The following is a 71,531-nucleotide window of genomic DNA, read 5'->3' as shown; positions in this document are numbered from 1 at the left end:
CTACATATATACCGCAACCGGTAATTCTCTCTCCATTTAACACTGTGGAGGAGCCATCCACATAGATCTTCAGGGGTGCGCACGTGTCTGTGGGCTGGGGTCTCTGGGGTGTGCTACCTGTTTTCCTGGGAGGTGTTTTGGGAATAAATGGGCCTGTGTTCTGTTTCGTGGTGATGATCTCACATTCATGAGGGGTGCCTGCATACAGCAAATTATCGGCAAGGAAGTTGTGGGTTTTGGTTCTCTTTAACGTGATGTCCCGTCCCTGTAAAAGAAGGGCCCAACGGGCTGCGCGGATTTGGCTGACTGTGCCATCTTTAAGTCGGCCGTCTAACAATAGCTGTATCAGGCGGAGTGTGTTCTGTGAGGATGGTGATGGGGTGGAGTCCTGTAATGTAGGCGAAGTATTGTACTGTCCAAAAAACTGCGAGCAGGTGCCTCTCACAGGCAGAAAATCCTTGCTCTACGGGGTCTAACACGCGTGAGGCATATGCTACGGGGCATAATTGTAGGAGTTCCTGTAGGAGTATGGCCGAAAGGGTTCGGTCGGTGCTAACTTCGATTGCGCATGGGGAAAGTGGATCTAGATCTGGGACCTGTAGTGCTGTGCGCTCTTTTTAAAGCGTCCACGGCATCTGTATGCTGTGGAAGCCATTCCCAAGGCGCCTGCTTCTTGAGAAGGTCGGATAGGTGCGCTGCTTTAGTGGCGAAACAGTCAATATGGTTTTGGCAGTAGCCAACCAGTCCTAAAAATGACCGGAGGGCTGAGACATTGTAGGGAAGGGGCAATTTGACGATCGAGTCAATTCTTTTTTGCTCGATTTCGCCTTTACCATGAGTGATCACTGTACCTAAGTAAATCACTTTTTCTTTCAGAATCTGGGCCTTCTTGGGGTTGACTTTACAACCAATTTCTTTTAGGAGTACTAGGAGTTCGGCGAGAAGCGAAATATGCTCTCCCTTTGTGTCTATCTGTAGTAACAAGTCGTCTACGTACTGGACCAGACAATCAGGGCGGGAAAATTTTTCTAATCCATTTGCCAGCTATCGGTGGAAAATGGAGTGGGAGTTGTGGAAGCCTTGTGGAAGGCACGTCCACGTGGACTGTTGCCCTTGGAATGTAAAGGCGAATTTGTACTGGCACGCTTTAGCCAATGGAATGGACCAAAAGCCATTACTAATGTCCAAAACGGGAAAACATTTTGACTGGAGTCCCTGTTTGAGCATGGTCTCGGGACTCATGGCTACGGTGGGGGCTGCTGCTGGGGTTACTTTGTTCAGTTCCCGGTAATCAATGGTCAGTCGCCATGATCCATCTGGTTTCCTGACGGGCCAAATTGGTGCGTTGTTTGTGGAGGCTACTGCTCTGAGTGCGCCTTGATCCAACAAACTCTCTATTACTTTGGAGATTTCTCCCTCTGCTTCCTGGGGAAATCCGTACTGCTTCTGGGGTTTAGGGTCGAGACCTGCAATGTTCACAAAGCCAGCCAAATTGCCACAGTCGTGCTTGTGCTGTGCAAATGCTGCTTTATGTTCCTGCAGGACTGCCCTAACCTGATTGTCTGCACTAATGGCTAGAGGGTCGAACCAGAAGTCTACTGAGCTAATCCTGTTTATGTAGTCTCCTACTGTGAGCATGGCGGGGGCTCGTGCTGCCGTTGCCATTTTCCAAACACACTTGTTAACTGGGTCAAAAGAAAGGTTATGGGAACTCATGAAATCGATCCCACGGATTATGGTCTGCTGTCTGGGGCAGATCAATTAAAACTACGGGGTGCTTAGTTGTGATGTTCCCTATCTGTATTGCTACAGGGGCTGTGATGAGTCCCTGTTGTAAATGGCCTGTAAAACCGCTGAGTGTGATGGTGTCTGTTGTGGGCCACATGTCTCGCTGAAACATCGTGGAGGAATTGAGTGTGGTGTGGGACCCTCCTGTGTCCCAAAGAAATTCTACGGGTTGTCCCCAGACTTTGCCTGCCACTACCGGTCTACCGGACTTGTCCCAAAGGGTGTCGCAGACCCAAGTTGGGGAGCCCGAACACAGTCAATCGGTGCCGTTCATGTCTGCATTCTCTGAACGGGCGCTAACGCGATGGATCGGCTTTGCCCAATTCATGTTTAGGGTGCCTGTCTGTTGGCTTCTCTGCTGCTTTTGGGGTGCATTGCACTCTCGTGCAAAGTGCCCTAGCTGTCCACAGTTGTAACATTCCTGAGCTTTGGGCTGGGGTGGGCTGTTCCTGCCCTCATTTACCCATGCGGGGTTCTGGTGTGCTTTAACTGGGTTCATCTCTGCCTGCTCTTCACCGGGCGTAATGTGGTTTTGCCTGCAATTGATTGCTCCCAAGCGCGGGACAATCTCTTCAAAACCCATTTTTCATTGTGGGCCTCATCTGAGGGGTCATAATTTGCGCAAGGTTTGTGTCCTGCTTCTGTGGCGTGGGAGACTAGAATTCGGGTCCATTTGGCCATATTATCTGGGGACAAACGGGCGCGGGCTAACTCCCCAAAAACTGCGGTGAAGTGAATCCACAAGCGTCCAGCAAATGCTGTGGGGTGCTCTGTCTTCTTTTGCCTACACTTATTTAGGCCTTCTACGGGGTCTCCTAAGTTAAAGCCGATTGCATCAAGAATCGCTGTGTGCATCTCTTGGGAGTGTGCCTCCTCCTACATTCCGTGGGTCGGGAAGGGCTGCCACGACTGAAGGGTCGAGGCTTAAAACTGTGAGCTTCACTTGCTCCTTTTCGTCCAGGCCGTACATGGTAGCCTGTTGTTTGACTTTCGCGAAAAATTGGTGGGGGTCGGATGTGGGAAGGAACGGTAATTTTTCCACACGCGTCCAGTAATTGGGTCACGGTTAACGGGGTTGTATAAAGGAAGTCTACTTCTCCTTCGGCCCTGCAGTGTGTGGCTACAGGGTTCATGGGTGTGTTCTGCATGTTCGATTGGGGGTTGGGGTGCTTTCCTTTTCTGGGGTTTTTCCTGTGTACATGTCCCATGTACGTATCTATGGGCAGTCTCGTTCAATTCCTGCCAGTCGGGGCCGTTTTCGTGATCTAATTGGGGTCCGAATGTACTTTGAAATCCATTTTGAACGAAAAGCAGAGATTGCAATTCTGCAATTTGCTTCCGGCACTTTGCGTGGTCTACTGAGTTGTGCCTTTGTTCCGTTGTGGAAGTATGGAGGGCTCGTAGGGCTGCTTTTAAATCATTGCACTGTTTCTGCAATTTCTCAACTTGCTGTTCTGTTTCTTGTCTTAGCAAGACCGCACGTTGCGTGTCCTGGTAGGCCTTATCATATTGCATCTGAAAAATGTTCAAATGCACGAGACAAGACTGATGTGCCCTCTTGGCATCATCAACCTCTGTCCCTTGCTGCTAACTGCTCTTGGAAATCTCTATTCTCCTTTTCTACCTCACTCACGTCTACCTCACTGGTTCAGTCTCTCTCCTCTATCTCTCTACGGAGCGTCCTAACGACCTCCTCTGTGCCCCGCAATTGTGCCAAACAGGACACTATTGCCATCGGCTTGCGAGCTTTCCCTAAGCTCTTCTTGTGGATCTCTGACAGGTTGTGATCTAAAAGCAGGTGGTTTGATCTAAAAGCAGGTGGGGGAGGGGAGTCAATTCAGGACAGTTTAAAAAGAGCCACTTGTAAACTCACTCCCAGTGACTTCTCCCAGTGAGCCAGAGAAGACAGAGCCAGGAGTGAGGCAGCAAAGAGTGAGTTTGGGAATTTGAATCGAGGTGGGAATTCGAAGCTGGGTGGGGAAGAAGTGCTTTTTGTGACTGGTAAGTAGTGTTTCTGTTTTTCTGTTTCTTTTCATTGGTATATTTATTTATTTTTATCTTCGTTGTTTATTTATTTATTTAAATTTTTGTGGGGGGGGGGGGGGGAATTGAAATTGTTGAAGTTAACCGAAGGTTTAAGACATGGCAGGAGATCTCAGACCAGTGTCATGCTCCTCGTGTGCGATGTGGGAGTTAAATGACACGTCCACTGTCCCTGGCTCCTTCACTTGCAAGAAGTGTGTCCAGTTGCAGCTCCTGTTAGACCGCTTGACAGCTCTGGAGCTGCGGATACTCACTTTGGAGCATCGCGATGCGGAGGACGTCGTGGATAGCACGTTTAGCGAGTTGGTCACACCGCAGGTGAAAGGTACTGAGGGAGATAGTAAATGGGTGACCAAAAGACAGAGCAAGAGTAGGAAGGCAGTGCAGGTGTCCTCTGCGGTCATCTCCCTGCAAAACAGATATACCGCTTTGGATACTGTTGAGGGAGATGGCTCACCAGGGGAAGGCAGCAGCAGCCAGGTTCATGGCACCGTGGCTGGCTCTGCTGCGCTGCTGGGCAGGAAGAAGAATGGCAGGGCTATAGTGATAGGGGACTCAATTGTAAGGGGAATAGACAGGCGGTTCTGCGGACGCAATCGAGACTCCAGGATGGTATGTTGCCTCCCTGGTGCAAGGGCCAAGGATGTCTCGTAGCGGCTGCAGGACATTCCTGGTTGGGGGGGGGGGGGGGGGGGGGGGGGGGGGGGAAAGAGGGTGAACAGCCAGCTGTCGTGGTGCACATAGGCACCAACGATATAGGTAAAAAACGGGACGAGGTCCTACAAGCTGAATTTAGGGAGCTAGGAGTTAAACTAAAAAGTAGGACCTCAAAGGTAGTAATCTCAGGATTGCTACCAGTGCCACGAGCTAGTCAGAGTAGGAATGTCAGGATAGAGAAGATGAATACATGGCTCGAGAGATGGTGCAAGAGGGAGAGATTCAAATTCCTGGGACATTGGAACCGGTTCTGGGGGAGGTGGGACCAGTACAAAGTCTGCACCTGGGCAGGACTGGAACCGAGGTCCTAGTGTTTGCTAGAGAGATAGAGTCTGTTGGGGAGATTTTAAACTAATGTGGCAGGGGGATGGGAACCGATGCAGGAAGTTGGAAGGTAGTAAAACAGGGACAGAAATAAAAGGCAGTAAGGGGGAAAGTGTAAGGCAGAGAAGCCATAGTCAAAAACCAAAAAGGGCGACAGTACAAGGTACAGTAACTGAGGGGAGCTCAGTGAATAGGACCAGGAATACTAAAAGAAATAAAATGGGAAGTGAAAACATTAATGGTAAGCGACGCGGCAGGTTGTTACAGGAAGATATGGGTTCGACGACAAGGAAAATTAGGAGAAAGGTTAAGAGGAAATATAACTTAGGAGAGGTTACTGATCGAGGTGTTAAGATTCAGAACATTGGTAAAAAAGCCAACATAAGTGTACTTTACCTGAATGCTCGTAGTATTCGGAATAAGGTAAATGAGTTGATGGCGCAAATCATCGTGAATGACTATGATTTAGTGGCCATTACTGAAACATGGTTAAAGGATGGTCACGACTGGGAGTTAAATATCCGAGGGTATCAAACTTTTTGGAAGGACAGAGTGGATGGTAAGGGAGGTGGTATAGCTCTGTTATTTAAGGATGACATCCGGGCAACAGTAAGGGATGACATCGGTGCTATGGAGGATAAGGTTGAATCCATTTGGGTGGAAATCAGGAATAGTAAGGCAAAAAAGTCACTGATAGGAGTAATCTATAGGCCACCAAATAGTAACATTATGGTGGGGCAGGCAATAAACAAAGAAATAACAGATGCATGTAGAAATGGTACAGCAGTTATCATGAGGGATTTTAATCTACATATTGATTGGTTTAACCAGGTCAGTCAAGGCAGCCTTGAGGAGGAGTTTATAGAATGTATCCGCGATAGTTTCCTAGAACAGTATGTAATGGAACCTACGAGGGAACAAGCGGTCCTAGATCTGGTCCTGTGTAATGAGACAGGATTGATTCAGGATCTCATAGTTAGGGATCCTCTCGGAAGGAGCGATCACAATATGGTGGAATTTAAAATACAGATGGAGGGTGAGAAGGTAAAATCAAGTACTAGTGTTTTGTGCTTAAATAAAGGAGATTACAATGGGATGAGAGAAGAACTAGCTAAGGTAGACTGGGAGCAAAGACTTTATGGTGAAACAGTTGAGGAACAGTGGAGAACCTTCCAAGTGATTTTTCACAGTGCTCAGCAAAGGTTTATACCAACAAAAAGGAAGGACGGTAAAAAGAGGGAAAATCGACCGTGGATATCTAAGGAAATAAGGGAGAGTATCAAATTGAAGGAAAAAACATACAAAGTAGCAAAGATTAGTGGGAGGCTAGAGGACTGGGAAATCTATAGGGGGCAACAGAAAGTTACTGAAAAAGCTATAAAGAAGAGTAAGATAGATTATGAGAGTAAACTTGCTCAGAATATAAAAACAGATAGTAAAAGTTTCTACAAATACATAAAACAAAAAAGAGTGGCTAAGGTAAATATTGGTCCTTTAGAGGATGAGAAGGGAGATTTAATAATGGGAGATGAGGAAATGGCTGAGGTACTGAACAGGTTTTTTGGGGTCGGTCGTCACAGTGGAAGACACAAATAACATGCCAGTGACTGATGGAAATGAGGCTATGACAGGTGAGGACCTTGAGAGGATTGTTATCACCAAGGAGGTAGTGATGGGCAAGCTAATGGGGCTAAAGGTAGACAAGTCTTCTGGACCTGATGGAATGCATCCCAGAGTGCTAAAAGAGATGGCTAGGGAAATTGCAAATGCACTAGTGATAATTTACCAAAATTCACTAGACTCTGGGGTGGTCCCGTCAGATTGGAAATTAGCAAACGTGACACCATTGTTTAAAAAAGGAGGTAGGCAGAAAGCGGGTAATTATAGGCCAGTGAGCTTAACTTCGGTAGTAGGGAAGATGCTGGAATCTATCATCAAGGAAGAAATAGCGAGGCATCTGGATGGAAATTGTCCCTTTGGACAGACGCAGCATGGGTTCATAAAGGGCAGGTCGTGCCTAACTAATTTAGTGGAATTTTGAGAGGACATTAACAGTGCGGTAGATAACGGGGAGCCAATGGATGTGGTATATCTGGATTTCCAGAAAGCCTTTGACAAGGTGCCACACAAAATGTTGCTGCATAAGATAAAGATGCATGGCATTAAGGGGAAAGTAGTAGCATGGATAGAGGATTGGTTAATTAATAGAAAGCAAAGAGTGGGGATTAATGGGTGTTTCTCTGGTTGGCAATCAATAGCTAGTGGTGTCCCCCAGGGATCAGTGTTGGGCCCACAACTGTTCACAATTTACATAGATGATTTGGAGTTGGGGACCAAGGGCAATGTGTCCAAGTTTGCAGACGACACTAAGATAAGTGGTAAAGCAAAAAGTGCAGAGGATACTGGAAGTCTGCAGAGGGATTTGGATAGGCTAAGTGAATGGGCTAGGGTCTGGCAGATGGAATACAATGTTGACAAATGTGAGGTTATCCATTTTGGTAGGAACAACAGCAAAAGGGATTATTTAAATGCTAAAATATTAAAACATGCTGCTGTGCAGAGACCTGGGTGTGCTAGTGCACGAGTCGCAAAAAGTTGGTTTTCAGGTGCAACAGGTGATTAAGAAGACAAATGGAATTGTGTCCTTCATTGCTAGAGGGATGGAGTTTAAGACTAGGGAGGTGCTGCTGCAATTGTATAAGGTGTTAGTGAGGCCACACCTGGAGTATTGTGTTCAGTTTTGGTCTCCTGACTTGAGAAAGGACGTACAGGCACTGGAGGGTGTGCAGAGGAGATTCACTAGGTTAATCCCAGAGCTGAAGGGGTTGGATTACGAGGAGAGGTTGAGTAGACTGGGACTGTACTCGTTGGAATTTAGAAGGATGAGGGGGGATCTTATAGAAACATATAAGATTATGAAGGGAATAGATAGGATAGATGCGGGCAGGTTGTTTCCACTGGCGGGTGAAAGCAGAACTAGGGGGCATAGCCTCAAAATAAGGGGAAGTAGATTTAGGACTGAGTTTAGGAGGAACTTCTTCACCCAAAGGGTTGTGAATCTATGGAATTCCTTGCCCAGTGAAGCAGTAGAGGCTCCTTCATTAAATGTTCTTAAGATAAAGATAGATAGTTTTTTGAAGAATAAAGGGATTAAGGGTTATGGTGTTCGGGCCGGAAAGTGGAGCTGAGTCCACAAAAGATCAGCCATGATCTCATTGAATGGTGGAGCAGGCTCGAGGAGCCAGATGGCCAACTCCTGCTCCTAGTTCTTATGTTCCCCCACCAACTATGTCCTATACTCCCGGGTCCTGTTTCCTCATTATTGCAGAATTCACTCCAAAGGGGCCATCCTTTCCCTTTGCGATATTTCCTGATCTTATCTTCCTAAACGGGACACTGTCCTACTCTACTGGTCGCTGCGACCTCGAATTCCTGGGGGTACATATGGCATTGCCTTCATTGCCATTTTCTCTATCTAGGTTCTCTACTGAATTTGGAACAGGGGTTGATAAAGTGGTGATGTAAACACGGGTACGGTTTACGCTAAGTTCCGACCTACAAAACTCCCGACAGTTTTACGCAACAAAATCTCTCACGTTTACCTTATGTCCCTGTTAGTACGCATGCATTAACACACTTCTGAATCTCAGAGGCTTGATCAATACTGTTTTGACGCGTGGTTTTTCTGTTCCCAATTGGATTCTCAATTCAGATTTTGGGTTCTCTCGGAGTGGTGAGGCCACTTCTAAGTCGAGTCCCGGCGGAGTCGCCAGTAAATGTTGATAACTTTGGTTGTTTCTTAATTTGGCTCTGTTTAATTACATTTGCTCAAGAGTCACCAGGTATCTTTCGACACCGCCACAAGGTTCAGAACCGAATACTGATCAATGACTCGATACACCAGTTAGTAAGTTCAAAAGCAATGCTCATTTATTTACACAGTCAAATCTACTCATACATAAACTCTACAAACTAAACTACCATTATTACTAAAGCCTATACTTAACTTCGGGTGCCCACTCAAGTCAGAGGAACAGTGGCCGTTGCTCGGTTCTGAGGCTGCTGGGTTGAGCTGTTTACAGGGTAGCAACTAGGAGCGTCTGTCTCGTAGCGTGCGTTGACTTGGAACTTACTTGGTCTGATGTAGCTGCTAGGCTGGTCTCTCTCTTCGCTGAGAGCCAAAGCCAAAGGAGGAAGATTCTCCCTTGGGGAATATCTTTTATACTAAAAAGGGCTTTGCGCGCCTTTGGGCGGGCCTTGAACTTGGCCTCAATTAATTGGGTCTTTCCCAATCAGTCGTATCGATCTTCCTCCAATAGAGGGATGGTTCCCTGATTGCTGGGCGTGACTTGGTGACTGTTGGTCTGCTTTATTTTAGTCTCTTCTGGCGCCGGGGTGACTGCCTTAACATTATGTATCTAAATGTTTCCCTTTTGTCCCCGGAGATGGCTCATTAGTATGTAGATTGCTTGGCAGTTTCTGTCCTGTCTGAGAGCTTAAGGTTCTAACCAACAGACAGAGCTTGCACCTGCTCGTTTCTTAGTATTGTCCAATTTTCCCTGCATTCTTTGCAAGTGTCCATTTTGTAATCGGGACGTGGCCATCCCAGATGGCTACAGTTGAATCTCAACCGACCTTTCAAATAATCTAGCCACCCACTCCGTTCTAGGGATGAGCAATAAACGTTACTAAAATAATTTCCTGAAAGGAAGTGTAGGCTGTTGTAACAGGCTCTCTTATAACCTTGGATCTAAACAGAAGACATCAAGTATAGACTAGAAGATGTTAAGATCAGATTTCTCATTTTCATTCCAGTTCAAAATGTTCTATGAATGACTGGTGTCCACCTTCTACACAATGAAATACTGAAGGGAGGTGGAGGTGCGAGCTTGCAACAAAAAAAAGGATGGCCTGTAGCTTCTGATGGAGTGGCAATTCAGTTGCATTGTCGCTTTGTGCCTAGTTTCTTACCTTAAAATGAAGTTACACCCATCTTGCCTGATCTTTTGACCCAGGCCAGGCATGATCCGTAGAGTGCACCAGGTTCCCGAGGCTTACAGTTGAGGGCAGCTCAGTTGAAGGTCAGTAAGTCACACTCCTTTTTTAATAGCATTATCTCCCAAAAACCAGATAGGTTTAAAGGTCCGGAAAGTGGGTAATATTCGAGTTGTGGAGGTGGGTTGCCGGGGGGCAGTCGAAGGGAAGTAGTGCTATAGTTACTCTGGGTACCTATTACTGTAAGACAGTCACAACTATCTGAACTGCGATTTACAATTGCATAATTGGATGGTTCCCAGTGCAGAACAATGCTCAAAGTTTGAACTTCCCAGGCAACTAATGTGCAATCCTTACCTTGGAACATCCGTAGGTGGGTTCCCCAGTGCATCTATGGTAGCCCCTAGAGGTTATCTAAAGTAGCTTTACAAGGAGGGCTGTGAACAATAGGCAGGAAGGAGCGAAAGCAGAGGATGTCATGAAGCAAGTTTTGAAGAGCCCTTTCAAAGGAGGCAGCATAGCAAAGATATTCTTGTAGAATTCTAAAGTGCAGGGAAAAGGTGGCTGACGGTTTTGATAATCGCAGAGGGTGAAGCAGAGGAAACACAGGTAGATGGGTTCCAGAAAGTGACCAACATAACTGCATCAAGATGTAGTGAGCCATTGACAGGATGAGCCACCTGGTGCTTTGTTTTGTGGTGGTGGATGGATGGTGAGAGAACTTCTTCTTAAATTGACCCTATGGTTTTCTCAGCATTCAGCAGGGGAATGTGGGGCTGCTAGGGAAGGATAGGGGTTAACAGCATGAAAAGTTAGACCATGCAATATAGAAAAAGCATGACAGATCAGTTGGTCTTTACCTGATCATTATAGTTTTGTTTTTCCAGTAGTATTTCTAGAATCTTAAATGGATTGCCTTTTTTAAAAAAAACAGAAGTTACTTCTTTAAAAATATTTTTTAAAAAAACATTTATTCCATAGCGCTGAATATTCTAAGCTCAGTCAGAAAATTGGAGGTTCAAGACAACAGGATTTCAACACATAACTGACATTCCCAGTGCAGAATTGAGGAAGCACTACACTGTCACCTCTTTGGGCAAGGTGGAAAACCAAGTGTCATTTCCCCTCCAGTGGATTCTGTGGCATAATTTGAACAGCAGGAGAGTTCTGCCCAGTGTCAAACCATTTATCCTTCAACCAACATGACCAAAACTCATTTTTCACATAATTAATCTCTTGCTGTTGAAGAGTTCTTGCTGCGCACAAATTGGCTGCCACATTTGCCTACGTTATGACAGCAACTACACTTCAAAAATACTTAAGTAGCCAGGAAACACATTGGGACACCCCAAAGGTCTGAACAGCTGGTCTAGAGAAATACGGGTGGATAACAATCGGAATATATTAACAAATTAACAAAAACTGAAATTAATACAGCATCTTGAGTAATTAAAATACTTAAGTGTTCAAAAAATAATTTTACAAAAAGAACTGGCATTATATCAGAAGCAGGGTCTGAACCCGTTGGCATTGATGAAAATTGGAATTTTAGTTACGTATGAACAGAACATAAGTAGATAATATATCCTCTCAAACTTGTTCTGCTATTAAATCATGAATAATCAACAAGTTTCTTATGAAATTCTACTCCGTCTCAAGGAAGCTGGCGTCAACATGTTATATATTCAGTTGTCTGCACAACCTTGCCATTAATAATAATGACCAATATATTTGTATTGAATGGGAAAAAATTTAATGTAAAAATCGCAGTTGCAAATCGGCTGCCAATTTAGTGAACAGTCTTTGATCGTGCTTTAAAAAGCAAGATATTTTCAAGTAAGGCTGAATTTTAAAAAGTGAGCTTGAAAATACATTAACAGATACATTTACATGGCTTACATTTTATAAAAAGTTCAATATAAATAACATGCAAAACAAAATATTCCATTGGTTGATAAAATTCCAAATAAAAGACAACTCTAGTTTCTGACAATGATTTTTCAAAAACTGCTCTCACAGGGTGGCCAGAATGGTACTATTGTTAAAATGTACTTATTTTACTCCTAAATCATTGCATATAATAAATTTGAATCACCCCATGTAAATGTTGCTCTGGAACACCAGGAGAAAACTGCATTCAACTATACAGACTATACATGGCAGCAGGCAAACGAAATGGTCCTTCAGAGTAGCAAGTCTTTGAACACAAAGTTATGTCGTCTTCCTGAAACCTTTCAAAATTGGATAGATGTTTTCAAATGCTTCATAGATTTCCGCACGAACTTTTGCACCTTCAAAATACAAATTTGACATCAACTGGGACAATTGAAAAATCAAGAGTAGTTTGTGTGTTTCAAAAATAAGTCACAGGACAAGAGATCTTTCAGTATTTCAACAAACATGTGGTTGAGGTGAAAAGCGTTGATACATTTAAGGGGTAGTCAGATAAATCACGAGGGAGAAAGGGACAGAAAGTTATACTGATAGGGTTAGAGGAGTGAGAGGCACCTCTTTTAGATAGTGACTGGTTTGTTCAAATTGTCAGTTTCTCCGTTCATTTTATATAATTCTATTCAACCCAGTTGGATGTTGAAATCTGAGTAACTAATTAGATCACAAAGAATTAACCACAGAGCTGAAATGTTTTCATTTCCTTCATGATAAAGCAAAGAAGAATCAATTAAAAAAAAAAAAAATTTCTTTATTCTCCTCCTTTTTCACATTTTTTTCCAAATTTACACCCACCAACAATAAACAATAATCAGTAACAAATATGTCAATCCCCGTATCAATAACAACGATCCCATCCTCCCACCAAACCCCAAACATTCGGCTGCATGTTCACATAAACAAATGACAAAAGGGAATCAGGAATCACCCATAGCCACCATTAACCCACACCGCTCCGCTCCCCTCTTCAGATTTCTAATCAAGAAACTAAAAAAAAAAAAACGGAAACACTGCCTCGTTACACTTTGCCTTATGTCTGCTCACAATTAGAAGACAGGAATTTGACCACGGTGTCTAAACGTGTAGATGCTAACTACAATGATCTAAAGGCTCAAACAATGGAAAGACGTGACAAATGAAATTCCACACACATCTATGCAAATTCCATACAGATCAGCAGAACACATGTGATTAGCTGACGGTAAGAATGTGGAATGCAGATTATGTATTCTTGAGGTAACAGGGCAGGAAAATGGAGGAGCTCTGGTGGGTGGATTATTGAAGTTAGGTCAAGTCCTCACAGACAATCAAGTAAATAAAATGAAGAATACAACTCAGTTAAAGGCGTCAATGGTGAGGTCATATTTAAAGCAGTGTTCATTAAGATAAATATATACAGTTATTAGAGGAAGTCCAGAGAAAACTGCATAGCTGGCTACTAAAGGGCGAGATATGAAAGATGGTCTACCATCTACCATAAGAGTTTACTCTTTTAGAATTGCACTACTTCACTCCAGCATTTAAAAAATTTATGTTAAACACAGATAACCAGACTGTTATAACATTTCCACACATAGTTTTTTATCATGCCAAATCCTTGACATTGTTTAAGGCAAGACAATGACTAGGGATTGCAGCAAACATTGAAGAGCTGTCTAGTCTTTGCTCATAGACTCTTGTGCTGTTATCCCAGTCAGATGATTATATGACCACAAGTGGGCGAGGAGTCAATTGCACAGCTGAATTAGTAATTGAGAGAGAAAATATGAAAGCGAGCATGTGAAAGCGTGAGAAACAGCGAGGGAGAAAAAGTAAAAAGACTGGATATTAATCACTTCCAAACCATGCAGAGCAACAGGCAAAGGTATACAGAACTACAAAAGACCCTAACCAAAGTTATCAAGGTTTAAGAACTAGGAGTACAACAAAGAGGAGCCAATAGATGGATCCCTCAGTCAAAAGATCCGAGCTATGAGGAAAGATTGGTGGAACCTGGAAAGGAAAAAACTGATCTTGGATGTGTACAAAATAGTCAATGAAATGTAAGAGGTGAATCTGAAATATTGCCTTAAATTCGGAGCACAGGACAATGGTTCAAACGGGTTAACCCTAAAATTTAAATGTGACTAAGGAAATTCACACAGCGCTTATCACCAAAAGGATAGTGTCTAGGAAATGTAAATGGTGGAAATCTCAACTGGTGGTTGGAATAAACAACATTTTTGGATGGATGCAAAGCTGGAGAGAATTGTCCATTATTATGTGATATGCAAAATTGAACTTGGAATGCAAAGATGATTCCATTAGCCTCTGCTGCATAGCCTTAAGACACTCACTATTTTCAATACTGACATGTTCCTACTGCTATAAAATGGATTAAAAGGTCACTGTCAGTGTGGAGTTTGCACATTCTCACCTTGACCGCGTGGGTCTCACTCCCACAACCCAAAGATGCGCATGGTAGATGGATTAGACAAGCTAAATTGCCCCTTAAAGGAAATAGAAATAAGGTATTTCAAATTAATCAATGCAACAGTTCGAGAAAGTAAATGATCTGGATTGCCATGGGATTTTACAGAAGGGGCCCATTGTAGTCCATCTGATTAGCCAGAAAACTTGAAAAATACTGTGCAGTTTCCTTTTACATACACTCAATTGCATTTGCTGCCAAACATCTGTGCAATTCCTGCTGTACTTGGTTAACTATCCACCTCTTGCTGCCTCCTGGGCAACATGTTCAATATATTCCACATGTAACTGTCCGTGTGGAGTTTGCACATTCTCCCAGTGTTTGTGTGGGGTTCGCCTCCACAACCCAAAGATGTGCAGGGTAGGTGGAAATGCCACGCTAAATTGCCCCTTCATTGGAAAAAAATGTATTGGGTACTCTAAATTCATTTAAAAACCATCTTAATAAGGTGCAACTTACCCGTTAATACAACTTTTCCAGACACAAATATTAGCAGTACAATTCTCGGTTTGATCATTCGGTAGATTAATCCAGGAAACAGTTCAGGCTCATAACTACAAAAAAAAAGTTTTATAATTGATCATACAATACAATTATAACTTATTGTGCCACATTACTGGTAAAACAGATAAGCTCGCTATACATAGTTGGATTTTAAAAATTATATTCATCGCTCAGATCGTAGTTGCCTTCCATTTCAGCATGACGGTATGATAGATGCAAGGCTGTAAAGGTCACAAGTTTGCATTCCTAATGGGCACAAGATAAAACTGATCATGGTTGAATAAAAATGAATGATCTTGCATTGGTCAAAGGATGGACCAGTAGATGGCGCTATGAGGTTGGGGCACCAGAGAGGAAATTTATACATCTGCTATACATTTGTTGAGAGCGATCAAAACTAGAACCAAAGGCATTCATATTTTCTTGACTCCAGTGTTAGCCTTAAAGTCGGTGTTTCTGAAAGGACGAGAGAATCCATTGGAGCTGAACCACTTTGGAGGAGCATTAGTAATTGATACAGCAACATCGAAGCAGAGTTAAAGTAACACAAAGTCACAGGAAGCTATTAAATATGGATTGGCCACTGAGACAAGGGTCTGCTCCAAAATGCCAGTTGCAGCCCCAGTCTGGTAGTCAAGAAAAGGGAAAATATTCTTCTACTGACCATTTCAAAACAATGAAATAGGAAGAACCATTTCTCCCTACTTGAATTAGGTAACTGCACTACTTGTAGAGGTTTTGAGTAGTTAATCAGATTTTTTTTTTTTTTTTAATTTAAATTTAGCTTTGTTAATTCCCTGCACCGTTTCTGTGCAGTGTATTGCTGCTTAGCTTAATTCATTTTATTTCCTCCCTGATCTGACATGACTAGGCTAGATTCAGCCACCTACTGCAATTTTAGATTTTAACATTCACCCTCATGACCATAGCAGGGCCGGCAAGGATAATATTTATTATCCATCCACTGTTCTGCTGAGCAGATGGTGATCAGCCACCTTCGTGAATTGCTGCAGCAGTCTGATACAACCAATTGTTGCTAGACAGTTAACCAATTGTTGCTAAACAGTTAAGAGTCAACCACAGTGTGGGCCTAGAGATACATATTAGGTAAGGGTGTCTGGTTTCCTTTCCCAAAAGGACATTAAGTGACCAGTTGGATATTGATAATAATCTGACTTTTTTTTTAAAAAAACAAAAAACACGAAACCTTTTCCAGAATGTTTTTGTTTTAAAAAATGCTTTGGTGTGATTTAAATTTGCATTGCTTGGATGGTTAGTCAAGGCCTCTGAATTAGTACGGTAACATAACCATTATGCTATAATATCCTGACAACTAGGGTCACATAGCAGGCTATAGAACACATTACTTACTGGGTTTGCACAATAAAACAAAGATTCATCCTACAAACTGTTAATGCTGACTGAAAGTGTTGCAAGGTATAAATGCACTTCTCAGTTCAAAGTGAGCACTATGCAGTGACCTAGAGCAAAATTTAATTCTAGTAAGGAATAGGATGCAGAATCCAACAAATAAATCCATTATACATAGTCATGGTGGCTCACTGGGGATGCTGCAATCAGAAAGAGCCATTTTTATTCCTAATCACTGCTGAATTTTACATTTAAAAAAATCTAATTTAGCCTCAGGGGTTGGCTGAAGAAATATAAAACAAATCAAGTGGAGGACAGTGAGAGAAGGGAAAAAAAATCTGCAAACACATTACATGTTGATATTGAGGGACTGTTGCATTACTGGGAGTGCCAGTCTAGATTGTATGCTCAAGTCTCTGAAGTAGGGCTTAAATTCATTCTGACTGAAGAGGAGAGCGTGCAACCCACTGAATGAAAATTCAAACATTAATTTGTACTATAATGATCCCTGTATCTTTGAATTAAAAGATGAACAGAAGCTTCCTTTCTCCACAGAAATAATCATAATAATCTTTATTGTCACAAGTAGGCTTACATTAACACTGCAATGAAGTTACTGTGAAAAGCCCCTAGTCGCCACACAGCGCCTGTTTGGGCACACAGAGGGCGAATTCAGAATGTCCAAATTACTTAACAGCATGTCTTTTGTGATTTGTGGAAGGAAACTGGAGCACCCGGAGGAAACCACGCAGACATAGGGAGAACGTGCCGACTCCACACAGACAGTGACCCAAGCCGGGAATCATACCTGGAACCTGGCGCTGTGAAGAACAGTGCTAACCACTGTTCTACCATGCCACCCTCCGTTCACGCAAACAACTTCTAGATTTAAACTTTATCCTCTGATTACAAGTTGAATTCCTGGCACTTTTTCCCATGGTTTTTACCTGCTGAATTGCTGATGGGTGAGCACCAGACCCTCTAGCCGAATGGGAAATTTCACATCACAGCTCCCCACCATGTTTTGAATCTTAAAATCCAGAAACTTAGCCGGGAATCCCAATTTCTGCACAACTCTGGCATATTTTCTCGCAGCCAATCGTGACTGTTCTTCACTGCAACAGGGGACAATGGTTAGGTCTTATTATTGAGGAAATGGTCATTGTTTTCAGTTCCAGTAGCAATCAGACACAACTTGACAAAGTGGCGTTTAGACAGTCACATCTTCCAAACAAGACAAATAACATCAAGTCAAAAGAAAAAAACCTCAGATATTGTTAATCGTAAATAAAAACAGAAAACGTTGCGAAGTGCTCAGTAGGGACAGAGAACAGACTTGGATGTTTCAGATCAATGGCTGCTCATCAAAATGCTTCTCAACTTGAAACAATAAACCTGTTTCACTCCACAGATGCTGCCTGACATGCTGAATATTTTTGGCACTTTTTATTTTTAATCACCAATATGAAGTGATGTACTGGCTATTATGCAGTTTGTTCCTTATTTTAAGTTTAATTTCTTAATCTTTTCAAATAGTTACCTGTAATGCTCTGGAAAAGACAGTAACAGCAATAATTTCTTTCTCAAGTACACTATTGTTGGCAATTATTAATTGGAAAAGGAAAGATTGTTTTTAATGCTGATTAAACTCCCATTTCCATAACCCATGTAATCAAACTTTCCAGCCGAATTTTGGAAAGAAGTACTTCTGCGGTCATTCACAGTTCTCAAATGCAGATAATAATGTGCAGAGCAAGTTACCTGAATGCATTTCTCAAGAAGTAGACCTTTAGTCTAAACTGTCCTGTTCACTTGCAGACACAACTGATCCAGGTTCCCCTGCAGCAGAACCACTTTTAATGGATTGCTTTCTACGTCCGGGGTTTTATGGTATTTATCAAATTCAAAAAGTTAGGACAATCTAATGCCAAGTTGTCTCACTTGCATTTGCTACACAAAAAAATGAAATTTGTACATAGTTAAATAATTAACAAGATTATTATGGGCTTTGTCTGGGCGGGAAAGTCTCCGCGGGTGAAGAAAGCGATGCTTGAGAGGAACCGTAGCGAGGGGGGGGTTGGTGCTGACGAACCTTAGCAACTACTACTGGGCGGCCAACATAGCCATGGTAAGGAGTTGGATGGTGGGTACGGGGTCTATTTGGGGGCGAGTGGAGGCGGCTTCGTGCAGGGGCACCAGTTTGGCAGCCCTGGTCACGGCTCCCCTACCGCACCCGCCGGCCAGGTACTCCACCAGCCCTGTGGATCTGGGGCCAGTGGAGGAAACATGTAGGGAAGGTGGCAGCATCGGTCTAGTCGCCATTTTGCGACAACCACCGATTCGCCCCCAGGAGCATGGTTTGTGGATTCCGAGCATGGCGGCGGGCGGGGGTGGGGAGGATGGGCAATATGTTCTTGGGGGGGGGGGGGGGGGGGGGAGAGCTTCGCGAGCATGAGGGCCTTGGAGGAGAAATTCAAACTAGTAAGGGGGAATGACTTTAGGTACTTGCAAGTGCGTGACTTCATACGCAGACAGGTCCGTCCTTCCCACGCCTTCCACCAAATGGGATCCAGGATAGAGTAGTTTCCAGGGGAGGTAGGAGAGGGGAAAGTCTCGGATATTTACCAAGAACTCATGAAAGGGGGGGGGGGGAAGAAAGAGTCCCAGACAGAGGAACTGAAGCTCAAGTGGGAGGAGGAACTCGGCGAGGAGATGGGAGGACGGGATATGGGCAGAAGCAGAGTAGGGCAAATTCAACTGTAACATGTGCTAGGCTCAGCCTGATTCAGTTCAAGGTCATTCACCGGGCCCACATGACGGTGGCCCGGAGGAGCAAATTGTTTGGGGTGGAAGACAAGTGTGCTAGATGCGCGGGGGGACCAGCGAATCACGTCCACATGTTTTGGGCATGTCCAAAACTTAGGAGATACTGGGAGGAATTTGCTGACGTCATGTCCCAGGTACTGAAAACTGGGGGGGTGATGAATCCAGTGGTGGCAATTTTGGGGGTCACGGAAGGCCCGGGGGTCCAGGAGGAGAATGAGGCCGATGTCTTGGCCTTTGCTTCCCTGGTTGCCCGGAGGCACATACTGCTGGCATGGAGGGACTCAAAGCCCCCGAAGACCGAAGTATGGCTCTCGGACATGTTGAGCTTTCTTGGTCTGGAAAAAATTAAGTTCGCCCTGAGAGGATCTTTATTAGGGTTCGCCCGAAGGTGGCAACCATTCATCGACTTCTTCGCGGGGAATTAAACGTCGGGGGGGGAAGAGAAGAGATTAGAGTACAATAGGGGGGGATAGATAGGCAGGTACTGTTTATGAGGATTGGTTATTTGCACTATGTTTTTGTTGATATTTGCACATTACTGTACACTAACTGTTTACAATGTCAAAAATACCCCAATAGAATTTTATTAAAAAGAAAAATAGTTTGGCCTTTGCGTCCATGGTAGCCCGGCGAAGGATTCTTCTTCAGTGGAAGGATGCGAGGCCCCCAAGCGTGGAATCCTGGATCAACGATATGGCGGGGTTTATTAAATTGGAGAGGGTGAAATTCGCCTTAAGGGATCGGTACAAGGGTTCTTCAGGCGGTGGCAACCGTTCTTGGACTTCCTGGCAGAACGGTAGTCAATGGTCAGCAGCAGCAGCAACCCGGAAGGGGGGTTCTATTTTAATTTTGTTTGTTTACACTGGGGGATCTGAGGGGGTGTATATATTTGCTATGTTTGCTTTGTGTTAATTCAGGGTGTTAATTCATTATTTATTTATAGGGGGGAGGGGGACACGGGGGTTGTTTTATTTTGTTCTGAATTTAATTCTATTGGGTTCCTTTTTCATTTTGTTGTTGATATTTTGTGAAAAACCTCAATAAAAATTATTTTTTTAAAAAGAAAGAAAAATAGTTAAATAATTAAACCTCCATATGAATTATTATTAGGCACAGTAGATGGACAAAGGGCATATTTTCTATCGGAATAGAAAGTGCATCCGAGCAAGTGGCTATTAAAAAGTCAGTTGAGGCATTTAGAAAGGAATTAAATAGAAACAAATAGTTTCACAAACATCTTTATACCAAATGACATGACAGAAACACGTTAAGGAATTCTTTCAAGACAAAGTTAAACTGCCCAGTTTACTAAATTGGAGTGAAACGATAAGTTTGAAACAACCAAATCAATCCTATTCTCTTTATTAAATTGTTATTGTGTAATCAATGACAGCAAAAAATAAGCAACGGTCTTCCCTTTCCATTAAGGGGAGAAGATCTTTCTTTTCATTTAGGACTACAGTCTAGCAACACTTGTCCAACCTCAAAAATAAATATTGATTGTTTTAATACAGCACTAGAGTGTGCCTGGCTTTTCCAAGATTATTCAGGAAGAGGAACATGTACTGAGGGAACAATTTTTAATGAAGATTAACATTGGTGTTCTCTGGTAGTTGTTGCTATCTGATCAGGAACAGGAGAAAGGGAGATTTGACTTGCCAAAGCATCCACTAGAGGACTATGTTTGCATAGCATCAACAAGCACGAACTTTAGAAGCTTAAGAACAGTATCATGTCCTTACCTCTTTGCGCCAGTGCACACCATTTTCCCAGAGCTGAAAATAAGTGCAGTTGTACGAGGTTCCCGGATTCTCATGATGACAGCAGCAAAACGCTGTAACAGAGATAATTACAGGTTTAGACTGCTGTCAACAGTCTAGTAATACTGGGGTCCAGCAGCACACAGGCAAGCAATCTACAGCCTGCCAACTCTCAGTGCATTAGGGACGAGGTAGACCAGAGACACTTTGCATTTGGTTGCATGATATTGGACTCGGGAATGCTAGATTCAAACACCAAGATGATAAGATAGGAGTGGGATGGGCCATTGAGCCCCTTGCGCCAGCTCCGCCATCATTCAATAAAATTATCAATTCTATTTTTCCACTTTATCCTATTTTGCTCAGTCCTGAATAAACTCATTGACCGTGCACGCACAGAGTTCCCGGGGTAGAAAATTTTACAGAACCACAACACAGTGAAGAAATTTCTCATCTCAGTTCTAAATGACCAAGCCCTTCTATAAGATTATGACCCTGTATTCTCGGCTCTCCAACCAGGCAAAGCAGCCACTCAGCACTCACTCTGTCAAGGCCTCTGAAGAATTTTACATATTTACATCAATGAGTTATTGAAATGGAAATAGGTCTGGTCACCAACAGCCGTCATCGTGACATGTGCGCAATTTTGAAAATGTTGGTGGGGCAGTGAGTGGTCAAGACTCTATACAAGTCCAAGTTTTTCTTTGTTGGAATTCTACTTTCTTTAGACATCATGGGTCTCCAGTTTCATCTCTAAGAATTGTGTTTAATGTTCTCAAGCTGGGTGCAATTGTGGTATATGGATTTTGAATCTTTTCTTATATTGAAAGAAAGTAGGGAAGAGTACTGCAATAGGAGACGGAACTTTGAACACGGGAGAAAGGGAAATATCACGTTAAAAAAAAAAACTTGTTTGGTTCCATTCTCATCATCTCTTCCGCTCTTTCTTCCCCACTATGAACCCTCCCCCTCAAATAGAAAGAATGTGAGAAAGTGGGTTCAATACTTCATTTGAATACTTTTTAGAGCACCCAATTATTTTTTTCCAATTAAGGGGCAATTTAGCGTGACAATCCATCTAACCTGCACATCTTTGGGTTGTGGGGGTGAGACCCACGCAAGCACGGGTAGAATGTGCAAACTCCACACAGGCAGTGACCCGGGGCCGGGATCGAACTGGGGGTTCTCAATGCTGTAGGCAGCAGTGCTAACCACTGTGCCACCCTCACTTGAATACTTTTAACAAACTCTCTTGAAGGTAATTCACTAAATCATATACACATACATAATTCACACACACACACCCACCTTTGGATTATATTCAGCATTTCTTGCTCGAAGGGCTATTGTCTTCAAGTCCAGTTTGCAACCCAGGTTGACTGTGGACACTATATTTCTAGAGACAAAAAGTAGTGTTCCATTACAGAAACCATTTAATTTAATAAAAACACAATATTTTTCATTACAGCGCTGAGAAGAGTCAACATTCTTCTGTACATTTTACATTTGAGCAAATTTTATTTTCTCCAGACGAAGCAATTCTGTCAGGTCGGACAGCCAGTCTGCAGCCTTGGGTGGGGGCTGCCGATCGCCGGTCGAGCAGGATTCTCCGGCAAGTGGCTAGGGCGGCAAAGGCAAGGGCAGCGATTCCCCCTCCCCATGAAGAGTTTGGGCTAATTTTTTCTTTAAAAAAAAATTAAAAGTACCCAATTAATTTCCCCCCCCCCCAATTAAGGGGCAATTTAGCATGGTCAATCGACCTACCCTGCTGCACATCTTTCGGCAGCGGGGGTGAGACTCACGCAGACACTGGGATAATGTCTAAACTCCACACGGACAGTGACCTGGAGCCAGAATTGAACCCGGGTCCTCGGCGCGGTGAGGCAGCAGTGCTAACCATTGCGCCACCGTACCACCCAGAGTTTTAGCTGATCTGATACCCTGAATTGTGCCACTTTTGGGCATGGTCTCAGACAGTCATGCAGTACCTGAAAAGTCTGGGGCAGGCCCGGAACATGTGGGTGTAGATGGCCGGGCCTCCCTGGTATCCTCCACTTCCGGAAAGAACCCACTCATTTGAGTTCTGGCTTGGTGCATGGAGGTTAACCTGCACATCTTTGGGTTGTGGGGGTCGAGACCCATGCAGGCACGGGGAGAATATGCAAACTCCACACAGACAGTGACCCAGGTCCGGGAAAGACCCCGGGTCCTCAGCGCGGTAGGCAGCAGTGCTAACCACTGGGCCATTGTGCTGTCCCCCGCATTTGCCTTCCCAACTGCCGATTGAACCTGCACATTAACCTTAAGAGAATCCCTAAATCCCTAAGACATCTAAATCCCATCTCCTTTCAACGGTAAAAATAGGAAATCAGCTTGAAGGGAGGCTGGTGTAGTCCATCTGGTCCAAGTGATTTATCTACCTTCAGACCTTTCGGTTTCCCCAGAAGCTTCTCCTTCTTGGTGGTCACTATACTCACTTCTGCCCCCTAATTCTCATGAAGTTCTGGAATCCCACTGGTGTCTTCCACCGCGAAGACTGATGCAAAGTAACTATTTAGTTCCTCTGACATTTCTTTGTTTCCTAAAACTACTTCTCCAGGCACATTTTCCAGTGGTCCAATGTCTATTCTTGTCTCGATTACCTTTCATATATTATAAAAAACTCTTGCTATCTTCTTTTACATTACAAGCTAGCTTACACTCATATTTTGTCTTCTCTCCCCTTAGGGCCAAATGGCCTCCTCCTGCTCCTATTTTTTCTATGTTTCTATAGCACTTAGGGTGAAGGGGGGATCAAAGGATATGGGGGAAAGCGGGATTAGGCTATTGAGTTGGATGATCAGCCATGATTATATTTGAATGGCGGAGTGGGCTTGAAGGGCCAAATGGCCTCCTCCTGCTCCTACTTTTTCTGTTTTCTTTTCTATGTTTCTTATTGCGTTTTTAGTTGTTTGCTTTTAAAGGCTTCCCAATCCTCTGGCTTCCGACTCATCCTCACACAGTGGTTAGCACTATTGCGTCACAGTGCCAGGGTCCCATGTTGGATTCCGGCTTGGGTCACTGTCTGTACGGAGTCTGCACGTTCTCCCAGTGTCTGTGTGGGTTTCCTCCGGGTGCTCCAGTTTCCTCCCACAATGCCCAAAAGACGCGCTATTAGGTAATTTGGACATTCCGAGTTCTCTCTCGGTGTACCCGAACAGGTGCCAGAATGTGGCGACGAGGGGCTTTTCACAGTAACTTCATTGCAGTGTTCATGTATGCCTACTTGTGACAATAAAGATTATTATTATTTTTCTTCTGCTGTTATGCTGCCCTTGACTTCCCTCATTAGCCATGGATATCTCGTCCTTCCCTTAGCATGCTTCCTCCTCCTTGGGATGAATTTCTTTTGTGCCTCCCGAATAACCTCCAAAAACTCCTGCCATTGCTGTTCCACTGTCTTCCCTTCTTGGCTCCATTTCCAATCAATTCTGGCCATCTTCCCCAATCATGTCTTTGTCGTTACCTTTATTCAATTGTAATACTGTTAGATCTGATTCAAACTTCTCCCTCTCAGACTGTAGGGTAAATTCTATCATATTGCAGTCACTGCCCCCCCCCTAAAAGGTTCCTTCACCTCAAGTTCTCTAATCAGGTCTGTCTCAAACAATTTGACTTGAGTGTTAATACTTTCAAAAGATAAGTGATCCCAGTTATTTTTGTACAAATTAGGTCCGGTAGAAAATCCTATGAAAGCAGGAATAAAATTGTGGGAGGAGGGAGGGGCATAAAATAAATGTCAGTTTAATATATTTAGGTCCAAAACTCAACAGCTGAAATGGTCTGGGGCAAGGAGGTTAGAAAAAAATGAAAATCGAACAACGAGGTGCAAACTGTATCAAAATCCTTAACTTTAAGAGAGAGGGAACATACTTCTCAAAGAAGTGAAATCAAATGATAGAAGGGGTGAACGATAAGACGTGCATATCTATAGCACCTTTCATGGTGGCCTCAGGACATCCCAACGTGCTTTGCACCCAATAGAATGCTTTAAAAAAAATATATAAAGTATTAATCCTTGTAAATGCAGGAAACACTGCAGCCAATTTATGCACAGCAAGCTTTTATAACATGATAATGGCCAGGCAATCTGCTTTAGTGATGTTTGCCGAGGGATAAACATTGGTCACAGTTGGCTTGATGATCCAAATGGCTTTTTCATGTTTTAGACTTTTGTTATGATTTTGTGAAATCCTCTCTCTGTGGCCTAACTCTGCATTATTCTTCATAACAGAATGAAAATGGCTTCTGGTGACATAATGTAAGGGGAAGATATGCATAAGGTGGCTCCCACTAGAGTACTGTACTTTGTGCCCCTTTTCCTAGTACCACAGGTTGTTTTCTCTTGAAAACATGGTCTTTTTCCTGTCGTTTTTTTTCCTTCTGTTGTGGCGGGTACCTTTTGTTGGGCTCTCTGAGTGCGCTGGAGCCTGTATTGTAACAAAAGGGTGGCCGGTCACCAATGGGGATTAAAGATGTTGGTTGGGGGCTTTTATTTCATTTATGTCTATGGTATTTATGTTTGTTTCGGATGGGGGATGTATGGGTACTGGGTTATTGCGGTGTTATATATATTTTTTTGGCGCTCAGAAAGGGATGTGGGTTAACATTATCTGTGTACACAGCTGGAACTGTACCTGGAGCAGCCTCGCGTTACTGTTTGCTGTTTACATCTTGTTTGATCTTTCCCATCTTAGTGAGACTGCTGCAGTGGGTTGGAGTGGGAGATGGTGTGCTGGGGAGTGGGCAGATGAGGCCGGGGAAACAATGGAAGTGAGACAAGGGGGCGCCGGAGCGATGAGTCACCGGGCTAGCAGATTGGCTAGTCAAGGGAGTCAGGTTGGGGGGGGGGGGGGGGGGAGATTACAGCCAGTGAGTGGCAGGGGTGGGGTTATCGGGGGATGTTGCTGTGGGGGGGGGGAGGGGGGTATTTTGCTGACGTGGGGGGATCTGAAGTAGGCAATGGAAAGGAGGTCGGGGGTGGAGGCAGCCAAGAGGCGAGCCAGGAATGGCACGGCGCATGGGCCGGCCCAAGAAAGGTGATGTCTGACCGGCAAGGGGGGGGGGGGTTGTGCCCCCCCAACCAGGCTGATCACCTGGAATGTCAGGGGACTAAATGGGCCAGTTAAAAGGGCACGTGTGTTTGCTCATTTGCGGGCTCTAAAGGCGGACGTAATTATGTTGTACGACATCTGAAAGTGTCTGACCAGACTAGGCTAAGGAAGGGCTGGATCAGCCAGGTCTTCCACTCGGACTTGGATTCTAAGTCCAGGGAGGTAGCAATTACGATCAATAAGCGGGTTCAATTTGAGGCGGAGGGCGTAATCGCAGACGGCAGGGGCAGATTCCTTATGGTAAGGGGCAAGCTGGAGGGGAGAAGAGTGGTGCTGGTGAACATATATGTGCCGAACTGGGACGACGTTGACTTTATAAAAAGAGTGCTGGGGAAGATCCCGGACCTAGACTCACGTAAGTTGATAATAGGGGGGCGGGGGAGGAACACACTTTAATACGGTCCTTGACCCGGGGCTGGACCGGTCATCTCCCAGAACGGGCAGACTCCCAGCAATGGCAAGGGAGCTGAAAGGGTTCATGGAGCAAATGGGGGCTGTGGACCCATGGAGAGCCAGACAGCCGACGGGAAGGGGCTACTCGTTTTATTCACATGTTCATAAAGTATATTGTAGGATTGATTTTTTTATCGTGAGCAGGGACTGCGTAGGGGAGGTAAAGAACATGGAATACTCAGCAATCACTATCTCGGACCATGCCCTGCACTGGATGGACCTGCAGGTCGGGGGGGGGGGGGGGGGGGGGGGCGCGAATTACCAACGCCCGCAATGGAGGTTAGACGTAGGACTGTTGTCGGAGGATGGGATACGTGAGAGACTTCGGAAGTGTATGCAAAATTACTTGCAGGTGAACGATACGGGGGAGGTTTCAGCAGCGACCCTGTGGGAGGCGCTGAAGGCAGTAGTGAGGGGGAGCTGATCTCAATTCGGGCTCACAGGGTCAGGGCGGACAGAGCAGAAATGGACAGATTGGTTAGGGAAATTCACCGGATAGACGAGGAGCATGCGGGGTCCCCGGGGGAGGACCTACTCAGGGAGAGACGGAGATTGCAGGTGGAACTGGGGGTGCTATCCACGAGTAGGGCCGTGGAACAACTTAGGCAGGCGAGGGGAGTGGTGTATGAGCATGGGGAGAAAGCCAGTAGATTGCTAGCGCAGCAACTCAGGAAGAGGGAGGCGGCCAGGGAAATAAGTAGAGTGGTTGATGGGGAGGGGAGCAGAGTGGAAGACCCGGCAGGACTGCAGGTATTTCGGGACTTCTATAGTAAGCTGCACACTTCAGACCCCCGGAAGAGCCGGGAGGAGATGAAAAGGTTCCTGGATGGACTAACCTTCCCAAAAGTAGGCAGGGGACTAGTGGACGGGCTGGGGGCCCCGATTAGAGCGGAGGAGGTATTGGGGGGCCTAAAAGCCATGCAGTCGGCGAAAGCCCCGGGACCGGATGGATACCCAGTAGAGTTTTACAAGAAGTTCTCGGAGATACTGGGACCGGTCCTGACAAGGGTTTTTAATGAGGCAAGGGACAGAGGGACCCTGCCACTGACAATGTCGCAAGCCACCATCTCGTTGATACTGAAGCGGGACAAGGACCCGGAATCCTGCGGGTCATACAGGCCGATCTCCCTGATCAATGTAGATGCCAAGCTCCTGGCGATTAGAATTGAGGACTGCGTACCGGAAGTGATTGGGGACGATCAGACAGGGTTTGTGAAAGGCAGGCAGCTGACAGCTAACTTGAGAAGATTGCTTAATGTGATCATGATGCCCCCGACGGGCAAGGAGGTGGAGGTAGTGGTGGCAATGGACACTGAGAAGGCCTTCGACCGGGTGGAGTGGGGCTATTTGTGGGAGGTGCTTGGACGGTTTGGGTTCGGGGAGGGACTGGTTAATTGGGTCAGCTATTGTACCAGGCCCCAAAAGCGAGCGTTAGGACGAACAGGATGTCAGATTATTTCAGACTACACCGTGGGACCAGACAGGGGTGCCCACTCTCCCCGTTGCTGTTCGCGCTGGGTTTCTCTCTATGTGGACAACCTGCTCCAGTACATGTCGGACCCACTGGCCAGGATAGAAAATATACTGGAAACATTGAGGAAGTTCGGCCGGTTTTCAGGGTACAAATTAAATATGGCCAAGAGTGAGATGTTTGTGGTGCAGGCAAGGGGCCAGGAGAATAGACTGAAGGAGCTGCCATTTAGGCTGGTGGAGGAAAGTTTCCGGTACTTGGGGATACAGGTGGCACGAAACTGGTTGCATAAGTTCAATTTGACTAGGGTGGTGGAACAAATGAAGAGGGAGTTTCGGAGATGGGATGCACTCCCACTGTCACTGGCAGGGAGGGTGCAGACTGTAAAGATGACAATCCTTCCTAGATTTCTGTTCATCTTCCAGTGCCTCCCGATCTTTATCCCACGGTCCTTCTTCAAAAGGACTGGCAAAATCATCATGAGCTTTGTCTGGGCGGGAAAATCCCCGAGGGTGAAGAAGGTGATGCTTGAAAGGAGCCGCAGCGAGGGGGGACTGGCACTGCTGAGTCTGATCAACTACTACTGGGCGGCTAACATAGCCATGATAAGGAAGTAGATGGTGGGTACGGGGTCTATCTGGGAGCGAGTGGAGGCAGCTTCATGCAGGGGTACCAGTTTGGCAGCCCTGGTCATGGCTCCCCTACCGCTGTCGCCAGCCAGGTACTCCACCAGCTCGGTAGTGGGGGTGGCCCTGCGGACTGGTAAGGGGAAATGACTTTAGGTACTTACAGGTGCAGAACTTTGTACGCAGACAGGTCCCATCCTTCCCACGCCTCCCGGCAATAGGGATCCCAGGACAGAATAGTCTCTAGAGGAGGAGGAGAGGGTAGAGTCTCGGATATCTACAAGGTGCTCATGAAGGGGGAAGAGTCCCAAACGGAGGAACTGAAACTCAAAAGGGAGGAGGAGTTTGGCGGGTAGATGGAGGAAGGGCTGTGGGCGGAAGCTCGGAGTAGTGTAATCTCAACCGCAACATGTGCCAGGCTCGGCCTGATTCAATTTACGGTCGTTCACCGGGCCCACATTACGGTAGCTCGGATGAGCAAATTCTTTGGGGTAGAGGACAAGTGCGCTAGATGCGCGGGAGGACCAGCGAACCATGTTCACATGTTTTGGGCATGTCCTAAGCTTAGGGGGTACTGGGAGGGATTTGCGGGGGTCATGTCCCGGGTGCTTTAAACAAGGGTGGTGATGAGTCCAGGGGTGGCAATTTTCAGGGTTTTGGAAGACCCGGGAGTCCAGGGGGAGAAAGAGGCAGATGTTCTGGCCTTTGCTTCCCTAATAGACCGGCGGCGAATACTGCTGGCATGGAGGGACCGAACTATGGCTTTCGGACATGTCAAGTTTTCTAGGTAGGGAAAAAATTAAGTTCGCCTTGAGGGGATCTGTACTGGGGTTCGCCCGAAGGTGGCAACCATTCATCGACTTCTTCGCGGGAGAGTGAACGTCAGCAAGGGGGGGGGGGAAGAGAGAGAGAGAAGAAAGAGATTAGAGTAGAGTAGGAGGGATAAATAGGCGGGTAGTGTCTAGGGGAGAGGAGCGGGCATGTGCAGTATGGTTTGATTGAAGTATTGGTTTTATATTGATGTTTGCACATTTCTGTTATCTGTAACTGTTTACAATGCCAAAAAATACCTCAATAAAATGGTTTGTTAAAAAAAAAGATATAGAAATGGCCTTTTTGAGCACACTGATCAGATTGCCTTGATGGAATTGGAGCTTTCTTCGGTGATCGAAACAAACAAATCACAAAGGCCAAGATGAACGACCTGGTGATTGATCCAAGAGGCAAAATATTCAAACAAAGCGTGGGGCTGCCAGAGGAAATGAAAGGCCCAGTGCCCACGGTATATATCACAGTTATGTTCGGTAAGACGGTGGGTGAGGGTGGATTCACATTTCCTCCTGAGTTGGACTGAGCCGACCTTACACTCCGGTAGAGGCCTTGTACTGAGGTTCCACAGATTCAAGGAGAAAGAGAGAGTTCCAAGATGGGCGAATTAACATTGTGACTTTAAGTGGGAAGGCCACAGGTTCTATCAAGACATGGGTGCAGAGCTGGGGAAGAAGAGGGCCGCGTTCAATAAAGTCAAGGCCACCCTGTATATAAAAGTGGAGTCCGGTTCGGTCCATCCTGCTCAGCTTAGAGTAACTGGAGGGAAAAGACTATTTCTTCCATGCAACGGGAGGCAGACTCTTTTGTTAAAAACCGCAAGTTGGGCACGGTGTAATTGAGTTTTTGGTTTTGTTGACAGTCATGTTAAATTTTTTGGTTTTCATGTTTGTTCTTATATTTTCTTGTTCCTGTTGGGGTTGAATTTTTATAGTTCTTGTTTAAATTTGGGGTCTAGCTCCATGTGGGGCTCTGTCTGTTATGATAATATATAGCTCCCTTTCAGAGTGCAAGGTTTATTGGGTCTTGGTATTTTGCTTTCTGTAACCATTTTTCGGAAGCCTCTCTGCTAACCCAAGAGTTAGCGAAAGGGAGCAGTTTTGAGGTATTGGCTATAGCTCATTATACATTATACTAGTTTTTTTAGATAATGAGCTTGAGTTATAGTTTTGTTTAGGTTTGTTAGAAGTGGGGGTGGCATGTGGTGCAGTGTTTAGCATTGGGACTGTGACACTGAGGATCTGGGTTTGAGTCCCGGCCCTGGGTCACTCTGTCCGTGTGGAGTTGCACATTCTCCCCCATGTCTGCGTGGGTTTCACCCCCACAACCCAAAGATGTGCAGGTTAGGTGTATTGGCCACGCTAAATTGCCCCTTAATTGGAAAAAATAAAACAATTGAGTACTTTAACATTTAAAAAAAAAAATTTGTTAGAAGTAGACTTTAGTAGTTTGTGTTTGCCATACCCCTTTGTATTTGGGTGGGGTTGTATTCAAGAGTGATGACTGGGGGGGGAGGGATGTAGTTTGCTGATAGTGCCTGCAGATGTCTCTTTGTTCAGTCTTTTGATTTGGTCGGGTGGCCATCTTGGGTGTGCCTGTTTGCTGTACCTTTTAAGTCTCTTTTGGGCAATCTCTTGGTGGAATGGCTGACTCCAGGCTGAGGTGGTGGGGGGAGGGGGTGGAGTTTTGGTGGGTGAGACACCCCCAATTCGCTTGGTCACCTGGAATGTTGGAAGTTTGAATCGGCCAGTGAAAAGATCAAGTGTAATTGCTCACCGTAAGTGCTTAAACTCCGATGAGGTGTTTTTGCAAGAGACCCATTTGCAGGTCAGAGACCAAACCAGGCTGCGAAACAGGTGGGTAGGACAGGTCATTCATTCAGGTTTCGATGGTAGGACCAATGATGTGGAGATTTTAATGAAAAGCTTCAGTTTGCTGTCTCTAAGGCTTACATTAACACTGCAATGAAGTTACCGTGAAAAGCCCTTAGTCGCCACACTCCGGCGCCGGTTTGGGTACACTGAGTGAGAATTCAGGATGTCCAATTCACCCAACAAGCACATCTTTCAGGACTTGTGGGAAGAAACCGGAGCACCCGGAGGAAGCCCACAGACACAGGGAGAACGCGCAGACTCCACACAGACAGTGACCCAAGCCGGGAATTGAACCTGGGACCCTGGCGCTGTGAAGCAACAGTGCTAACCACTGTGCCGCTTGTTTAACCTTCTGGGTTGCTATAGCGCAAAGGAGACAAGAGTTCCGCTTTTCCACGAAACACCTTTGTTTCGTTGATCCAACTTCACACACAAATCTCCACCAACAAATAGTGTCACCTGTAACCCCTTTATCTATCAGTGACCTCTATTGGATAATTGTCATCAAATTAGTATTTAATTGAAAGGTCTGTTAACCCATTCCTAACACAGCCCATATCTATGGTGAGGACAGCAAGGGTGGAACAACAGAAACTGGTGGACTCCATTCTTAAGGTGGACCACCAGCTCACTTGACCCCCACCCCGGAGTTGTTGGCAAGTAGGAAGAAGCCGCTAAAAAGAATTTGAGCTATTGTCGACAGGTAGAGCTGTAGTTCAGTTGCGGCTCTCAAGGGTCATATTTTACGAATACAGGGAGTATGTCTTTTGGCTTACCAGCTTAAGAGGCAGGCGGCCTCCCGGGAGATCTGGAGATACGCAGTTCGAGCGGTAACCTTTTTTTTCTGCCGCTCCTCAGGCTAATGCACCTTTTGAATCTTTCTATCATGATCTTTATAGATAGGAGCCTCCAGTAGATCAGGCAACATTTCATGCTCCGTTCCCAGTCTTCTCTAGCCCCCATTTGCAATAATCACATTTTCCTACCAGCTGGTTTGGGCTCTACTTTACGTCTTGGGAGGGGAAGGGCCTGATGGCATATGACTGCAAGTCCTTATCGATCTTTGGAAGGTTAGATGGGCGAAGGGTGGAGCAGCTCTTCAGAAACACAAATGCATTCCCTTCTGGGGCTTCAACAAGCATCTTCCTGGTTGTTGTTTTGTCGTTGCACCCATCATCTTGCTTCAAAGGTTAGGGATGTACACTTCAGTCCTCTTTCCACAGCTATCAATTGTCTGTCATAGACTCTCAAATTCTTCATTGCATGTGTAGAGACTGCAAGGGAATTTCTTTTTCATAGCATGACCTGTATTTGTTCCATGATAACAATAGGACTATTAGCCAGTGAATGTCACTTGAATCTGACAGCATGCTCCTCCAGTACTTCCATGTTTTATAGAAAGAATGTGCTCCCTTTTCATGTTTTACCGTTTTATATTTGAAGAGACTGTCTGAAGGTATACATGAACGAAAAATCATACTCAAGTGCTCAACATACCAGCCATGTGGAATAATGTGGCGCTGCCATGGGGAAGCTCTTTACGTTCGGCAAAGTAAGCCTTTCAAGAATAATAATCAAATTGAAGATATAAAGTGACTGTTAGCTCGAACATCCCTCATCACACACAAATGCCAAGGCCTTTCTTTCTCTCTCTACAGATGCTGCCAGACTAAATTTTTCCAGCATTTTGTTTTTATTCCTTGCTTTCCATGGCTGTGCATTACAATGTTTATATAATTGTAAATGTCAGACAAGTGTTAGTGCATTGTAGGGCTTTTAAAGCAATACACTTGGAAATTCCACACAAGTTCTTCTGATCTCTGGGATTTCCACGGTTCCCATCCAAGTTTTGTTTGGAGATCAGAGAAACACCATGGAAGATTTCAGGTGACACAATAAACATCAAATATTAATAATCCTATTTCAATATTTAGGACTTCATCGTGTTTGCAATTTGAATTAATTAGAACAAATGCACTTGCACCATCCAAGTAATACCCTCGAAATTTACTCGAGCTATACAAAGTCATAATATCACACTTTTGAGGTATCCCCTATTACACCCCATCAGCTTGCTTATTATCCAATGTAATGTAAAAGAGCACATTAGATGTGTAGGTGAGGCCAACATATTACGATTTGCAAAAATGAACACCATAATACTTCGGGAATTATCTGAACAGGTATGCCGTCTCTTTTACCATTTAAAATGTTGCTTTTAAACATGTCAATAGGATGGGAGCATTAGACAATCTTGTTTTATACACCGTTTTACAGAGTAGGGGTATACAATCCAGATAAAATCCCAGATGTGGCCATGTATCCTCATTGCTTCCAATTTCATGATAATTCCGTGAAGCACTGGTTGAAAATTTATTAAAAATTGTAAGTGGGTCAGACGCAAACCTGTACATTCCTCACGAGAGCCTAAAACATGCAATTCTTAAGATTTCCACAGTATATCGATAATCGTTGATGTCAGACTATTTCTTTGGTAGCTTTGAAGCTTATTAGGATCTCCCTTCTTTTGGGTAGAAACTATGAGTATACACATCTCAAAAAGATCTAATAATAATAATCTTTATTAGTGTCACAAGTAGGCTTACATTAACACTGCAATGAAGTTACTGTGAAAAGCCCCTAGTCGCCACACTCTGGCGCCTGTTCGGGTTCACTGAGGGGAATTCAGAATGTCCAATTCACTTCTAAGTTGGTTTCAGACACTGGTCAAAGTACACTGCATCCCTTCACTGCTCATATTTAAAGCAGTTTTTCAAAGTCACATGAATAATATGGCGTAGACACGGGTATCTAAACAACCAAATGCTGAATCCAGTTTAACATCCCCTCCAAAAATCATTGATCTACATAACACTCACCACCAAACTTTGTAAATAGCCAGTGGTTCAGAAGTCAAATCAAGTGCCTCTCTAAATGATCCATGGACTTTATGATCTCATGTTTGTTGGACAGCACCAAACTCAACCATTTCATTAATTTAGCAAATACAAAGTCCCTAAGACAAGCAAGCAGGTAACAAGTTTTAGTTAAGATTTATGATAAGGAAATTATTAGCCATGTTATCATCTGCTGTCCATTCTATCCTGGTGGGAATCACAACAGCCCAGTCTTGGGTTTGTGTCAGTAATATCTAATATGTGGCTGAGCATCTTGACTCAACCACACATATTCCAGAGAGCAATGTTTTGTTACAAGTACCAGCCACGTTCCCCAAGAAAGCCAACGGCTGAGCCAGTGGCTGTTTCCCTGGTAATGTTGAACAATACATTCCAAATGGAATAATGGAGGCGGCAAACTAAAAGCAAACTGCTGTGCTACTCTGATTAAAAGTGACAAGTAATTGGTGAACCTCAGGATGGAAGCAGAGTACTCCTGCCAAAATGATTTTGAAGCTCCAGTACTAACACATTCCAATCAACCATAAGGAGAACCAGAATGCACAAAGATCCTGTGAACGAAGGCTTTAAATCCCTGTGATCACTGTTGAAGAGTAATGCCAACAGAGTTTTAAAAACACTGTTGCAAGAATTCCTAGGGGAGCAATACTCAAATCATAACTTTTGTGCATCGCTCACTCTAATTTTACTTTTGGTTACCATTTCAATCAATCAAATATAATTGGACGCCAAGGACTTTCAATTTCCATGATTTAAAGAAACAAGATATGTCTCTGAAAATTTAGTCATTAAGCGATATCCAAAAAGTCAGTTTTGATGAAAGGCACCATCTCTGTTGCTCACCAGGACAGAATCTTACAACACATTCCATTGAGTCTGTGCCGGGTCTTTGAGTTATCCAATTAGACTCTCACTCCTACTCATTCCTGTAGATTTACAATTTTTCTTTGCAAATATATATCCAATTCCCTTTTGCAAGTTAATATTGGATCTATTTTCATCATGAAATGAAAAGGAACTTCAATAAAGCCAATAAAATGCACAAAATACACAATTTCAAAAGTTTGTTTTCTAATCATGCCAAAGCAGCTATGCCGAAGAATCTGCATTGGCAGGCTCTCCGTTTAGAACATTCAAAACAACTAAGTAATGCTTTGAACTTCACATTTCTGGTGCTTACAATTTTAAGCCTAAACCACAAGCAGTTTTGGTTGCTCTGCACGCAACAAAATTAATCACAGTTCAGTAAATTCTGCACATTATAATGCTAAACTGGTCCCTCCATTGCAATTAAATACTTTTCAGAAGCTGAAATCACAACTATCTGGCAGTGGTGGTGGTTTCCCACTATCCCGTCAACCAATTTTCAATATTCTTTATCTGGCACACCTTAATGATAACAACTGGCTCAATAAGTGCACAAATGCTGCCTAACACCATAGTAAACAATTTTAACAACTTCCAAAAATGTCTTTAAAGTGCACTTACTGTAGCTGCGGTACAATTCCTGAACTCTCAGAAGCAGGGGTAGCAGGGGTTATGGGTGTCATGGGAGTCATTGGTGAGGTGTAATGAGATGGGATGCCTGGTAAAGTAGTTGTGGTCATAGTCTGTGAATGAAACAGCTGTGGTGGTTGGCTGGAAGTAACTTGCGTTGCCAGTTGAGATGTCGTGGACTGCTGTGCTGCCTGTTGTTGCCTTTGCTGCTCTTCCAACAGAGAGATGCTATTGGAGCTTTGAATGGGCTGTGGAGTCAGGCCAGTGCCATACGGCATCATGGGACTGAACATGGGCAATCCTGGTGTCATGGCACCACCCTGGAAGGGAAAAAAATATAAGAATAGGAAGCCATACTTACATTGTATAATTGCAAATATTAAGACTGAAATCTCCAGCCTCATCCTCACCTACATCCTCCTCTACTACAACCTTCAAATTTCTGGAATCCTCCAATTCTGAGTATCCCTAATTTTTGCCACTCCACCATTGGCATCTATACCTTTAGCTGCAAAGGCCCCAAGTGCTGGAATGCCCTCCCTAAACCTCTGCCTTTCTCAATATCTAAGACTCATTAAAACCTACTTCTTTTTCTTATTTCAGGTGTAAAATGTTATTTGATATCAATGAAAATTGCTATATTAAACAATTGCATAAAGTTTACTTTAGAGTTCAATTCCTTCTTAATCTGGCAAAAAAGTCCATCTTACATTGTATAGACAACAGATATACTTAAATGGCTGATTGAGAAATTGAAACCGCATCTCCCACTAAGGGAGCTACAGGATAAGGTGATGTCAAAAACAGGGGTTGGGGAGGGGAAGGTCTCGGAAATATATAAGGAACTGATGGAGTGGGAAGGGGTTCCATGAGAAATTGAAACCGCATCTCCCACTAAGGGAGCTACAGGATAAGGTGATGTCAAAAACAGGGGTTGGGGAGGGGAAGGTCTTGGAAATATATAAGGAACTGATGGAGTGGGAAGGGGTTCCAATGGGGGGGGGATGAAGAGGAAGTGGGAGCAAGAGTTGGAAGTTGGGTTATGGTAGGAGGCCCTGAGGAGAGTCAATGCATCTTTGTCGTGTGCCAGGCTTAAACTGAGCCAATTCAAGGTGGCCCACAGGACTCATATGACTGTGGCCCGGATGAGCAGGTCTTTTTGAGGAGGTGGAGGACAGGTGTGGGCGGTGTGAGTGTGGTGACTCAGAGTCCAGAGGTGGCAATATTTGGAGTGTCGGAAAATCCGGGAGCCAGGGGGGTGGGGGGGGAGAGAGAAGAGGCCAAATTATTGGCCTTTGCCTCCCTGGTGGCCCAGAGACGGGTTCTGCTGGAATGGAGGGACTCGGAGCCTTCAAAGTCGGGAGGTTGGGTCAGCAACATGGTGGGGTTTCTCAGCTTGGAGAAAATAAAATTTGCAGTAAGGGATTTTTTACAGGGGAGGTTTGAGAGACCGAGGGCAAAGGAGTGCTCCTACTTCTCCCATGTGCACCAGGTATATTCCCGATCAACATTTTTGTTATGGACAAGGCACTGCTGGTGGGGGTGGCTGACTCGGAGTATTCGACAATTGTGGTTTCCGACCACGTGCTGCACTGGGTGGATATGCGGGTGGTGCCCCAATGGCCGCAGTGGAGGTTACATATGGGTCTGTTGGCAGATGAGGGAGGGTGTGAGCAGGTGAGGGTTGCTCTTCGGAGCTACGTGGAGTTGAACAATACAGGGAAGGTCACAGCCGCCAAGCTGTGGGAGGCACTTCAGCCGATAGTTCGGAGGAAATTTATTTTGATCAGGGTGCACAGGGAGAGGGTGGAATGCGAGGAGAGGCTGGTAGAGGAGATTCTGAGGATAGATTGGAAGTACACAGTGGTGCCAGAGGAGGAGTTTTAAAGGAGAGGCAGAAGCTCCAGGTGGCGTTTGGGTTAGCGTCCACAAGGAGGGTGGTGGGGCAGTATGCTGGCCCATCAGCTGAGGAAACAGGCAGCGGCAAGGGAGATTGCGAGGGTGAGGGAACGAGTGGGGTAGGATGGTGACGGAACCGGAAAGGGAGAGTGGGGCATTTCAGGCTATAAGAGTCGGAACCTCCAGCTGGGGAGATGGGGATGATGGTTCCTGGCGGATTGGAGTTTCCCAAGGTGGCGGAAAAAGGGGGTGCAGGGGTTGGGGGCCCCAATTGGGCGGAGGGAGTTGGACAGCATGGATGTGATGCAGGCAGTGAAAGCCCCTGGGCCGGACGGGTTCCCAGTAGAGTTTTAGAAGAAGTCTGATGCAGAGCTGGGGCTATTAGTGAGGGTGTACAATGAGGGGGAGGGATGGGGACTCCCCCTCATATTGTTGCAGGCGTTAAGGACCCAGAGCAGTGTGGGTCGTACCAAATTATATTGTTGTGTGTGTCGTGTATGTGCCTGTGGGATATCTATAAGGAATCGATGGAGAGGGAGGTGCCTCGGTGGATGAGATTAAGCGCAAATGGGAGGAGCTGGGAGGAGAGGTACAGGCCGGGATGTGAGTAGAGGCCTTGCAGGGGGTGAGATATGGTGGATTGTTGGGGATTTGTGGTTGTTTGTTCAGGTTGATGTTTTGTTGATGGGCTTTAGAGTGGTTTCACAGGTCGGCGCAACATCGAGGGCCAAAGGGCCTGTACTGCGCTGTAATGTTCTATGGTCTTTTGATAGCTTTGTGAATATTTGTAAATAGCCTTGAATAAAATTATTTTTTAAAAATGCTCCGCTGGCTCTTCCAAAGCTCAAAGTGTTTGCCCTCACCCTTAAATTCCACTACTGTGGTCCTGCAATCTGCACCAGGCTTACATTACAATGCACCATCCACTTCTCCGACTCCAATTTACCACATATGTACACCTACTCCTGTTCAGCATTGACAGCCCCTTCAGTCACACTCCTAAACATCACTGCCACATCTCTTTTCAGCTTCAGAATTCCTCAAAAGTTATTGCAGGCTCCTCCCAGAACTTGTTTTCAGAAATTTAGTGTACCCAATTCTTTTTTCCAATTAAGGACAATTTAGCGTCACCTATACTGTACATCTTTGGGTTGTGGGGGTGAGACCCACACAGACACAGGGAGAATGTGCAAACTCCACATGGTCAGTGACACGGAATCGAACGCAGGCTCTCGGCACCCTGAGGCAGCAGTGCTAACCAGTGAGTGCGCCACTGTGCCACCCCTCACTCAAATTCTTACTTGGTGTCACTAGAGGCAAACTTTACAGTGCAGAAAAAATGGTAGGAGCTTACCGGTGGTGATGACAACCCTTGTGCATAGGGAGGCAGGCCATTGTTTGACTGATCCATGGCTGGAGTATGTGGTTGATACCCCACAGGATGGAAACGATCTGCGTTCTTGGTTACCTCAAAGTCACGACTTAATAATTCCAAAGCAGTTTCGCCAGCAGCTCATAACTGCACTCCGCAATTTGCCCAAGGATTCAGAATCTGAGAATGGTTTGGAGGTGGGGAAGAGTGAAGGGTTAGGCCGAGACGGGTAGAAGCAGGTCAGACAGAGGCCATGGGCCGAGAAAGGGGAAAGAGGGTTGATGAGTGTGTGACAGGGAAAGGAGGAGGGGTGTGGTGAACATTCAGGGGGTGCAGGTAGGTGCCAAGAAAGGGTACCGACAGAAGACATGGTGGTGTTGGGGGGGGGGGGGGGGAAGAGAGAGAGAAGAGAGATGGGGAGGGGGGGTGACGAGGAAGGGGGGGGCAACGAGGAAGGGGGGGGCGACGAGGAGGGGGGGGCGACGAGGAGGGGGGGGCGACGAGGAGGGGGGGGCGACGAGGAAGGGGGGGGGGGGCGACGAGGAAGGGGGGGGGCGACGAGGAAGGGGGGGCGACGAGGAAGGGGGGGCGACGAGGAAGGGGGGGCGACGAGGAAGGGGGGGCGACGAGGAAGGGGGGTGATGAGGAGGGGGGGTGACGAGGAAGGGGGGGCGACGAGGAAGGGGGGGCGACGAGGAAGGGGGGGGCGACGAGGAAGGGGGGGCGACGAGGAAGGGGGGGCGACGAGGAAGGGGGGGGCGACGAGGAAGGGGGGGCGACGAGGAAGGGGGGGGCGACGAGGAAGGGGGGGTGACGAGGAGGGGGGGGTGACGAGGAGGGGGGGGGCGACGAGGAAGGGGGGGCGACGAGGAGGGGGGGGCGACGAGGAGGGGGGGGTGACGAGGAGGGGGGGGCGACGAGGAGGGGGGGGTGACGAGGAGGGGGGGTGACGAGGAGGGGGGGGCGACGAGGAAGGGGGGGGCGACGAGATAGGAGGGGGGGCGACGAGGAGGGGGAAAGCAAGGGGGGTGAAGTACGGGGGGAGGAGGCAAGGGGGGGCAGACGGGGGGGGGGGGGGGGAGGCAAGTAGAGAGAAAATAAAATTTCCGACATTAGTTTGCAAACATCTCTCTCGAGAAACACCGACCAGATCCGATCCTGTGGTCGGACACCGCGTTCATCCTGACCTTTCACAGCTCATTTCAGGCCCGGGATGCAAGCATCGACACAGGCGGGCCCAAGTTGGGGGGGCAACGGCGGTGGCGGCAGCAACAGCAGCTCCTGCCCTCCGAGCCTTACAGCTATGCAGTCGGTGCCGGTCAAAAGTCCGCGTGCCGGTCCTCCGCCATCTCCGCGCGCGCGCGCGCTCTCTCTCTCTCCCCCCCCCCCGGAAGCTACTAACCGGGGTCGGGACGGTGGGGGCCGAGCGCCCCTGCTGCTCGCTCGCGCGCTTGATCTCTGGGCAACCCGTGCGCTCGGGAGTGCGCGCGCGCAAACTGTCCCAGCAGCCACCGCGCTACGTGATTGCGGCGTCGGCGGGAGTGCGCGCGCGCGCGCGCTCTCGAGGCTCGGTCACGGCGAAGGCGGGAACGGCCGGTTGGCTGCTCGAGGTGTGAATTCGTGCCGCGTGTGTCCCTCCGGCCAACCGCCTTTTCCTAACCTTGGGATGACCTGAGGGAAAGAAGGCCGGCCGCGACATCAGCCGGCTGTCCCTAGTGGCTTTTGGTGCAAAGCAGATGGTGAAGGCATCAAATTTAATTTAAATCAGTGGGTGTGCAAATCCGGTTGCCAACCCCTCCAAGGGCTGTCCTCGAGTCTCTTAAAATTACCAGACAAGTTACTAATAATAATCTTTATTGTCACAAGTAGCCGTACATTAACATTGCAATGAAGTTACTGTGAAAAGTCGCCACACTCGGCGCCTGTTCCAGTTCACTGAGGGAGAATTCAGAATGTCCAATTCACCCAACAACACATGCAGACTCTGGACAGAGACAGTGACCCAAGCCTGGAATCGAACCTGGGACCCTGGAGCTGTGAAGCAACAGTGCTAACCACTGTGCTACCGTGCCGACCGTTGCTCTCAATGATATTGCTGCACGGAAAAGGGAGAGATCTAAGCAGGGCAATCAATAAATTGTTTGAACGCTTATTTGTTCAGACCAAAATGTCAGTTATTGAATATTTCACTTCCAAGTCACAAATCATTAGATTCTGTTATGAAGCGGCAGGTTCTTTGCCTTCTTGTTGGTGTGTGGGAAGTACGTGCTCAGCTGCAAGGATGGACTTTTCCGGCCATCGATGAGCGAGCGCTTGCAGGCAGGTGAATAAAACCAGGAATGTGACCAACTCTTAAGTTTATAGCCAATGGATCAGAGTGAACAGCAGGAAAGACTGGTTTCTTCCACCTTACATATTCCCATAGCTGATGAAGATTTGGAGCAACAGCTGCTAGAAGATATTATTCTGCATACAAGGTTTGAGAACATTAATTCACATATTCACAGGCTCGCTCCCAACCACGGTTAGGTTGCAAACAAACAAGCAAAAGTAGAGATAACTTGCATTCATATGGTACCTTTATCAGAACATAAGGATGTCTAATTACTTCACCAGCAATTAATTACAAATGTGGCTAATGTGGACGCCACACGCGTCAAAAAACGGAATAGCCAAATCATCTGTGACTAAATTATTGGCCAAGGGATGAATTTTGGCCTGGATACTTTAAATACATCCAAATCCCCAAATGGGATCCAGTATCCATTTAACATCTCATCTGCAAGACATAATTTCTTACTGGGCAGCAATCCCTCATTTGCAATTCCATGTCAGTCTGGTTTGGGTGTTCAAATTCTGGAGTGGGGTTGGAACCTGTAACCTGACTCAGAAACAAGAGTGCAAAGAACAGAGCCAAGCATAAAATTACATTACTGCACAAACTACCAGTACCACTATTTGGTAGAACCTGGTTTGTAAGTGATATCAGAAGTATGGTTGCAATGCTCATATGTTGACTTGTGCTGTTTATCATGGCACTCATGAGGAGTTCCTAGTACCTAGCAGCGAGGTAACAAAATGAAATATTGGAACAGAGCTAGATTCGGAGTCAGGTCAAACATGAGCAAGGAAACATCTTGTTGATTACCATCCACTGCCCTCTCTAAGCTAATGAGCCAGTGCCCCTTGTTGAACAGCATTTAGGAGAAGCACTGAGGCATTGAGAGTTACACGGGTACAGAATGTAATCTGAGTAGAAGACTTCAATGTTCATAGACCATCGAATTTACAGTGCAGGAGGAGTCCGCACCATCCCTTGGAAAGTGCACCCTACTTAAGCCCATACCTCCACCCTATCCCAGTAACCCCACCTAATCTTTTTGGACACTAAGGGCAATTTAGCATGTCCAATCCACCTAACCTGCACATCTTTAGACTGTAAGGAAACCGGTGCACCCGGATGGAGGAAACCCACACAGTGGGGAGACTCTGTACAGACAGTGACCCAAGCCGGGAATTGAACCTGGGACCCTGGAGCTGTGAAGCAACTGTGCTACTGTGCCGTTCCTCTCCAAGAGAGGCTCAGTAGCACCACTATTCAAGGCCTGGCAGAGGGGGATGCAGATGGCACTAATCACCAGGATTCATGCCTTTGGGGAGGCCCAGGCTCAGACAGCACAGATGCCCTAGGGAGTTTGATTGACTTGTGCTCTCGGGGACCCTGGGCTCAACTTGTATCTTCTGCTAATGGCAGCACTGCCCTTCTGCACAGACAGCCATATCCACCTTTGTTCCTGATTTAACGGAGGCCCTGGACGTGGCATCCTAATTGACCCCGTCCAGGGAGATCTACTCCACAGGCGAATTAGTGACAGTGCACCCCCTCCCTCTGGGCCTTACCCCTGCTGCCTAATTCTGCTTCCCCTCCTGATTGTACTCCACATCCTCCTGACTCCACATGGCTCCAACTCACTGCGGCGATGGTTAGGTGGTATCACTGGACACGGTGTAGAGGTATGGATTTGAGATAGAGTTTGCCAAGAAACCTATATCACTAATCTTCCTGGGTGTTGGAAAGGGTGCATGGGGAGTGTACTCCCTGATTCTGGGAAACTCTGAGTCATGAACCCCAGTCCATCAGCTTATAACAGACTGAACCCCAGTCCAAGTCATTGTTACTCACGAGAGCAGAAGAAGATGTCTGTCTTTTCATATGAAGAGAAAAGCAGCCAATGGCCCTGAGTGAATTGCGGGCTGGCCCAGTAGGAGAATGGGCTGCAAGGAAATGAGCCAAGGAGAACACAAGAGAGCGGGAGCATGTGAGAGAGAGCATGTGAGCATTTGAACATCCTCGAATAGAAAGGGCATTAAAGTAATAGAAATTGTAAGTTCACCATGATATTATGAAGGTCAAGGAGACAGAGTTAGAAAGAAAAACCTGAGAAGTTACGCCTTTTTCAAGAAAGCTGCAAAGAGTGAGTGTGTGAATGACTGAGTGAGTGTTGTGAGAGAGAGAGTGACTGAGTGCATGAGTGAGAGAGAGAACCCTGAAACTGGGAATGAGCCAGACACACACACACAGACAGCGGCTTATCGCTGTAGGTCTATACACATATATGTATGTATATATATATATATAAAACCAGCATCTGACCCCCATATGAAATTGTCAAGGCCAGCTCAGAGTGTGCACCACCAGTGGTAAATGCAAGGTCAATGTTAATTAAATCCTGCTTCTTAGCTCAGTCCCGGTCCCCTCCCCCTTGTTCTGAGACCAGAACCCAGTCTGTCTCTAGCTCTGCTTCTTAAGCTAAAAGGCAGAAAAGGTCTCAGCAGTTAGCTCTGCTGCTTTTTAAAGATTATCTTTATGAATTAAAAAAAAGAATTTAGAGTACCCAATTCATTTTTTCCAATTAAGTGGCAATTTGCGTGGCCAATCCACCTACCCTGCACATCCTTGGGTTGTGGGGGCAAAACCCAAGCAAACACGGGGAGAATGTGCAAACTCCACAAGGATAGTGACCCAGAGCCGGGATCGAACCCGGGACCTTAGCGCCGTGAGGCAGCAGTGCCAGCCACTGAGCCACCGTACTGCCCCTATTATTTTTATTAATTACTCATTTTTTTAAAATATAGATTTATTGCTTTGAAATTGTTGTTTATGTTCTCTTCAAATCTTAATTTTTAAAAAATTCATGCTCAATGTTATGCCAAACCAGATCTCAGGCAGTGGCTGCTACATTTCTTGCTGAAGGGAATGAAAGGCTCACAAGAAGTCTAATTGCTTTTTGGAGAACTGGCAAAAGGGATTATTTTTGCTTCAATAGAAACGGGTAGTGTTGGAAATGCTCAGCATGTCTGGTACCATGTGTACAGAGGGAAAGAGATCATTGATTGTTTATTAGAATTAGGGCAGATCATGAATCTGAATCATATAGTGGCACAGTAGCATACTGGTTAGCACTGTTGCTTCACAGCGCCAGGGACCCAGATTCGATTCAGGGCTTCTGTGTGGTGTCTACACGTTCTCCTCATGTTTGCGTGAGTTTCCTCCAGGTGCTTTGGTTTTCTCCCACAAGTCCCGAAAAACGTATTTTTAGGTGAATTGGACATTCTCAATCCTCCCTCAGTGTACCCGAACAGGTGCCGGAGTGTGGTGACTAGGGGATTTTCACAGTAATTTCATTGCAGTGTTAATGTAAGCCTACTTGTGACACTAAGAAAGATTATTATTTTTAACTCTCCCCACAGATACTGTCTAGCCTGCTGAATATTTATAGCATTTCCTGTTAATTTTTCAGATTTTCAGCATCTGCAGTACCTTGCTTTCCATTTATATACTTTCTACTGGGCATTTGTAAATGTGGTTAGTTTCAATGAAAAATGAGAAAATATTAATCATTCAATGCAAAGTGTAATTTTTCTCTCAACAAAGCCAACTTATGTGGATAGAAATAGCACATTATTGCAGGTTGACTGGTGCTAACTTAGTGGAAGGTTTTGCCATTTTTAAAAGCAAATTACTGCGGATGATGGAATCTGAAACAAAAACAGAAAATACTGGACAGTCTCAGCAGGTCTGACAGCATCTGTGGAGAGAGAAGGTGTAGAATCTAAAGGATTAAAAATACTCGACGCACGGTAGGATACATGAAAAGAGATTTATTAAGATACACTACTAAATAGGGTGGCGTGTGGCACAGTGGTTAGCATTGCTGCCTACGACCCTGAAGACCCAGGTTCGAATCCCGGCCCTGGGTAACTGTCCATGTGGAGTTTGCACATTCTCCCCTTGTGTGCGTCCCCCACAACCTAAAGGTCTGCTGGTTAGGTGGATTAGCCATACTAAATTTCCCCTTAATTAATTGGAAAAAATATATAATTGGGTACTCTAAATTTATTTTTAAAAAAGAAACACGACTAAAATCCCACACACCAATGTTTTGGAGACTTAGATGGTGTCCCCAGGAGTGAAACGGCGGAGTGGCCTCAGACGTCCTGCGTTGGCTTCGGAACACTCTTGACCCCGCTGGACCTTCCCCATGTCTGGAATGACCAAGCTTAACAATGTCCAGAGGCGTCAACCCATGATTAGCTCAGCCGGTGAGACCCCCGAGGTCGCATGCGGTGTGGTCCTGTAACTAAACAGTAAACAGGCCAACCGGGTTTCCCAGGTTCCATTAGTCAGCTTCTTCATACCCTTCTTAAATGTCTGGGCCGCCCACTCGGTCAGTCTGTTTGAGGCTGGGTGATAACGGGGCAGTCCACATGTGGCGGATCCCGTTCGCGGCCATGAATGCCTTGAACTCCGCACTCGTGAAAGCTGCTCTGTTGTCAGAGACCAGTACCTCCAGGATGCCATGTGTGCCAAAGGTGCAGCACAGGCGGTCCACAGTCGCCCTTGTGGTCGTTGCCTGCATCCTGTGGGAGTCGAGCCACTTCGAGTGTGCGTGTACAATGATCAGGAACATCGATCCCTGAAAAGGTCCGGTGAAGTCTATGTGAAGGTGTGGCCATGGTCGGCCAGGCCAATCCCAAGGGGGCGATGGTGCCACTGGTGGGGCTTTCTGGTGTTTCTGGCATGGCCCTCATCGTTCAGCCAGCTTCTTTATATCTGTGTCGAAGCCCAGCCACCAGATGTAACTGTGGGCTAGCATCTTTATCTTGGACCACTGGGTGTCCATTATTGAGGACCTGTTGTAAGGTGGCTTGCCCATGTTCCGGGATAACCACCCTGGTCCCCCAACGGAGCACAGCATCCTCCACGCTGCGCTCTGGAATTTTGGAGGTGTAGGCTGTCAAATTGACAGGTAATGTCCTGTGCTGGGCCCTATACAGCACCATGTGGCAGACTCAGGACAACTGTCTGGGTCCAACCCTTCATTCGAGCTGCTGTCACCAGCAAGAGTCCATAAAATGGAGGGCAGCCACCACCTCCTCCACAGAGGGGGGCGTTGGGGGTTTCATGGGGAGGCAGATTAAAGCATCTGCGTGCGGGATCTTCGTGCTGCGGGGATGTTCTGAGCTGTATTCATATGCCCCAGCAATTGGGACCAACACTGGACCCTGGCGGACACAATTGGGGGAATTGCTCAGTCTTCTTCGAATAGGCTCAATAACGGTTTATGATCTGTGGACCGTGAAAGCGTGCTCATAAATGTATTGATGGAAATTACTGATTACAAAGACGACCGCCAACCCTTCCTTTTCGATCTGCGTATAATTGTGCTCAGCGTCGGCGAGCATGTGGGATGCGAATGCGATTGGTCGTTCTGATCCATCGGCCATGTAGTGACGAGGATCGCGCCCACCCCATAGGGAACACGTCACATGTCAACAGCAGAGGCTTGGCAGGGTCGAAGTGTGTTAGTAGTTTAGATGATGATAGCTACCGTTTTATTGCGTTGAATGCCCGCTGTTGAGACGGTGTCCAGTCCCACGGTTGACCATCTTTAGCAAGAGGTGAAGTGGACTGAGGAGGGTTGCCAGGCTCGGGATGAATTCCCCGTAATAATGCACTAATCCGAGAAAAGAGCGTAGTTCTGTCTGGCCGCTGCTGACAGGGGCCTGTCTTATCGCCCATACCTTGTCCCCTACAGTGTGCAACCTGTTCTGGTCCACTCGGTACCCCAAATAAGTGACTTCGAGACCACAAAAGACACATTTTCCCCTCCGGAGGCGGAGGCCCGCCTGCTCAAAATGCCGGAGTTTGGGTCCAATATGCATCACTGCAGTTGGGCCTTTGACACACTGCTCACCTTTATTCTGCCATTCACACATTCTAATCGCTTCACGTACCTTCTTAGCCTTAATCACCCCATTTACATTTGGTTTGCTTTTCTTTCCACAACATCTTTGTTTATCTCCACCTATCGATAGTCCTCGATCCAGCCCCACTGCTCCACAACAGTATAAATATGACCCTATTTCCAGTTCTCTCCAGCTTTGATAAAGAGTCATCCAGAGGCGAAACATTAGCTCCTTTTCTCCCCACAGATGCTGTCAGACCTGCTGAGATTGTCCAGTATTTTAGTTTTTGTTTGTCATTTTTAAACTTGGAAGTGAAACCAGGAGTCATGCGGCAATATAATATTTCACTGTTGATTCAAGATATTTTTATTTGTACATAGGATTTATTTTGCGCTGTATGAGGTTCAAATGTTTTGGCTATTGGTGTTCGGAAATTACAAAGAGCCAGGTTCATAGAATCAGAGCGGGTTTAATAATATGAACGACCGAGTCTGACAAAGCATTGGTTTTAATATATATATATACCATACTACATAAAGTCAAGGTTTTGCTAAACCAAATTGGCTTTTTCTTGAAGGACGTGCCAGCCAGAGATTGGAGCTGCTATTCACGAAACCACCAGAAAGGAAAATACTTGTCCAATCTACTTGTTGTAGATGCATCTGTCCATGACAGTATTTGAAGGAATGATCACTGTAAAGTCTTTGTGGAGACCAAGTTCTGTCTTCACACGGAGCATACTGTCAATTGTGTTATGTGTCACTATCGTACTAAGTGGTATACATTGAGAACAGATATAGTTGCTGAAAACGGGATTCGTGAGGTGTTGTGGGTCAACAGCAGCAGCATTGTATTCCACTAAAATCTGTAACCTCATGGTCTGGCATATCCGTCATTCTGCTATTACCATTGTGGTGAATGTATTTCACCTAATGCATGAGCTGTCTGTACTGTCCATTATGATGTGACCCATGACCTGGAAGTGATGATACGGGCTACTTCCAGGTACTGTACTGGAACCCCGGTGGGCTCCGCCTCTGGCTCCACCCTCACCGGGGCCATATATAGTCTGGCCTCCTGTGGGTGGCACTCATTTGCACAGCCGACTCTGGCAGGCGAGTTCATGGACATTAAAGCCTAATGTTCACTCGTTCTCATGGTCTCACAGTGAATTGACGGTATAACAACCATCAGGCCAGGAGATCAACTCTGTTCAATGAGGAGGGTAGAAAAGCGCAATAAAAACAGAAAGTACTATAAAAAGCCAGCAGGTCTGACAGCATCTGGAAAGAGAAATAGAGTTAATGTTTTGAGTCCAATGTGTTTAATCTTTGAAATATGGTTTAATGTTAATTCTGTTTCTCTCTCCACAGATGCAGCCTTTTCAGCACTGAGCTTTTTCAGCACTTTCTATTTTTATTTCAGATTTCCACAGATCCATGGTATTTTGTTTTTATTTTAGTGTAGAAGAGCACTCCAGCGGCAGCAGCAGGTGTATCTAAACATATTGTGCCAATCTGATAAAGCTATATCAAGACAATATGAATGTGTTTTTAGGTACCCCTGGTGCTGCCCGTAGCAGAGCCACACCTAGTCATGAATAATTAAACAACTAATGGGAGGAGTGTAGTATAAGGATGTTCAACATAGCAAGGGTTAACGTGAGACTGGAGAACAGTACCACCGACAGTATAATGTAGAGTCACGTGATAGTTGACTGAGTACAGTGGAGTCTAGCAGAAACCAGCATGAAGATGGTACCTAGTTAGGGCTGTACTTTGGCGATGTATAAAGTTTTGTGTTGACAAACACTTACTATTCAACCATACAAGGCCCGGAACTTCTTTGTGAGACACAGAATAAACCCATACAACATGGTGGCAGCTAATCTGCAAACCCAGAACTGAAGACGCTAGAGTAGAACCCCAGAATCTCATGGCATGAAAAACAATAGAAACTGAAGCCCTTACCTGACTGAAGCGCAGCTGAACCAAAGACAGAGCTGGGGCTCACCTTAAAAAACTTATTTGCCAGGCTTGGTGGAACTAAGAATCAAAGGAGCTGCCCAGATCACAACTGATTGAGTAAAGTTCAAATTAGAAGAAAAAGGCTGAAAGACAGAAGAAGAATCTGCTGTGCAGATGAAAAGCCAAACCTGATCTAACGCAGAGTCAGAAAACCTAGCCAAATCGGGAGGGTGAGAAAATTTCTGTAAAACAGGGTTAACAACGCCAGAGGCTGCAAATGGAATTTGGGTTGGTAACCACAGGTAAGGCGGTAGGGCAGTTGCGAAGGGTGAGAGGGGTGGTATATGAGTATGGGGAGAAAGCGAGCAGGATGATAGCGCACCAGTAGAGGCAGGAGGGGGCAAGAGAAATTGGGAAAGTGAAGGACACGTGAGGGAACAGAGTCTTGGACCTGGCGAGGGTGAATGGAGTGTTTAGAGAGTTTTATAGTAAATTGTATAAGTCAGAATCCCCAGACGGGGAACAGGGGATGAGGAGGTTTCTGGGAGGGTTGGAGTTCCCGAAGGTAGATGAGGAGCTGGTGGAGGGCTTGGGGGGCCCCAATTGGGCTTGTAGAAGTGGTAGAGAGGTTGGAGGCGATGCAATCGGGTAAGGCCACGGGACCGGACGGGTACCCGGTGGAATTTTATAAGAAGTTCTTGGGGGTGTTGGGACCGCTGTTGGTAAGTTGGTAAGTGTCTTCAATGAAGCAAAGAAGATGGGAGCGCTCCCCACGACGTTGTCACAGGCGTCAATCTCTCTCATTTTATAACATGATAAGGATCCGGAAAATTGTGAGTCGTAGAGGCAGATCTCCCTGTTTTTAAAAATTTTTTATTAAGGTTTTCGCAGAATATTAATAACAAAATGAAAAAGGAACCCAGTAGGATTAAATACAAAACACAGTCAAAAAAAACCAACCCTCCATACCCCCCTCACCCCTGTACATAAATAATAAATTAACACCCCGACTTAACACAAAGCCAACATAGCAAATATATACACCCCTCAGATCTCCCAGTGTAAATAAACAAAAATAAAGTAAACCCCACCCTGCCCCGGGTTGCTGCTGCCATTGACCAATGTCTACCGTTCTGCCAGGAAGTCTAAGAACGGTTGCCACCGCCTGAAGAACCCTTGTACCGACCCTCTCAAGGCGAATTTCACCCTCTCCAACTTAATAAACCCCGCCATATCGTTGATCCAGGGAGCGGCAGCGGCGCCGTTGCCAGCGCCCCCAGACACGTACCCACACAGGACACCTTCTCCAGCCTCCTCCATGCAGCCCCCTCCCCCTCTATCACCCACTTGCGCACCATCGTCGCATTGGCGACCCAGTAGTACCCATAGAGGTTGAGCAGCGCCAGCCCTCCCCTATCTCTACTCCGCTCCAGGAACACCCTTCTCACCCTCGGAGTCCCTCGCGCCCACACAAACCCCATTATGCTCCTGTTGACCCGCCTAAAAAAGGCCTTCGGGATAAACACGGGGAGGCACTGGGACAGGAACAAAAACCTTGGGAGCACCGTCATTTTGACTGACTGCACCCGACCCGCCAAGGACAGCGGCAACGCGTCCTACCTCTTGAACTCCTCCTCCATTTGCTCCACCAGCCTTGTGAAATTAAGCCTATCCAGGGCCCCCCAGCTCCTGGCCACCTGGACCCCCAAATACCTGACTCTCCTCTCCGCCCTTTTTAGTGGGAGCTCGTCAATGTCCCTCTCCTGGTCCCCTAGGTGAACCACGAACAGCTTGCTTGCACCCCGAGAAATCGCCGAATTCCCTGAGGATCCTCATTACCTCCGGCATTCCCCCCACCGGGTCCGCCACATATAACAGCAAGTCGTCCGCATAGAGTGAGACCCTATGCTCCTCCCTACCCCGCACCAACCCCCTCCAGTTCCTCGACTCCCTCCGTGCCATAGCCAGGGGTTCAATTGCCAGTGCGAAGAGCAGGGGGGACAGGGGACACCCTTGTCTCGTCCCTCCGTGCAACCAAAAGTACTCAGACCTCCTCCTGTTCGTGGCCACACTCGCCATCGGAACCTCATACAACAGCCTGACCCACCTGATAAACCCCTCCCCAAACCCAAACCTCTTAAGCACCTCCCACAGGTACCCCCACTCTACCCTATCAAAGGCTTTCTCAGCATCCATCGCCACCACTATCTCCGCCTCCCGTTCCCTCGCCGGCATGATAATGTTCAGAAGCCTCCGCACTCTCGCGTTCAACTGCCTCCCCTTCACGAACCCCGTCTGGTCTTCGTGGATGACCTGCGGCACACAATCCTGTGGCTAAGACCTTTGCCAGCACCTTGGCATCTATGTTTAGCAACGAAACCGGCCTGTAAGACCCACACTGCAGGGGACCCTTGTCCCGCTTCAGGATCAAGGAGATCAGTGCCCGGGACATCGTCGGGGGCAAAGCCCCCCCCTCCCTTGCCTTATTAAAGGTCCTAACTAGCAACGGGCCCAACAGGTTCATATATTTTTTATAGAATTCGACCGGGAAACCGTCCGATCCCGGTGCCTTCCCCGCCTGCATGCTCCCTATCCCTTTGGTCAACTACTCCAGCCCAATTGGGGCTCCCAATCCCGCCACCAGTCCCTCCTCCACCTTCGGAAACCTCAATTGGTCCAGAAAGCGGCTCATCCCTCCCTCCTCCAGTGGGGGCTCGGACCGATACAATTCCTCATAAAAGTCCCTGAAGACCCCATTGATGCCAACCCCACTCCGCACCACACTCCCTTCCCTGTCCTTAACTTCCCCGATCTCCCTAGCTACGTCCCGCTTCCGAAGATGATGCGCCAGCATCCGGCTTACCTTTTCCCCATACTCGTAAATCGCCCCCTGGGCCTTCCTCCACTGCACCTCCGCTTTCCTGGTGGTCACCAGGTAGAATTCGGCCTGGAGGCTGCGCCTCTTCCTCAGCAATCCTTCCTCAGGCACCTCCGCATACCTCCTGTCTACCCTCACCATCTCCCCCACCAGCCTCTCCCTCTCCCTCTGCTCCCTCCTCTCCTTGTGGGCCCTAATGGGGATCAGCTCTCCCCTAACCACCGCCTTCAGCGCGTCTCATACCATCCCCACTCGGACCTCCCCGTTATCGTTGGCCTCCAGGTATCTCTCTATGCTTCCTCGTACCCGCTCACTCACCCAACAGCCCCACCTCCAAACGCCACAACGGGCGCTGGTCCTTCTTCTCCCCCAGCCCTAAGTCCACCCAATGCGGGACGTGATCCGAAATGGCTATCGCCGAGTACTCAGTATCCTCTACTCTCGCTATCAGCACCTGCTCAAAATAAAAAAGTCGATCCGGGCATAAGCCTTATGGACATGTGAGAAGAATGAAAATTCCATAGCCCCCGTCCTTGCAAATCTCCAAGTGTCCACCCCTCCCATCTGGTCCATAAACCCCCTCAGCACCTTAGCCGCCGCCGGCTTCCTACCCGTCCTAGACCCGGAGCGATCCAGTGCCAGATCCAACACTGTGTTAAAGTCTCCCCCCATTATCAGGCCCCCCACTTCAATATCTGGGATCCGACCCAACATGTGCCGCATAAAAAACCCGCATTGTCCCAGTTCGGGGCATACACGTTGACCAGTACCACCCTCTCTCCCTGCAGCTTACCTCTAACCATTACGTACCTACCGCCATTGTCTGCCACAATGCCCGACGTCTCGAACGACACCTTCTTTCCCACCAACATCACCACCCCTCGATTTTTGGCATCCAGCCCCGAATGAAACACCTGACCTACCCACCCTTTCCTCAATCTTACCTGGTCTGCCACCTTCAGGTGTGTCTCCTGGAGCATGACCACATCCGCCTTCAGCCACTTCAGGTGCGCGAACACGCGGGCCAGCTTGACCGGCCCGTTCAGTCCCTTTACATTCCAGGTTATCAGCCGTATCAGGGGACTACCCGCCGACTAGCCATAACCCCACCTCGGCCAGCCACGCGCCCGCGCCTCATGCCCGGCCCGTTCCCCACGGCGGCAGACCCCCGTCTCGACCCGTTACCACCTACCCGGCCCCGCCACCTCTGACGCAGCTCCTTTTACAGGTCCAGTCCCCTCACCCCCGACTCGGGCCTCCCCCTCCCCCGCGGGGCCCCATCACACTGCCGGCTATCCACCCCTATTCCATGTGCTTACCCCCCTCCAAGAGCCCCCCCCGACCAACCCAACCAAAACAGTGCCCAACCCGCCCTAACCACCCTCACCAAACCAGAAAGAAAAAAACAAGAGCAAAGGACCCCCCTCAAAAAGTAACATATCAACCTCAGTCCCCAAACGCCCATCCTGACCCTCAATCTATGTCCAACTTCTCGGCATGAACAAAGGCCCACGCCTCCTCCGGAGACTCAAAATAATGGTGCCGGCCCTTGTAGGTGACCCACAGTCGCGCCGGCTGCATCAATCCAAACTTCACCCCCTTCCTGTGCAGCACCGCCTTCGCTCGATTGTACCCGGCCCTCTTCTTCGCCACCTCCGCACTCCAGTCCTGGTATATTCGAACCTCCGCGTTCTCCCACCTGCTGCTCCTCTCCTTTTGGCCCACCTGAGCACACACTCCCGATCAGCAAACCGATGAAACCGCACCAGCACCGCCCGCGGAGGCTCGTTAGCCTTGGGCCTCCTCGTCAGCACTCTATGGGCCCCTTCCAGCTCCAGGGGGCCCTGGAAGGACCCCGCTCCCATCAGCGAGTTCAACATGGTGACCACATAGGCCCCCACGTCCAGTCCCTTCGGGAGGCCCAGAATCCGCAAGTTCTTCCGCCTCGACCGATTCTCCATCTCCTCGAACCGCTCCTGCCATTTCTTGTGGAGCGCCTCGTGCGCCTCCACCATTACCGTTAGGCCTAAGATCGCGTCCTCATTGTCGGGTCTCGCGGATCGCTACCCCCTGGGCTGTCTGTGTCTACAGCAGCTTATCGATGGAAGCCTTCATCGGCTCAAGCAGGTCCGCTTTAATCTCCCTAAAGCAGCGCTGGATAACCTGTTGCTCCTGCACCCACTGCATCCCCGCTGCCTGGTCCCCACCCGCCGCCATTTTGTTCTTCTTCCCTCGCACCTTCTTTGGGTGCATCACCACTTTTTTAGTCGCCCCGCTCCTGGTAAAAGCCATATACTGTCGGGGAACTATTGTACTCTCCTTCCCACAGTGGGAAACGTTGAAAAAATTCTGTTGGGGGCCCTGAAAAGAGCCCAAAAGTCAGTTTTTTGCGGGAGCTGCCAAATGTGCGACTTAGCTCCGCATAGCCGCAATCGGAAGTTCAGATCTCCCTGTTAAATGTGGATGGCGAAGATCCTGGCCACAAGGATCGAGGACTGCGTCCCAGAGATAATTGGGGAGGACCAGATGGGGTTCGTTAAGGTGCCGCACTTGGTGACCAATGTTAGGAGGTTGCTGAATGTAATTATGATGCCTCCAGAGGGGGGCGAGGTTGAGGTGGTGGTGGCCATGGACGCAGAGAAGGCCTTTGATCGGGTGGAGTGGGAATACTTATGGGGGGTCCTGGGATGGTTTGGGTTTGGGCAGGGATTTGTGGATTGGGTTCGGTTGCTATACCAGGCACCAGTGGCGAGTGTGCGGCCGAATCGGGTGAGTTCGGACTATTTCAGGTTGTACTGGGGGACAAGGCGGGGATGTCCACTTTCCCCACTGTTGTTTGCCTTGGCTATAGAGCCGTTGGCATTGGCATTGAGAATGTTGAGGGTCTGACAGGGAATAGTATGGGGGGGTGGAACACAGTGGACGATTTACGTCCACGCTTAATAAAGCCTCATCGACTTCACTCTATTCGTCTCACGGAGTCTTTGTGCGCCACAATTTATTAAGCGTGTCTGTTCCCCAGCAGCCCGATAGTAAACTGGCCTGCGGGGGAAGGCACCGGCTTCTTATACTTCGCCTTCAGGGTGGAGTATGAGCTCAACGGCCAACCAGGACCCGGGATCTGTCAGCCAATGACATTAGAGCTTCCAGTCCCACATCGCCACACCGTTCAAGGTGGTGGGGGGGAGCTTTCAATATTTGGGTATCCAGGTGGCGCGGAAATGGGAGCAGCTGCATAAACTGAATTTGGGGTGGCTGGTAGAACACATGAGGGGAGACTTTCAGAGGTGGGATGCAGTCCCGTTGTCATTAGCGTGGCGGGTACAGACAGTTAAAATGACAGTCCTCCCGGGGCTTTTGTTTGTTTTCCAGAGTCTCCCAATTTTTATTCCCAAGGCGTTCAGGATTTGTTTGGGTGGGTGGAAAAGATGCTGCTGGAGCGGGAGCATGGGGAGGGGGGCTGGCCCTCCCGAATTTTATTAACTGCCACTGGGCGGCGAACATTGTGATGGTCAGGTAGTGGGGGATGGGTTGGTATGGGAGCGGTTGGAGGCAACCTCATGTAAGGACACATGTTTGGGGACATTGTTGACGGCACCTCTGCCGTTCTCGCCGGCTTGGTACTCCACAAGACTGGTAGTCGTGGCAACCCTGAGGGTGTGGGGACAGTGGAGGCAGCACATAGGGTTAGAGGGGGCGTTGGTGTGGGCGCCGATATGCGATAACCACCGGTTCGCTCCGGGGAGGGGGGGGGGTTTCGGAGGTGGTTGCGAGCAGGGATCGAGAGATTTGGGGATCTCCTTATTGATGAGGGTTTCCCGAGCCTGGAAGACCTGGAGGGGGTGTTTGAGTTGCATGGGGGGAATGGGTTCCGGTATCTGCAGGTGAGGGATTTTGTCCGGAGGCAGGTTTCGATCTTCCCGCACTTGCCGCCCCAGGGGCTACAGGATAAGTTGGGGCAGCACGGTAGCCTTGTGGATAGCACAATTGCTTCACAGCTCCAGGGTCCCAGGTTCGATTCTGGCTTGGGTCACTGTCTGTGCGGAGTCTGCACATCCTCCCCGTGTGTGCGTGGGTTTCCTCCGGGTGCTCCGGTTTCCTCCCACAGTCCAAAGATGTGCGGGTTAGGTGGATTGGCCATGATAAATTGCCCTTAGTGTCCAAAATTGCCCGTGGGGTTACTGGGTTATGGGGATAGGGTGGCGGTGTTGACCTTGGGTAGGGTGCTCTTTCCAAGAACCGGTGCAGACTCGATGGGCTGAATGGCCTCCTTCTGCTCTGTAAATTCTATGATAATAAGGTGGTGTCGAGAACAGGAGTAGGAGAGGGGAAGGTCTCAGAGGTCTATAAGGAGCTGATGGAGTGGGAGGGAGCCCCGATAAGGGAGGCAAAGATAAAGTGGGAAGAAGAGCTAGATGGGGAGTTGGAGGCTAGGTTACGGAAGGAGGCCCTGAGGAGAGTTAATGCATCTTCGTTGTGCGCCAGGCTCAGCCTGATACAGTTTAAGGTGGTCCATAGGGCACACATGACTGTGGCCCGATGACAGGTTCTTTGAGGAGGTGGAGGATAGGTGTGGGCGCTGTGCAGGGGGTCCTGCAAACCATGTACATATGTTTTGGGCGTATCCGAGGCTGAGGGGCTTCTGGCAGTGGTTTTCTGACGTCATGTCAGAAGTCTTACAAGTGAGGGTGGTTCAGAGTCCAAATGTGGCGATCTTCGGTGTGTCGGAAGTCCCGGGAGCCCAGGGGGTGAGAGAGGCCGATGTCCTGGCCTTTCCCTCCCTGGTGACCCGGAGAAGGATCTTACTAGAATGGAGGGACTCGGAACCCCCAAAGTCGGGGGTATGGGTTAGCGACATGGTGGGGTTTCTCAGAATTTAAAAAAATTAAATTCGCCTTTAGGGGTTCGTTGCAGGGGTTTACTCAGAGGTGGCAGCCGTTCATTGACTTCTTTGAGAAAAATTAAGCTGTCAGCAGAGGGTGGTGGGAGGGGGGGAAAAAGGGGAGGCACGGGAGAGATGAGTAAGGATAGGAGAAACAACAGAGGGGTGGTTTGGGGAGGTGGCACTGTTTGTGTAAGCCATGTCGGGGGGTTTGTTGGTTATATTATTGTGTTTCTGTTTTTGTTGAAATTTAATGTTTAAAATTGTTAAAATTATAAATGCTTCAATAAAATATTTTCTGAAAAAAACAGGTTTAACTATCTTTAAAAGTTTCAGGGTACTAACCGGGCAGAGCATAACGAGTGTTTGACCCGTGTAGCTGATAGAACGCTGCAGCTGAGTCCGAAGTTGGCACCATAACACCATAATGTTGTCCGGGTGCAAATGAACAAAGAAAAAAAGATTTAAACAGTAGCTAGAGTTGAAAATTGCCTTCCATTTGATTCTCTAAGCTTGAAAAGTTGACTGTCTGGCCCATACGATTGTTTTGAAGACTTGGGGCGAGATCTACACGGCTCCTGAGATCTAATATGATCTTGCGAGATGTCGCAATGTGAATCATAGAATCCCTACAGTGCAGAAGGAAGCCATTCGGCTCATCGAGTCTGTAGCGATCCTTCGAATGAACAGTCTACCTGTGATCAGTCTTCCCTTTTCCCATAACTTAACCTGCACACCCCTGGACTCTAAGGAACAATCTAGCATGGCCAATCCGCCTAACCTCCATATATTTGGACCCATTGTGAGCAGGATCCATTTCTGGCAAATCTGAATATTAGAGTGAGACAGCTCGTGAGACACACCTGGTTGCTAGCCTGGCACTTCCATGGTGCATGGGGCACTGTCAGGCTGGCATTGCCAAGGTGCCACATTGGCATTTTTCGCACAACGGGGATCGTGCCCAGGGATGCACTGCTCAGGTGCAGGGGATGGGCGCCGAGGACCCTCATAGGTGAGTTGGGAGTTGGGGTGGTTCGGGGATCGCTTCTGGGAGGGTCACAGAGATCAGGACACCATTTAAAAATGGCATCCCAATCGCTCTCTACACTGAGGAGTTCCGCCGAGCAGAGCTCCTCAGTGCAGAAAAAGAGACTTAGTGCACCTTTGGCCGCACATTTCCCGCTGAAGACCCTGATCTCCCCAAATGGCTGTTTGATAGCGCGGCGTTTCTCTGTTCTCCGAGCACCTGGAAAGACCCGGATAATCACGCTATGGGACTACATTCCCATTCAGATAGATTGCACCCTTAATGTCTAAAATCGATTGGCTTGAAGAGTCAGGCCCTCAATCAGTGTGGTAGCTTGTCGAGGCCTGATAGGCCTGGGAAGGAGCATTGACAGGATGGTTACAGAAGAGCCATCATGGAAGACAAAATTCTGTACTCTGTTCTTATGGAGAACAGCCATGGATGATAAATTAAAACTACCAAACCAATTTGAGCTCATGCAAGGGTCAAACTAGGTGCACAATTGGGCATCATGGAGAAGAATTTTTTTTAGATTGTAGGAGTACATTAGGATTAGATAGGAAATCAGAGGACGTCCAAGTTAATAAGTTTTAATATGTCTTTGGTGATCTTGCTGATGAAAGCAAGGCTTTGATGAATCCTCAACCAGCTTTGATGGGATATTAAAAGCTTTTGAAAGTATTTTAATCTTCAAATGGCGGAATGCACACAGCTTAAATAGAGTGATAGAATGACCCCAATAAAGCAACAAGTGACAAAAGACAATACCCAAAACCTTTTCACCATCTACAAGGCACGTCAGGACTGTGATGGACTATTCTCCACTTGCCTGGATGAATGCAGCTCAAGAAGCTCAACACCAACCAGTATAAAACAGTCTGGTTTTATACTGACTGTTAAAACCAGTCAGGTTGGCACCTTATTCACCACCTTATTCACCACCTTAAACATTCCCTCCACCACCAGTAAATTGACTACAGTGAGAACCACCTATAGGATGCAATGTGGCAATTTGACAGCACTTTTCAAACCTGCACATGGTAGTTTACGCAGAGGGTAGTGGGCGCCTGGAACTCGTTGCCAGAGGAGGTGGTGGAAGCAGGGACGATAGTGATGTTTAAGCGGCATCTTCACAAATACAGGAATAGGATGGGAATAGAGGGATATGGACCCCGGAAGTGTAGAAGATTTTAGTTTAGGCGGGCAGCATGGTCAGCGCAGGCTTGGAGGGCCGAAGGGCCTGTCCCTGTGCTGTACTTTTCTTTGTTCTTTGCAACCTCTAATGCTTAAAAGGCCAAGAGCAACTGGTACAGGTGCATGGAGACATCACCCCCTCCAAGTTCCCTCTCCTTTGCCTTTCCAAAATGCACACCATCCTGATTTAGAAATATATCTCTGTTTCATTGTTGTTGCTGGGTCAAAATCCTGAAACTCACTGTGGGAAGTACCTTCACCACATTGACTGCAGAAGTTAAAGAAAGCAGTGCACTGCCTTAAAGTCAATTAGGCCTGACAATAGAACATAAATGTTGGTCTTGCCAACGATGCTTGCATCTTACAAATAAATAACATAATACTGTAACCAGACACCTATAATTCATTCAGGTACTGTTGTGAGGTAGTGTTGAAATGGTAATGTCACTGGACTAGTAATCCAGAGGCCCAGCCTAATGCTCTGGGGATATGGGTTCAAATCCCACCATGGAAGTCAGTGTAATTTAAATTCAATAATTTAAATTTGAAATGAAAAGCTAGTCTAATGGTAACTACAAAGCAATTGTCATAAAAATCTCAAATACCCTTTAGGATTGGAAATCTGTCATCCTTACCCGGCCTAGCCTATATGTGACTCCAGACCCATAGTAATGTAGTTCATTCTTAAATGACAAGCAGTCCTCTCAGTTGTATTAAACTGCTGTGAGATCTAACCCTAATGGGCCACCTGGCATTGACCGAGGCACCTGAAAGATCAATAGCTCACCCAGCCTTGTCAGCCCCGCAAAGTCCTGCTTACCTGGGGACTTGAGCAAAAATTTGGACAGCTGCTCCACAGTTTAGTCAAGCAACAGCCTGACATATTCACAAAAGATACCTAACGGGCAATGTGCCAGACACCATCATCAACATCCCTGCCCCACCGACAAGTCAGACCCACCATGGGGGTGGCAGAGAGGCATACAGTTGGGAGGGAGTTGCCCTGGAAGTCATCAACATGGACTCTGGACCCCAAGATGTCTCATCATCAGGTCAAATGTGGGAAAGGAAAAGTCAGAGGCTGGAAACTTTGCAGAGAGTGCCTCACCTCCTGATTCCCCAAAGCCTGTCAAGAGTACGGTGGAATACTCTCCACTTGCATGGATGAGTGCAGCTCCAACAATATCCAAGCAGCCTTCTTGATTGCCACTGCAACTACCACCTTCAACATCCACTCCCTCCACTACTGGCAGCATTGCGCACCTTCTACAAGGTGTACTGCAGGGAACTCACCAAGGCTACTTTGATAGCATGTTCCAAACTCGTAACCCTTAACACCTAGAAGACAAAGGCAGCATATGAATGGGAACAACATCATGTCATACACCATCCTGACTTGGAAATGTATGAACATTCCTTTACTGTTGCTGGGTCAAAATCATGGAACTACCTCCCTAACAGCACTGGTGTACCTACACCATATGGACTGCAACAATCAAGTAGGTGGCTCAACACCACCTTCTCAACAGAAATTAGTGATGGGCAATGAAAATGCTGGCCTAGCCATTGACGCTCACGTCCTGTGGAAGAATTTTTAAAAATCCTGCTGGTTACCACCTATCGCTCCTCTCGGCTGATAAATTAGTGCTCCTCCATGTTGAAGATCACTTGGAAGAAGCACTGAGGGTGGCAAGGGAACAGAAAGTATACTGGGTGGTAGACTTCAATGTCGCTCACCAAGAGTGGCTCGGTGAGCATCACTACTGACCGAGCTGGCTGTGTCCTAAAGAACACAGTTGATAGACTGGGTATGTGGTGAGAGAACCAAAAAGAGGGAAAAACCGACTTGACTTTGTCCTCACCAATAGACCTGTCGTAGATGCATCTGTCCATGACAGTATTGGTAGGAGTCACCATCGCACAGTCCTTGTGAAGACAAAGTCCCGTCTTCACATTGAGGATATCGTCCATTGTGTTGTGTGGCACTACGGTCATGCTAAATTGGACAGATTTAAAATAGATCTAGAAGCTCAAAACTGGGCATCCTTGAGGTGCTGCGGGCCATCAGCAGAATAATATACAACCACAATCTGTAACCTCATGGTCTGGCATGTCCCCACTCCGCCATTACATCCAAGTGGGAGGAATCATTGCGGCTCAATGAAGAGTACAGGAGGACAACCCAGGAGTAGCATCAGGACATACCTGTAAATGAGGTATCAACCTAGTGAAGGTACAACACAGGACTACTTGCATACCAAACAGCAGAAGCAGTATGCAATGGACAGAACAAAGTGATCCCACAACCAACGGATCAGAAAGTAGCCTGTTTGATTGGCACCCCATCCGCCACCTTCGTCATTCACTCCCCCCCCCCCACTGACACACAATGGTAATATTGTGTACGATCTGCAAATTGCACTGCAGCAACTCACCAAGGAACCTTCAGCAATACCTTCCAAGCCTGAGACCGTTATCATTTAGAAGGCAAGGGCAGCAGATGCATGGGAACACCACCACCTGCGAGTATCCCTCCAAGTTTTTCTTTATCTTTAAATTTAGAGTACCCAATTCATTTTTTCCAATTAAGGAGCAATTTAGCTTGGCCCATCCACCTAACCTGCACATCTTTGGGTTGTGGGGGCGAAACCCACGCAAACACGGGGAAAATGTGCAAACTCCACAAGGACAGTGACCCAAAGCCGGGATCGAACCAGGGACCTCGGCGGCGTGAGGCAGCACGGCTAACCCACTGCGACGCCGTGCTGCCCGAGTATCCCTCCAAGTTACACGCCATCCTACTTGGAACTATATCGCTGCTCCTTCACTGTCACTTGGCCAAAATGCTGGAGCTCCCTTTCTAACAGCATTGTGAATTTCATACAACACATGGACTGCAGCAGTTCAAGAAAGCAGCACACCATCATCTTCTTAAGGGAAATTAGCAATCAGCAATAAATATGGCCTCGCCAGTGACACCATGAACAAATAATAAAGAACAATTATTCTGGTTTGTGAATGGAATCTAAAAGAGCACTTCATCATTGAGAACTAAAGTACAATTTTGCAAGACACTGCCATAATTATTCTAGTGGTCCCAGCTGACCAAGCACCCATATGTTGTGCTAAGTTGGATAATTTTACACTGGTTAACTGAAGACTCCGAATTGGTGGTGGAATGTATCCTTATGGAGAGAGAGGGTGTGCTCTCTGTTTGGAATTCAGGAATTTAACTTGTGCAAATTTATCAGTCACTTGTTTGAAAACATTAGCATAGCAGTAGGTTTCTGCAAAGGTCAAACATTCAGCTGACCAAAATAAAGTCAAGATTCATGTTTACTTTTAAACATGATCAAAATTAACCATGCTTCTTAAGCAAAAGTTGGGCGGATTGGAGAATAATAAGGGCATTTATACTGCAACTAAAATTGTTACTTTGTTGTAGAATTGTTCAAGGTCCCAAGACTATATTCCCCCAAAATCCTCCTTTCCTGGGCTGAATTTTCAGGATCTGCGGAAATCAGGAATGGAGGCGGACAGGGCACAAAAATACTGCTGTGCTGGCTTCCCAACCCCTTCCCAGTACGGGTCATTTTTGCTGAGGTGGGTTCTGGGCCACTCCCCAATGAGGGGGACAGCCAATTGGACTTATTAACCTGAGTTAAAGATGGCTGACTGGGATGTTCCAGTGGCCTCCAATATTCAGACGTGATGAGGAACAGTTCAACTGCCTGGAGGTGGCATTGCTAGGCCAATGGTGGTTGTGTGGGTAGGTGCGGGGAGGGCATGTAGTACTCCAGGGATAGTTACAAGCGCTCCCTGCCTGCCTGGGGTGTGAGTGCGACCAAAGGCTGCTATGTATAGGGACTCTTCCCCTCAGTGGCATCCTGACAGCATTATCTATTTTTATGTGATTTCTAAAAAGCGCTTTCTCAGTTATTTACCCTGCACTTTTTGCCCCGAGGAGCAATCTCCCCAACACTAAATGTACACTTCACCCCCCACACCACACAGGCATAAGGGTGGGCCACCGCCATGCATCCTCGCCAGCATCAGAGCAGTGCCAGATTCACACTGTTCTGTCCTATTTCTGACCACCTGCGGACTCCAATAGCCTCCAAGTCTCCTGGAGTGGTTATCATGTCTGGTTTGGGCAGCATGGTGGCGCAATGGTTAGTCCTGCTGCCTCACAGTGCCGAGGTCACGGGTTCGATCCTGGCCCCGGGTCACTGTCTGTGTGGAGTTTGCACATTCTCCCTGTGTCTGCGTGGGTCTATTGCTAACTTTTGGTTGGTTCAATTTGCTCTGTTTTATAACCTTGCTCTAGAGTCGCCAGGTATCTTTATGATACCGCCACGAGGTTCAAGTTCAAGTACTGATCAATAACTCAACACACCAGTTAGTAAGATTCAAATCAAAACACATTTATTATACACAGTCAATTGCTACTCATGCATAAATTCTACTTAATAAACTATCTCTGTAACTAGCAGGCCGATACTTAGCTTTGGACTGGCCCACCATGTCAGGGGAACAAATGGCCTTTCGTTCGGGTTCTGAAACTGCAGGCTTCAAAGCTGGTACGGACTAGTAGCTAGGAGCGCCTATCTCGTAGCGTGCGTTGGCTGGAGACTTACTTGGTTGGTGCGGCAGCTTGGGCAGTTCACCCTCAAGGGTTGATTCGCTGCTGAGTGACCCTGCCAAGAAGGACGATTTGAACTTGGGGACTCTACTTTCTAGTCCCCAGGGGCTTCCCGCCGTTCGGGGCGGAACCCGTACCTGGTTCCAAGTGATTGGACTGCGTTTCGATCACTTGGATCGATTTCTCCAATACTGGAGTTGTTCCCTGATCGCTGGGCGGCCCCTGTGTGTCCGTTGGCCTTCCTTTGTCTTGGCTCCTGCCGGCGCCGAGGAGTCTGGCTTGACCTTATTCACCTTAAGTGTTTCAATTGTGCCTGGGGATCACTCATTAATATGCAGATGGCTGCTGGTTTCAGTGCTGTCTGGGCTTTTGCAAGTTTGCAACAGGATTTCTGCACTTGCTAGTTTTTGCCTGTGTTGGCTGAATTTCCCTGCAGCCTTTGTAGATCTCCATTTTAAGTCGGGAAGTGGCCAACCCAGGTGGCTACAGGTCTCACCCCCCCAACCCAAAGATGTGCAGGCTAGGTGGATTGGCCACGCTAAATTACCCTTAATTGGAAAAAAATAATTGGGTACTCTAAATTTTTAAAAATAAATCATATCTCGTTATAAGCTCAATGTAGGGAAGAGTGAGCTTTTTGTACTACAGGCAGGGGACCAAGCAAGAGGGATAGGGGACCTACCGCTGAGGAGGGCGGAGGGGAGTTTTCAGTATCTAGGGATCCAGATAGCCAAAGCTGGGGGGCCCTACACAAACTGAATCTGACGAGGTTGGTGGACCACATGGAGGTGGACTTCAAAAGATGGGACATGTTGCCGCTCTCGTTGGCGGGTAGAGTGCAGTTGGTAAAAATGGTGGTCCTTCCGAGGTTTTTGCTTGTGTTCCAGTGCCTCCCCATCGTGATCACCAAAGGCTTTTTCAAGAGAGTAGGTAGGAGTATTATGGGGTTTTTGTGGGCGAACAAAACCCCGAGGGTAAGGAGAGGGTACTTGGAGCGCAGTAGGGACCGAGGAGGGCTGGCGCTGCCAAATAGGGAGCTACTACTGGGCAGCAAACGTGGCGATGATCCGTAAGTGGGTTATGGAGGGGGAGGGGGCGGCATGGAAGAGGATGGAGATGGCATCCTGCAAAGGAATGAGCTTGGGGGCGCTGGTGACGGCGCCGTTGCCGCTCTCGCCATCAAAGTACACCACGAGCCCGGTGGTGGCGGCAACGTTAAGGATCTGGGGCCAGTGGAGACGGCATAGGGGTGCAGTGGGAGCCTCGGTGTGGTCCCCGATCAGGGGTAACCACCGGTTTGTCCCGGGGAAGATGGACGGGGCGTTCCAGGGCTGGCACCGGGCGGGGATTAGAAGAATGGGGGACCTGTTCATCGACGGGACATTTGCGAGCCTAGGGACACTGGAGAAGTTTGAGCTACCCCCGGGAAATGCATTCAGATATATGCAGGTGAGGGCTTTTGTGAGGCGACAGGTCAGGGAATTCCCGCTGCTCCCGACACAGGAAATTCAAGACAGGGTGATCTTGGGTGTATGGGCCGGGAGTGCAGGAGGCGAAAGAGGCCAGCATTCTGGCCTTTGCGTCCCTAGTAGCCCGGCGAAGGATCTTGCTAATGTGGAAGGAGGCGAAGACCCCTAGCGTGGAGGCCTGGACAAACAACATGGCTGGGTTCATAATGTTGGAAAGGATTAAGTTTGCCTTAAGGGGGTCTGCGCAGGGGTTCTACAGGCTGTGGCAACCGTTCCCAGACTACCTCGCGGGGCGTTAGAGGAAGGTCGGTCAGCAGCAGCAGCAACCCTGGGGGGGGGAACGAGAGATTGTTTGAGGGGACGGACGAGCGGGGGATAACATGGAGGGTGGGGGAAACAGGCAAGAACGGGCGAGAGCCAGTGTATAAAGCTCTGTAAATATATCATCTTACCATGTATATATCTTGCTCAGGGCGATTTTGCGTTATTTTGTTACAGGGAGAGAGGAGGGTTTATTGTTTGTAAGGGGAAAAAATTGTTTTGTTTTGTTAAAAAACTTTAATAAATATATTTTATTTTAAAAAAAGTTTTAAAAAAATAAATAATATCTCGTGTACCGTTTTTGGAAACTAGGATTGGAATTCTCCAGTCATTGGGATTCTCTTTTCTTGCCAACAGCGCATCCCCGCACATGGGTTTCCCGACGGCGTGGGGTGGCTTCATTGGGAAACCCATTGATAAGCAGCGAGAGTATAGAATCACGGCGCCAGCGAATGGCGTGCCACTGAGAAACACGCAGCTGGGAACTGGAGAATCCAGCTCCAGGACTAATTACCGCCGGCCCCACGCTACGCCTGTGGGGGCAGAGAACCTTGAATGGTGTGAGTATATTTAATGAGTTTAAAGTTTCATTGAAATATGCGAGTCTGGTTCACGCCCAACAAGACCATGAACCAGACTGCATTGGGTGCCGCAGGATGGGAGCATCGCACTTTGTTCAGAGCCTGATAATTTAAGGGCTCTCCTGCTATTCTCTGGGCATTTTAGGGCATTAGAATCACGCCCCATGTTGATGCTTGCAGAACATGTTCATAATTTTAAAATCTGCATTTGATTTCTTCTTCAGCTTTCTCAGTTCTAATGGACATACTCCCAGTATCTCAAGTCTCACCTCCCAATATCACCCTAATCAATTTACACAGTGCTACACTCAATGGCTTTCATGTCCTATCTACAAAAGGCAAACAATTCTTTCGCCATTTTCGTACTTAATTTTTTCATCAGTTGTCTGATCTCCCTCTCATTACATATAATTAACAGCACAGAAACAGGATATTTAATTCAACTTATTTGTGCTGGTATTTATGTTTTACATAGTCTCCTCCCACCATATTTCATCTAAAACTATTTCCATATCCTTCTATTCCTTTCTCCATCAAGTACTTATTGAGCTTCCCTTCAAATGCATCTGTGCTATTTGCCTTTACCCCTTGTGGTTATTTTCACCACATTTTCATCACTGTTTGAAGATGTTTCTCCTGAATTCTTTATTGTATTTATTAGTGATAATCCTTTTTTTGATGTGTAGTTTTGGATACTCCAAAAGTGAAAACATCTCCATATATCCTCGACTAAACCCATTCAGAATTTTGAAGACCTCTATTATGTCACTTCTCAACCTTTTTCCAGAGGAAACAGCCCCAAACTGCTCAGTCTTTCTTGATAATTTTAATCTCTGTTCCATTTAGTACTGAAATAAATTCTTACTGTTATCATCAGTGTCTTAGCCAGGATCCTATTTGCCACTCTCAGTATGCTTTCAGTTTGTTTGTTCGCATCCTCAAATTCATCCCAATTAACCATCTTTCCTTTCTCCCTGTAGGATTGCTTAGCAGTTGTTTTTCTTTCTTCCTTTTCCCTTTCTGATTAATTTGTCAATCCATTTGGGGTTATGCTTGTTTAGTCTAGATTTGCTAATCGCTTGTATGTAGTTATCCTGCATGTTCAACATTATTTAAGGCTTGCCATTCTTTCACTGAAGTGATGTTGAACATAATCTTTGGTTTAATTTATTTATTCAAGAGATTTAGGTGTCACTGGATAGACCAGCATTTATTGCCCATCCTTAATTGCTCTTGAGAAGATGGTGGTGAGTCGCTGCCTTGAACCGCTACAGTCCAAGTAGTGTAGTTATACTCAATATGGTTAGGAAGAAAGTCCATGGATTTTGACAGGCGACGATGAAGGATAGGTAATAGTCAGGATGGCATGTGGCTTGGAGGGGAACTTGAGGTGGTGGTGTTCCCATGTATCTGATACCCTTGTCTTTGTAGGTGGTAGAGGTTATGAGTTTGGAACGTAATGCCGAAGTAGCGTTGATTAGTTGCATTGGTGCATCTTGTAGATAGTGCACGCTGCTGCCACAGTGCGTTGGTGGTGGGGGGAGTGAATGTTGAAGTTGGTGGATGAGGTGCCAACCAACCGGGCTATTATGTCCTGGATGGTGTTGAGTGTCTTGAATGCTGTTGGAGCTGCAATCATCCAAGCACGTGGAGTATATTCCTGACTTATACCTGTAGATGGTGGACAGGCTTTGGGAAGTCAGGCGGTGAGTTACTTTCTGCAGAATTCCCAGCCTCAGATGAGCTCTTGTAGCCACAGTAAAGGTGAATGGGCGGGTTTCCCACATAAGGCCCTGCATGAAATTGCGCCTGGGCCTGAGTGGGCAGGTTCCCAGGGGGGAATCCTATCCATTCCATTTTACGTTGCCCCCTGGGGGCAATCCTCCTTGGGGGAGTGTGAAATTCTGCCTGTACCCCAGGCTACAATGGATAGATGGAAAGGGCCTCAAGCAAACGTAAACTTCAACAAATCATTATTCTTCCTATTATCGGTGCTCAAAATTGCAATCATTATTCTAACAATTGCCTTGTAAGATGTTATCATTACTTCTGTGACTACTGTTATAGTATTGAAATAAATCCTTCCATTTTTTTCACAGCTGTTCTCTTTTCTAGATTTCTCTTTGCTCTTTACAGCACGCTTAATATGTTGTCTGCATTTCCCAGTGGACTCTGCATTCATTTTCATCCTTGTAGTATTCATTTTGCCTTCCAGCGCTTTGGTTGTATTTTCCCCCACACTATTCTCCCCGCACACCCCAAGCATTCTCATAATTAATTTGGATTTATGCTCACTTAGTTTGGATATACTATTTTATGCTGTACACTAGCATTGAAGGTACAATGATTTATTTTTGTTCTGAACCTACCCTATCAATTCATTTATGCAAGATCTTCTTTATATAACTTTGTATACATCAACTTTAACTCTGGATCTGTAAAGATTTAATCACCTGCTAATGCTCGCATTCCAAGCATTGTCTGGCATCTTTGAATCTGTCTATATATATGTTTCTGGAACATACCTCTTCATTCACCTGAGGAAGGAGCAGCACTCCGAAAGCTAGTGATTCGAAACAAACCTATTGGACTTTAACCTGGTGTTGTAAGACTCCGTACTGTGCTCACCCCAGTCCAACGCCAGCATCTCCACATCTTAACCATTTGGTGCACTGTGAACACCTGTCAATGGTAATACTCAAGGTACTAAACCATAACTCAGTGGGTTGCAACCTAATTTCTGAGTCAGAAGGCTTTGAGTTGATGTCCCATTCCAGCTTGAACATGAAAGACAGACCGGCATTCCCACTGAAGTACTGAGGCAGTGCTGCACTGTCAGAAGTGATGCCCTTCGGATGAAATGCTAAATTGAGACCCCATCTGCACTCTCAGGTGGACGTAAAAGATTTCATTGCACTATTTCAAAGAAGAGCAAGAGGAGCCCAGTGTTTTGGTCAATATTTATCACTTAGCCAAGACCATTAAAACATGATCATTTATAATTGTGTAGAAGTCGAGTTTAAATTTGTAAACAAAAAGTAGGGAGTCAACATGGACAAGAATAATATTTTCAAGGGATGGAATGAACCATGATTCCTTGTCATAACGTTGACGTCAATCTTTGGGTTGCCTGAGTATTTTTAACAGAGAGAACAAGGAGGAAAACAAACTTTATTTTTTAAGGCATGTGAAAGGAAAGAGGAGACTTAAAAAGAAACTACTTTGCACTTTGTTTGAAGGAGTAAGTGGAAGAGTCTATCATCCTTTGAAAAAACGGTAGAGGGAGTGTGGTGAGGGAATGTAGGGAAGAAAGTCTGCCTGCCTGGAGATAGAGAAGGGAGGTGGGTGAGTGGAGGTGGCTGACGCAGGGAGGGGGGCAGCTGGAGCCCAAAGTGGCCTGCGACATGGCAAGGCAGTTGAAACAGGAAGAGTAAGCACCTTGTTCACTCTCCCTGATACTGGTAAAAGTCGCTTTCCTCCACGAACCCATGGACTCCGCTGTAAAAACAGGGGCTACTTTCTGAAGATCTTGCCTGTGAGAACAATGATGGCAATAGTGAGTGTAGCAGATTGCCATTAACATTTCGCTGATAGAAGATTTTTTCATGTCCCAGATCCTTCTTGTCATTCAGCATCCAAAGTTTGCTTTTTGTGTTATTATTTACAATTAAGGGGATCAGGAGTTATGGGGAGAAGGCAGGAGAATGGGGATGAGAAAATATTAGGCATGATTGAATGGCGGAGCATTCTCGATGGGCCAAGGGGCCTAATTCTGCTCCTATGTCTTATGGTCTTATTCCAGTTATGTGAAGCACATTCCATTTCCATTGATGTATTTAATTCAAATTCCCAAATCAGCAGATTCTCGAATCAAAATTATTGCTACGTAATGCTACAACCAGCTCGAGATGGGGTTCCTCAAAAGTAATTGATCTGGGTGAGACCCCTCGATTTGTCACCGTCCGGCTGGGATATCCCCCATTGTCACAAACCCGGGTGAGGAAGAATGAATGACTCCTTGTCTTTGTTCAACTCACCCACTGCTGTTTGTAACAAAGATTTAATTTAACAAGCTTCTCTTTCCCTTTTGATATTTTTTCCAGACCCAATAGTTATGTTTAAAAAGGAACCAATTCAATCTGGCCTTTCTTGAGTTATGATAGAGTAAGTTTAATAACTCCTAAAAAAGAGTACGGAAAAATGATAAAACATATGCACCTACATTCATTCGAATAAGAAATAAAAATAAGTAAAAAGTTGTACAGAAGTCCTTGAGTTGCGAGGAGTAGGAGATGGTGCATTGCGGCTCTGATGGTGGGATTTTGGTATAGTTGTCGTCTGCTGACGAACAGTTGATTCTTCGGCTCAAACGTCCTGTAGATCGATAGAGATTTCAGTTTTTTTTCCAGCATTTCCCAGCTGCAATCCCTTGCAGGCCCTGCCTTGGTCACTGGTACTATCATCAGTGTGTGGAGTAACTTCCAGCTGCTCTTGAAAATGAAATGAAAATCGCTTGTCACAAGTAGGCTTCAAATGAAGTTACTGTGAAAAACCCCTAGTCGCCACATTCCGGCGCCTGTTCGGGGAGGCTGGTACGGGAATTGAACTCGCGCTGCTGGCCTGCCTTGGTCTGCTTTAAAAGCCAGCTATTTAGCCCTGAACACGAACATACACGCACATGCACCATCCGGCAGGCAGACCGAGAGAGAGAGAGGCAAAAAGAATCCCCCTTGGCAGACAGGCAGTCTAGCTTTTAAAACCAAGATGTGTATTCCAAGGGACTAAATGTGGTAAACCACTGTTAGTGTATTACATGTATTGTGGTAAACCACTACCTGGTGGCTCCGCCTCCCCTCGGGCTCGGTATAAAGGTGGCTGACCTCCGACCCTGCCCCAGTTCGGGATCAGTGGCCAGGAGGCTTTCTGTTTAGCTTATTAAAGCCTCAGTTTCGTTCACTACTCATCTTGTGTTAATTGATGGCACATCACTAAGACACACTTATCTGTCTAGGTTATTAATCATAATCTTTATTGTCACAAGTAGGCTCACATTAACACTGCAATGAAGCCACTGTGAAAAGCCCCTAGTCGTCACACTACGGCACCCGCTCGGGGACATGGAGGGAGAACCCAAAATGTCCAAATTACCTAACAGCCCATTTTCCGGGACTAGTGGGAAGAAACCGGAGCACCCGGGAGGAAACCCATGCAGACACAGGGAGAATGAGCTGACTCCGCATAGACAGTGACCCAAGCCGGGAATCGAACCTGGGAGCCTGGCGCTGTGAAGCAACGATGCGAAGCAACGATGCTAACCACTGTGTCACCATGCTGCCAGGGACTTAAGATGAGATCTTCAAGTCCCTTTGTCTTCCAGAGATGGTAATCCATAAGAAGTAGGCCATTCGGCCCATTGTGTTTGCTCCGCCATTCAATGAGAATCAGTCTTAGTATGACTTTTACAAATATTTCGGTAAGATT

The 71,531-nt window shown here is 46.8% G+C and overlaps 1 protein-coding gene across 3 annotated transcripts; it reads right to left on the bottom strand.

Annotated features, from left to right (window-relative positions):
• Positions 1-10,819: 10,819 nt before the first annotated feature.
• tbp (TATA box binding protein) lies at positions 10,820-40,338 on the bottom strand. Of its 3 annotated transcripts, XR_011940638.1 has the most exons (9): positions 40,242-40,338; positions 38,822-39,019; positions 35,560-35,888; positions 22,057-22,144; positions 20,731-20,822; positions 17,110-17,277; positions 14,747-14,841; positions 14,234-14,306; positions 10,820-12,158 (listed from the first exon to the last, which is right to left on the bottom strand). XR_011940638.1 is itself a non-coding variant. In XM_072498461.1 (8 exons), exons 2-8 carry the CDS (start codon positions 38,876-38,878, stop codon positions 12,079-12,081), a joined length of 909 nt encoding a protein of 302 aa, XP_072354562.1. In that variant the 5' UTR covers positions 38,879-39,019; positions 40,242-40,338; the 3' UTR covers positions 10,820-12,078. The 3 variants fall into 3 exon arrangements, 2 of the variants coding, with proteins under 2 accessions (XP_072354562.1, XP_072354563.1); XM_072498461.1 differs by lacking the exon at positions 14,234-14,306; XM_072498462.1 differs by lacking the exons at positions 14,234-14,306; positions 40,242-40,338 and adding an exon at positions 40,027-40,216.
• Between the last annotated feature and the right edge of the window lie 31,193 nt (positions 40,339-71,531).

This window comes from Scyliorhinus torazame, chromosome 4 (assembly GCF_047496885.1).
Source record: "Scyliorhinus torazame isolate Kashiwa2021f chromosome 4, sScyTor2.1, whole genome shotgun sequence".
Taxonomy (NCBI): Eukaryota; Metazoa; Chordata; class Chondrichthyes; order Carcharhiniformes; family Scyliorhinidae; genus Scyliorhinus; species Scyliorhinus torazame.
This window is presented reverse-complemented; position numbering and strand designations above follow the sequence as displayed.

Bases quoted from the DNA above. Each gene is read 5' to 3' on its own strand.
- tbp (XM_072498461.1), bottom strand. From the start codon at position 38,878: ATGGATCAGTCAAACAATGGCCTGCCTCCCTATGCACAAGGGTTGTCA. The intron at 35,889-38,821 runs GTAAGCTCCTAC...TTTCCCTTCCAG, and splicing joins AAGGGTTGTCATCACCACCG to GGTGGTGCCATGACACCAGG. The intron at 22,145-35,559 runs GTAAGTGCACTT...TTTTGTCTCTAG, and splicing joins GGAATTGTACCGCAGCTACA to AAATATAGTGTCCACAGTCA.